At 48.0% G+C, this 72089-nt stretch overlaps 1 protein-coding gene and 2 non-coding genes across 3 annotated transcripts; 1 reads left to right on the top strand and 2 right to left on the bottom strand.

Moving 5' to 3' along the window:
- The first annotated feature begins 320 nt into the window (after positions 1 to 320).
- On the top strand, positions 321 to 394 carry TRNAN-AUU (transfer RNA asparagine (anticodon AUU)). Its single transcript has one exon. It is a non-coding gene; the product is annotated as a tRNA-Asn (tRNA).
- Positions 395 to 3337: 2943 nt separating this feature from the next.
- TRNAK-UUU (transfer RNA lysine (anticodon UUU)) lies at positions 3338 to 3410 on the bottom strand. The gene has a single exon. It is a non-coding gene; the product is annotated as a tRNA-Lys (tRNA).
- A 33377-nt stretch (positions 3411 to 36787) lies between these two features.
- Positions 36788 to 68898, bottom strand: LOC142292160 (uncharacterized). Its single transcript, XM_075337318.1, has 5 exons — positions 68813 to 68898; positions 66757 to 66821; positions 54637 to 54687; positions 43681 to 43761; positions 36788 to 39899 (listed from the first exon to the last, which is right to left on the bottom strand). The coding sequence occupies exons 1-5, from the start codon at positions 68817 to 68819 to the stop codon at positions 38832 to 38834; spliced, it is 1272 nt and encodes a 423-aa protein (XP_075193433.1). The 5' UTR covers positions 68820 to 68898; the 3' UTR covers positions 36788 to 38831.
- Between the last annotated feature and the right edge of the window lie 3191 nt (positions 68899 to 72089).

Genomic DNA, 72089 nt, shown 5'->3' with positions numbered 1-72089 from the left:
AATCCGACATTAAATGTGGATTCTTGGAACTCTTATTTTTGAGGGTTGTAAAAGGACCCCGGCCCCTCAAATTCGGATCTTCTACCTCAAGACTGTTCAAGAGTCTAATATCCGGGAGGAGATCAGCTGGGATATCCAAGTCCTGGCAAATTTTGGCATCCTGTTTGAGAATATGTTTCCTCCACCTCAACTTCCTAAGGAAGAGGTTGAGGTCCTTAATAGACTCAAACAGGTCAAAGTTGGATGTCGGAACAAATGATAATCCTCTCTTAAGAAGGCCTATTTCTACTGGACTGAGCATTTTTTGGTTGCTATGCTAGAGCCTGGGTAGCTCAGTCGGTAGAGCATCAGACTATTAATCTGAGGGTCCAGGGTTCAAGTCCTGGTTCAGCTGTCATGTGTTTTAATATAAACTTAGCACTTTGCTTAGTTCTTAGGTTATTCTTGATGAAAATTGACATGCTTTATGTGCTAAAAAAACAGGTAAGAACTAACAAAAGAGATATGGTAAGTAAAGTGTTAGGCCAGAGTCACACTTGCATATGACTCGGCGAGTCTCGCATCGGGATAGCCCGGGGCAGCTGCACACCCCTTGGGCAGGAGCTTCTCAGCTGCATGTGGCTGTGTCGGGTGAAGCGATGAGAGAATCGCCGAGTCATACACAAGTGACTGTGGCCTAAAAAGTGATTAATGAGTAAAACAATGGATCCTTGGATTTAAAGTCAGATACTTATTGACTGAACTACCAAGGGTCTCTCGATTTTTGAACATTTATTTCTCATTCCATCTATATGTATACTAACATAAGTTACTGTTTTAAATGACTGTGCAAACCTTAAATAAAGCAAAGAATCACATTCTTAGGCTATGACATAAGACATATTAGATCAGGGCCGGCGTCAGCACCCAGCAAACCCGGTCAAATGCCAGGGCCCTGGGTTGCCGGGGGGCCCACTCGCAGTGGCAAGACAAGTCACCGCTACTCAGGGGCGCCCGGTACACGCGCTGTCACTGGCCTCTCCCCGCCGAGCATCACACTTTCAATTGTATCGGCATCACAGTTGCCAATACAAATAAAAGCAATGAATGATGAGGTGGAGCGGCAAGCTGCCTCTCTCATCATTCTCCCTCTGTGTCTGTCAGCGCTCTGACAGCTCAGCAGCGGAGCGCTGTGACGTCAACACTGCGCGCCTGCAGTGAGGTCAGAGCGAGTGACAGCAATGGACGCGCTGAGGAGACTGATCAGCGGGGGTACGAGGAAAAGTGAATATGTATTCAATCACTGTGGCCATATGGGCTGTATACTACATGAAGATGTCTAATGCTATCTGGGTCTGCACTGTGCTATATACGGTCTGTATACTATATAAAGGTGCCTAATGCTATCTGGGTCTGTATTGTGCTATATATGGGCTGTATACTACATGAGGATGCCTAATGCTATCTGGTTCTGCACTGTGTTATATACGTGCTGAATAGTAAATGAAGGTGCCTAATGCTATCTGGGTCTGCATTGTGCGATATACGGGCTGTATACTAAATGAAGGTGTCTAATGCTATCTGGGTCTGCACTATGCTATATACGGGTTGTATACTAAATGAAGGTGCCTAATGCTATCTGGGTCTGCACTGTGCTATATGGGCTGTATACTACATGATGGTTCCTAATGCTATCTGGGTATGCATTGTGCTATCTGGGTCTGCATTGTGCTATATGCGGGCTGTATACTACATGAGGATGCCTAATGATATCTGGGTCTGCATTGTGCTATATGTGGGCTGTATACTATATAAATGTGCCTAATGCTATATGGGTCTGCATTGTGCTATATGCGGGCTGTATACTACATAAAGGTGCCTAATGCTATCTGGGTCTGCATTGTGCTATATGCGGGCTGTATACTACATGATGATGCCTAATGTTATTTGGGTCTGCATTGTGCTATATGCGGGCTGTATACTACATGAAGGTGCCTAATGCTATCTGGCTCCGCACTGTGCTATATTGGGGCTGTATACTACATGAAGGTGCTTAATGCTATCTGGGTCTGCATTGTGCTATATGCGGGCTGTATACTACATGAAGGTGCCTAATGCTATATGGGTCTGCATTGTGCTATATGGGGTCTGTATACTACATGAGGGTGCCTAATGCTATATGGGTCTGCATTGTGCTATATGGGGGCTGTATACTAAATGAGTGTGCCTAATGCTTTCTAGGTCTGCATTGTGCTATATGGGGGCTGTATACTTCATGAGGGTGCCTAATGCTATATGGGTCTGCATTATGCTATATGGGGGCTGTATATTACATGAGTGTGCCTAATGCTATCTAGGTCTGCATTGTGCTATATGGGGCTGCTTAATGTTATATGGGGGTTGCATAGTGCTTTATGGGGGTTGCATAGTGCCTTATGGGGGTTGCATAGTGCCATATAGGGCCTGCATAGGGCAATATGGGGGCTGCATAATACTACATGGGGGCTACATAATACTATATGGAGGACTATGGGGGCTTCGTAACCCTATATGGAGGAATATGGGGGCTGCATACTACTATACCCCTAGAGTTGTATGTCACCTCCACCCCGGTGCTGTATACCCCCCTCAGAGCTGTATGATCCCCCCAACCCCAGTGCTGTATACCCCCCAGAGTTGTATGTCACCTCCCACTTCAGAGCTGTATACCCCCAGAGCTGCATGTCACCCCCCACATTAGAGCTGTTTGTCCCCCCACCCCAAAGCCACTGCCCCCCTTTAGAGCTGTATGCCCCACTCTTGAGCTGTATGCCCCCCATTGCTGTATACCCCTTTCCTCAGTAATATGTATGCCCCCCTATAATGTGTATGTCCCCAGCCTCTCTTGTGATGTATATACAGTAGTGTCAGTGTGCTCTATGTGCGGCCATGTCTGTTAGTGACTGGCACCAATTAGCGTGGCACAGACACATGCCCAGGAGGATCTGGATGGAGACAAGTGGGGCATGTGAATGAGGCTGTTGCCGGCTTCCCAATAATAGAAATATCTCTGTGTCTTTGTCTGCATGTATGATATGTATCTATATATGACTGTGTCTAGATTTATGTCTATTTATATGTATTTTTCTCTTTAAATATGCATCTGTTCGTATGCCTGTATGTGTATGTATCTGTGCATGTCTATGTGTGGATGGGGCCCACTAATACTCTTTCGCCCAGCGCCCACAAAAACCTGGAGCCGGCCCTGTATTAGATTATATGTTTTATTTATCTATCTAGATCAATAGAGAATTTTATTTCACCAATCAAATAAGAACATTAAATATGGTACATGCTAGGTTTATGGTAAAATGCAAGGCGCCTGAACAGGGACTTGAACCCTGGACCCTCAGATTAAAAGTCTGATGCTCTACCGACTGAGCTACCCAGGCTTGTGCAGAGCAGCCCATTTAGCACATTTATGAAGAATATCTCACTATGCATTTCGAAGAACCTTCCGAGATGTTACTTTTTGCTTATGACTGTACACAAACAAAACCAAAGTCCGCACACATTCTGCCACAGAAAGCAAGTGCCAGGTTATATCTCCTGGTATTCTCTATGGAGACAAAAGTGGGGAAAAGGAGTAAGCAGCATCGTGAAAGACAATAAGAATTGGATACGTACAGTCAGGTGGAGCTTTACATACTATGAGGGTCTTGTTTTTGATTATTCTGACATATAGAAGTTAAAGCTTCATAGAACACTTATAGCATTCCCCAGTAGAGATGAGCGGTGTTTGAACCGTACTGTTCGCCAATCTCAAATTCAACCTGTTTTAGGAGCTGTTCGAGTCGTTCGACAAACCCGAACAATTAGCTTCAAGATCGACAGTTCAAAGTTATGTTCGATAACGGTTCGATCACGAAAAGCATAACTGGCTATTCACAGTAAGTGTAATGCGATCATTGTTTCTCTCGCACCCATTCAAGTCAATGGGGCGAGAGAAAAATCGCACTACACTCGCGGTACACTGGTATACTGCGAGTGCAGAGCGAAAATGGCAATAGCCGGCAACGGAGGAGAGAGGGAGATAAATCCCTCTCTCCCCTCCTCTGTGCAGGCCCGCCCCACTTCAGCACCGGTCCGCCCCCCACAGCACTCGCATGACACTTGGCTCTGCTGTTCTGCCAGCGTGAGCATAGTGTCATGCGAGGGAATCGCAGTAGATCCCCGTGGGGCCCCAGCCTAATATCCAACTTCAGTGTATAGTCTGCGGGGGGGAGGGGGCAGGGTTTAGATCAGTGCTGCTGAAATAATGGCGATCTCCATTTTCTTTTTTCCTAACCGCGTGTACAGTGGGGCGGTGCAGGCTGTCAGCCAATCACACACACACGCACACACACACACACACACATACACGCACACACATACACGCACACACACATACACGCACACACACACACGTGCATTTTTTGCACACAAGCAAGGGCATGTGTCATTGGCTGTGTATGTCACATGTTCTTGCCCTATAATACCCGGACATTTTCCCCATCACCACCATTACCTCAGTGATGCACTTGTGTGTCAGTCACCGCTACTGCTGCTGTGGGCACTATAAAGTTTAATAGAGAGATAGGTTTAGGGAGTAGGGACTAGTTGTAATTTCAGCCCTTTTGAGGGTTAGGTTAGAGCAGTTCCTAGTAATTTTTGCTAGGCAAGTCTGTGCCAGTGCTGTGCAAGTGTTTTTCACAGCATCTGGCCAAATCTAGCTCAATCAATCCTTTTGGGCAGGTAGTGTAGCACTGCTGTGTAGAAAGCTACACCGCCTGTCTATCCAGTAGCCAATTTTTTACTGCAGTTTCCCCAGGCAGCCCCTTGGGCATAGTAACAGTGTCTGGTAGAAAGTGTTGTAGCCCAGCTGTAAAGTAAGCTACACCGCCTGACTATCCAGTAGCCAATTGTTTACTGCAGCTACCCAGTAGCCAATTTTTTACTGCAGCTACCCCAGGCAATCCCTTGGGCATAGTAGCAGTGTCTGGTAGTCAGTGTTGTAGCCCTGCTGTAAAGTAAGGCTTTTCCACTAAACACCAGTGGTGCACAGAGTGAATCTCACAGTTTTAACTTGCCAACTATGGGACTGTCGAGTCATCACTCAAACCGTACCAGTAACACCGTATCTGGTGGTAACAGGAATTTTATGGAATCGTTTCATTAATTTTTTAGACCATCCTTTGCAAGGCCAGAAGACACAAGAAGTCTGACACATAGTCAACGCCTGGAGAGGATGATACAGGAGTATTTCCAAGTGAACATAGATGCCATGACTGTGCATCTGGAGCCTTGCTCATTTTGGGCTTCAATATGGACAAATGGCCTGAGCTCGCCACTTACTCCTTGGAGATCTTGTTGTGTCTCGCAGCCAGCATTCTCTCGGAACGTGTGTTCAGTGCTGCTGGTGGTGTGCTGACAGATAAGTGCACGCGTCTGTCCAGTGACAATGCGGACAGACTAACGTTCATCAAGATGAACAGGTCATGGATCCGCAAGGACTTTTCTACCCCTGTGTCATCCTGGGGAGACTAAAGGCTTGTGGATTTTTGAATCTGCTTTATGAACATAACCATTTTAAGTTTGCAACTGTGGGACAATTGATGCCACTTAAGTGGTGTCTGTGCCCAAATTTTTGGAAAAAATGGAGACTCTTGTTGGAGTCCTCTTGCTGTGTTTTACATGATTTTAGAAAGGCATGACATGCCTATATCTGTGTCTCCTCCTCCTTTTACTCGTCCAGCTCTTTTCTTTTCGCATGGGTATATGTATTTGTCCCTTTTCCATGTGTTTGTTGTGTCTTTTGAGTAGTTTGTCACCTTTTGGACACCTTAGAAGGTGTTTTCTATGTGTTTGTGTTTGCCTGCCATTGTTTTCAATGGTGTTTGACGGTGTTCGAAAGTGTTCGACGAACGTTCGACGAACACACCTGAAGTTCGACGAACTGAACCGAACCCGAACACTAGGGTGGTGGCTCATCACTATTCCCTACCATCTCCATTGCATTCTGTCTGCTTTTCCAGTGACAGCAGCAGCGTGACTATATAATCAAGATTACCTCTTGATGCTTGGGCGGGGACCTAATCAATGCTGCTTTGCTCCTGGCACAACACTCATGTGTTCAGATGTATTTGTACGTGAAAGACGTGTGACGCCCTGGACCCCAGGGGTCACAGGTCACAACACTCACCACATACACCCCCACACTAGAAAGGTACCATCAGTCAACCACAAAGACCTGATTGCCTCCCTCAGTGTTAGACAGGCACACCAGGTGGGCGGAGTCGGCGGAAAGACATGCCTTCCGAGGAGTCTGCTGGCCTGAGGCAGGAAAACAGTTCAGTTCAGTCAGAGAGTTCAAGGAGTTCAGTTCAGAGAGTCAGAGTGGACAGACGGTTCAAACAGTCAGGCAGTGACCGCCTGCAGGAGACCGGGAATACGACCAGCGGAATTGTATGGGACCGGGACAGGGTAGTGGCCCACCGTAACTGAACCGGGGAGCTAACAGGGTATCGGAGCACCAGGCAGGGTACTCAGACCCCGAACTAGGCTATATGCCACCAACATAGTCGAATTAAATGATTGCGGTCTGGACCTCAGGGGTTCATTCCCACCAAAGTCCCGTTTGAAGGCAACAGCCCAACCCGTCCAGATAGTAGCCACCGCCTAAGGCCAGAGATCCAAGGAGCTTCTCCGACACCTACACGCCGGGGAGCGGACTACCAGTGCTCAGGCACAGTGGTCCAACTACAATATAGGTGCAGGAGAAAGGTGGACATTGCCAACCTGACTAGGAAGCTGCAGCCGGCTGCGGGCCCCGTTCATACCTTCGTTTGGTTTACCAGTGACTCTGTGTGGTTTAATCGTGAGTATACCAGTGCCATCAGGCACCGCACCACGCTGCACCACAACACTGTGCCCTACACCCCGGCCCTCGCACCACCGGGCCCCGGGACCAACATCCCCTACCCAAGGAGGGGTCAACACCTAGCTGCTCCACTACACCGCTCCCGGGAGTCCCCGTACCTTCACCGCAGCGGTGGTGTCCACCATCACCACAACCCGTGGGTGGCGTCATGAACAATCATCCCAAAACCAAATGCCCACATCCCCCATGTGTAACATCAACCCCCCTTTGCAGAGCGACGTGACCTCCAGGTCCGTGAGAGGCTCGAGCCACCACCCATAGAACGCGAGCACGGATCCGAGTGGCTCGGCGGCCGCAGCCAAGGCCGCGGGGCAGTACAGACGCAAATTCAATTGAATACAGAAAGATGGAAATTGGTGACTACAGATTACATGCAGCTTACCAGAATCCTTTGGTACACAGTTGTACTGTATATTGTGAAAGACTGTGGTAAGTTGTATGGAAAAAGCACTCTTTCCATCAGTACAAGGCTGTTTTAAAGGGAATATATATGTAATTTTTCAATCAACACAATAGTTACCAGATGCTTACGGCACATTTCAGAAACATTCTGACAACATCCAGTAACATAGCATGCAGGCGAGTTCAGTGACATTGCCTCAGAAATCATTGGCCCATGGAGCGAGCAAGTCAAATACATAGGCAGGTTCAACAAAAAGATTCTGGGACTGGCAAGGGATGCTGTAACTAGTGATGAGCGGACCTGTGGATTTTAAGGTTCGTCAAATCAGTACAAGTTAAACAAAATATCAGCTTCGGCAAGTAAACTTGCTGCTGAACTTGACCCTAAACAATGAACCCCATACAAATCAATGGGGCAGAGAAGTTAGGGGCTGAAAAATGGCTGTAGTAAGCGCTAGGGGGCTGCAATTGGAAGTTAAATGGTAGTAAGAGCAGGATAGTTATAAATACTGTGTTGCCCAGAGAATCATGTTACAGTCAGACTCTTTTCTGGACCCGCTTATTAAGGTTCATCAATATTCACTGCTTAGTCCGCCCACCCTCTGTGCCAGTGTCTGTGATTGATTGCATATTACTATACATGCCCCCACCCTGTATCTGCATCTGTGATTGATTGCAGTCAGTTTGCTGTATAGTAATATAAAAAGAAATATAAAAAACCCATAAACAAAATTCAGACCCTATTTTGATAGCCAGCTCTGGTCAAACAACAGCTGCAGGATGCAGGCCCCACCTGTGAGCTTTAGTGTGGCTGGATATCAAAATAGAGGGGAAAAAAAGATTTGATGCCCCCCTATTTTTGATATCCAGCTAAGGTACAGAACACAGGTGGGAACTGATATTAGTATGGGAGGAACCATGGATATTTGCCCCCCAGCCTAAAAATACCAGCCCACAGCTGCCCAGAATTGTCACATTCATTAGCTAGCTCATCCCAATTGCCCTAGTGCAGGGGCAATTGCGATAATATAAGGGGTAATGACAGCTGAGATTTGTCAGTTTCTATCAAGTCCTGTATTATTAATGGGGAGAGGGCTATGAGACCCCCCCATTACTTATCTTGTAAGAAAACACTAACGAAAAAATCCTTTAATTGAAAATAAAATACACAAACTCTCACTCCTTTATTAACTCCCAAAACACCCTTGGAGATCCCAGCGATGCCACATACTGAAGTCACAGTGCGCGGGCACATTAGAGAACATGACCGCCCGCTGCGGCTTCAGTCAGACACTGACTGAGCTGCGGCTGTGAGCTGTGATGTCCCCGAGTTTACCTGCGGTCACAGCTGGAGCTTCCCACAGTACCCCACCTGTAATCGTAGGTAAACTGATCTCAAGTGAACTCATTGAACTCAGTGTACTCAGTGTCCAATACTTGGCATGGCTGTGATAGCTTCGGAAGTGCCCACAGCCGAAATGCTTGCTGATTGGCTGCTTTGCAACTTTTCAACAAGCTTTATTCGTTTGACAAACCTGAATGGAACTGGACAAATAGTTAAAAGTCTGTATTTGGGATTCGGCACTAAACACCTTTGGGATGGACCCCAGAATTTACAGTTCGGGTTTGCTTTTATCCCTAGCTGTAATGTCCTAATACCTCGAGGCAATGCATTTTTACATAAATAAGCTCAATTTATATATGAATTTATAATAAAACATCTGATCAAACAAAAAAAAGCATCTTTATTATGAATATCACATTAAGGCTGTTTTCCCACTACGTCTTTTTAACATGCGTCCTGAACGTTTTTTTGCTGCAAAAGCGGATCCTGCTTTTACAGCAAAAAACGCATGAAAACGCATGTGTTACTTTGCAGGATCCTGTCACTGGATGTTTAGGGGCGGGCATTGGAGTCATGTGATCGGGAGTGATGGGAACTAAATGTGCCAGACTGGGAGCCGGCACCTGACAGCTGCGAGGCTCGTAACCAAGGTAAACATCGGGTATACTTGCTTGGATACCCGATATTTACTTTGGTTACAAGCGTCTGCAGCTGCTAGGAGCCTGCTCCCTGCACACGTTACCAACGTAAACATCGGGTAACTAAGATAAGTGGTTACCCGATGTTTACCTTGGTTACGAGTGTCCGCAGCTCTCAGGTGGGGGAGAGGGAGGGGGAGAGACAGAGAGAGAGGGAGGGGGAGAGACAGAGGGAGGAGAGAGATAGACTGATCACGGGGCTGGCTTCTGTGCATGCTCAGTAGAGCAAGCAGGATCCTGTCTATCAGCACGCCAGCGTTCACATGCGTTTGCGTGCAGTATAGTCAGGATCCAGCAATTTGCAGAAGTTGGACGCAGCTCAAAAACGCTACAAGTAGTGTTTTTGAAAGATGTTAAAAAACTGCAAGTCGCTGGATCCTCACTATAACGCACGCAAACGCAGGTGAACGCATGTTAACGCGAGTCCATTGCAAATGCATTGAAATGAAAACGCATTTGCACTGGATCCGTTTCTGCGTTAAAAAAACGTTCAGGACGCATGTTAAAAAGACGTAGTGTGAAAGCAGCCTAACAGGTCCCTGGATCAGCTTATTATTTGAGATTCACTTTAAATGAGTATTAGAGCCTCATTGCCCTTTATATTTGTTGGCTTTTATTCCAGGACAGGTATGCTTGGTAAATTTTGTTAGGGTCCCATGAGAGAAAGGTAACCTTGTCGTGGCAGGTGGGCACACACAGATCGGTCAATATCTGAGTTAACTACCCTCACTTTACAAGCATATTCCATATTTCAGTAATGCAGATAAATTCAGATATTTAACACTTAGAACATCGAGTGTGCTGCTGTATTGGTTTGCAATATCTGTGTAGCCAGCAGAAACATAGACAAACGTCTGTAGAAATTACATACTTCACGGAAAACTTCATGTAGATGTTATCGAATGTCCAACCTGGGACCACAGTTTAGTGACAGCAGTACTATCTGCTTAGCCAGCTTTGATAATCTCAGATTATTTTTTCCTAAGTATTATTAATAATATTATTCTGATTTTATTTTTATATAAATTCTTTATTTAAATTTTTTAAGTCATAACAAGGTTTATCTGATTTTAATTTTTTATCTTCACACTGATTTGTTTTGCTGATAAAAACAATTCTATGAATGACCACTAGATGGTAGTCTATTAGTCCAAAATATCAGAATGCTAGGTGGGGTTTTTTTAGAGACTGTATCAAAATGAAAAATGAAGGGAGGCTTTTTCATATAATAATACATGGCAATAAGCTTGAAATTTGGAAATATTATGTTGGACAAATCTGGTGAAAGTGCAGAGTTTGTACCTGTGGTAAAGGATTTGCAGCCAGTGCGAGGCCCAGCCAAAATGACCAGGAGGCATGGCAATGCAGCCAGCAACAGGCACAGAGGATGGAATCTGATGCCATATGTTGTTCAATTCTGAACACACTATTAAATATTCATTCTGAAACTGGCAAATCATCTGCAGTTAGTACAAAGTCTAGCCAAAATGACTGAGGCACATAGTGAGAGCTGCGGATCAAGTTCTGAAGGATGGCTGTCGCCATCAGATTGCAGATATATACCTCCCAACTTCTGAAGAAAGGAACGAGGGAAAGAGTATGCAATTTTGGCCACACCCATAGCCACACCCCTAGCCACACCCATTTGGCAGTAAGGTTCATTCAGCAGATGCCCCGGACTGTTCGTTCATTGTCATAGCAGCCAGAATTTTCTTATATTTAAAGTGTCACTATATGACATATTGCTTATTTGTGCCTATAAAGCATACATTCTGTTTTTTTTTTTTGTTTCTGTCTGCACCAAATTATACAATAACAATCTTCTGTGGTTATTCCATTTTTGCTCCGTTTTTTCTGCCTTTTCTCCATTATTTAATGCGTTTTTGGTTCAGATGTGAATCTGCGTTTTAAAGTGTTTTTATTGTACAGAGAAGCTTTTCCTGCATTTTTTTAAGCTCCACATAGCAATCTCTAGAGAAAAAAAACCCCAGTGATATTATTTCATGGAATCACATCCACTTTGCTTGGATAATTAAACACAGCAGAATAAATGTGCAAAAAAAATAGCAGAAAAAAATGCAGCATTTACACTACATGTTAACAGGGACTAATTGTCCAAGCAAAGTGCGTGAGACATCAGGAAATCTCCGCCCCTTTTGCGTCTAAAGACGCCGCTGAACTCTGCGGATTTGGTGTTTTTTTTCTTTATAAGCTTCAGGATTCACATCTGTACCAAAACATGTATCAAATAAGGGGACAATGCATAAAAATACCACAAACACGTAATAATCAGAGGAGATTGTTATCGCGCTCGTGGTACGGACAACTGCAGAAAAAAACGCAGCATTTATGTCGCGGGCGGAGGAGGGGACGCTGCGCTCTCCCACTGCTCGGGTCCAGCTGCCGCTGCTGCTGCGGCCTCTGCTGCTCGGTGGCTCGAGCGATGGGCCGGATCCCGGGGACTCGAGCGGTGCTCCTCGCCCGTGAGTGAAAAGGGGTTTGGTTTTGGGGATTTATTGTCCGTGACGCCACCCACGGTTGTGGTGATTGTGTGGACACCACCGCTGCTCTGTATGGGGATCCCGGGAGCGGTGACAGGGAGCAGCAGAGTTGTTAGTTCTCCCCTCCGTGGGTAGGGGTTGGTTGTCCCGGGGCCCAGTGATGGGGTGAAGGACGAGGGATGGCAGGCCCGGTGCGGGACCTGGTGAGGTGCAGGGTCGCGGGGGCAGCGCTGTGCCGTACGGCACGGTGGTACTCACTCAGCCTGAGACGTTGACACAGTTCTCGGTAAAACACACGGCTGGAAAGACGGTTCCCACGGACGGCTGCTGTTGCTTTTCCCCGGTAGTTAACGGTGACTGTCTCTTTCCCTGCACCTAGTACTTCTGTTGGTTGCGATGGGTTCCCACCGGTAACCCGCTCCCCGACTTGGATATGGGCCGGAGGAGCCCCTCTTTGCCCGCAGGCGCTGGCCCTGAGAAGCTGGTGCCTTGGCGGTGGCGGTGTCTCTCTCATACGGTTGGACTGTTGCCTTCAATCGGGACTTAGTTGTTTGGAGACCCGGAGGTCCCCTTCACTGACGGATTTGGCAAATTCACGGCGACTCCAAGCCTTGCCGGGATCCGAAAGGCCCCTGCCAATGGTGCTGGCTTCTCCTTGTGTACCGGTCCGGTACCGCCGGGCCACCACCCGTCCACGGTCCTTACGGCACCTCCGATAGGCCACTCCTGCAGACGGTCACCGCCGTCTGCTAATCTTGCTGTCTCTGTCCGGGGCACACACCCAGACCAACTTCAGGCTGCTCTTTTACTACTTTCCTCCTTCTACTTCAACCTCCACAACTAATCTGCCAGGTTTTCCCGCCTCCAGGACTGTGAACTCCTTGGTGGGCGGGACCAACCGCCTGGCCCACCCCATGGTGTGGACATCAGCCCCTGGAGGAGGGCAACAAGGATTTTTGGGTCTAGCTTAGGTGTACCTAACTGGGGTGTAGGGTGTGGTGATGTCATTACCTGTGACCCCTGGCTTGCCCAGGGCGTCACATTTACGCTACATGTGAACATGGCCTCAACAATACATTTTTATTACATTTTTTATGGATTTTAATAAAGAAAAATAATATATTGCGCCATTTTTTTACGCCATTTACCGATCCCCATAAATAATCTGATTGCTGTGTTGTTCGGGTTGTTACGATTACAGGGACACCAAATATGTCCATGTTACTTGCTGATTTGTGATATTTATTATTTTATAAAAAAAAGTGTCCCCAGGAACCCAGAAAATCCCAAGCGTGAACCCGGAGAGCAAGCTCCCACAGTTAGCCACACTGGGGAACGGGACCCGACTAGTTTCATGCTACCGGAGCCAAAAGAAGAGAGAACTTAGTGCCAGGAGTGAGGTCGCAGATCACCAGGCAACACCAACGGGAACGGGACCCAAACTAGCTCCCCTTAGCGGCAGCGGTGTCCAGAACTTTGGTTTATCCAGTTGTCGGTGTCAGCTTTTTGGACTGAGTGAGTACGAAAGTGACCCCTTCATGCCTTACGGCACTCCCCAGCACCATCACCGAGTCCCCGGGCATCCCCGCAGCCGTGGAGGGCTCAAACATCAGGCTGCCCCATTCCATCACCCCCGGGTACTCCCAACTGCAGTGGTGGTACTCCACATTACCACACACTACGGTTAACGGGGGGTCAGGAGTGTCAGGAGACAGTCAGTGAGAAGTAGCTCTCAGAGAGAGAGGAGGTCAGGAGCTGGACTCCTTGGAACTACTAGGTAGCAGATGTTGGTCTGGGCCTGGTAGGAGCTGGAACCCCGGTCGCAGGAGATCGTGAGAAGGGGCACGAACTGTTGAGGAGGACAGCCGGCGGCCTTGTACCATCACCGGGCAGGGGCCAGGGCACGATGGAGTACGTGGACCCTAGGTCAATTTACCCGACGAGGACGGAGCCTTCAAGATACATTCTCCACCTGCTCCAAAATCGGGGTACTAGCGCAACAAGGGGGATAGGACTTTCCACAAATAGAAAGAAATCCAAGTCCAAGAAATCCCAAGCGTGAACCCTGAGAGCAAGCTCCCTCAGTTAGCCACACTGGGGAGCGGGACCCGATTAGTTTCCAGCTAAAGGGACCAACTAGAAGACAAGGTACCACAGGAAAAGGTCACAGATTAACAGGCAACACCCGTAGAAACGGGACCCAGGCGTGCCCTCCCTCAGCGGCAGCGGTGTCCAGAACTTTGGTTTACTACAGTTGTCGGTGTCAGCGTTATTGGACTGAGTGAGTACAAAAGTGACCCTTACCTCCCCAATGGAACATCCGCGTCACCATCACCGAGTCCCAGGGCATCCCCCCCTACCCTTGGAGGGGTTAAACACCTGGCTGCCCACACCATTGCAACCGGGTACTCCCAGTCGCAGCGGTGGTACTCCACCTTACCACACACCACGGGTGGCGTCACAAACTGTATACACCATCTCTTGTAAATATACCCCCTTCGTTTGAGGAGCCGCACGACCCCCAGGTCTGGAGCCCTCTGGAGCCATCGCGGATCCGGATCCGAGCAGCCCGGCTGCTGATGCGGGGGCGGCACAATAAAAACGCGGTGAGTAGAGAAACCAGTAACACTTGTGTACCGCCTAACTCCATCACCTACCCCCTGGGCCTGGCCCTACTTGCGGAGGGCCCAACATCCAGGCTGCCATTAATATCGGCCCCAGCGGTGAGAGACTGTGCAGCGGCGGCTCCATTTACATAGCCGCAACCCGTAAGTGGCGTCACGACAAAACCTTTTTTATTATTATTATTATTATTATTATTATTATTATTATTATTCCCCTGTATGTAACCCCTTTCAAGCTACCCCCAGGGTCACGGAACTGGGCAACGGCCACCCAGTTAACTGTACCAGTAAATATACTGCCCAGGACCGAGTACCCCAAAGCCCTGGGGTGAGACACAATGGCAGTGTAAAAGTAGGAGGCATCCATGCCTGTGTCCTGGCCAAGGGACTCACCAGCCTGTAGCTGGACCCAGGCGTTCGGCCCACCTAGTCAACCAGGAGGCATGGCAATATAGCCAGCAACAGACATACAGGAGAAACTCTGATTTCATTTTTTTTTGGCATTCACCTATGTCCCTCTGCTGCTGACAAAGCCTTTGCAAAATATGTAGTGTTGAGTTCCAATCTGTAGGTGTACCGCCCCCGCGTCAGCAGCTGGGCTGCTTGGATCCGGACCCGCGGTGGCTTGAGGGGCGTCCGGACCCGGGGGTCATGCGGCTACTTAAATAAAGGGGGAGTATTTACAGGGATGGTATTTAGAGTTTGTGACTCCACCCGTGGTGTGTGGTAATGTGGAGTACCACCGCTACAGTTGGGAGTACCCGGGGGTGATGGAATGGGGCAGACGGATGTTAGAGCCCTCCAGGGGTGCGGGGATGCCCCGGGACTCGGTGATGGTGCTGGGGAGTGCCGTAGGGCATGAAGGGGTCACTTTCGTACTCACTCAGTCCAAAAAGCTGACACCGACAACTGGATAAACCAAAGTTCTGGACACCGCTGCCGCTGACGGGAGTTAGTTTGGGTCCCGTTCCCATTGGTGTTGCCTGGTGATCTGCGACCTCACTCCTGGCACTAAGTTCTTTCTTCTTTTGGCCACGGTAGCATGAAACTAGTCGGGTCCAGCTCCCCAGTGTGGCTAACTATGGGAGCTTGCTCTCCGGGTTCACGCTTGGGATTTTCTGGGCCGTTTTGGTGGAAAGTCCTATCCCCCTCGTTGCGCTAGTACCCTGATTTTGGAGCAGGAGGAGATCTTGAAGGCTCCGTTCTCGTCGGGTAAATTGTCAGGTTGCCTGAAACTACTCTGTGACCTAGGGTCCACGTACCCCGTCGTGCCCTGGTCCCAGCCCGGTGATGGTGCAAGGCCGCCGGCTGTCCTCCTCAACAGTTCCGTGCCCCTTGCCACGATCCCCTGCGACAGGGGGTCCAGCTCCTACTAGGCCCAGACCACCGTCTGCTACCTAGTTGCTTCCAAGGAGCCGTGCTCCTGACCTTCTCTCTCCTTCACCTCCAAACTATTTCTCCTCACTTCAACTCCTAACTTTAAATCCTGACTTCAACTGACTGACACTCCTGACCTCCCCTTAACCAACCCCCCAAGTGGGCGTCCCTATTCCACTCAGGCCGTCCATTGGTGTGTCTGGTGGGTGTGGTGCAGAGTGGGCCTAGGACTTTAATTAGCTACTGTTGGCAACACCATTTAGTTGGCGACCCCTAACCAAGAAGGAGGTGGATATTGCACAGAAGGGCAGATTGCACAATACCCTGTGACGACCTGATAGTCCAGGGCGTCACATAGGCAGGTCAGAAATCAGTCAGTGTGCTGGCACTTGCAAGTGCTGATGCAGCGAAGCACTGCAAGACCGGCTGCAGCTGTAGCTGACTTGTGGAAATGGGCTCACACATGGCGCACCTTCACGAATAGCTCAGTCAAATCTGGGTAGGTTTTAGAAAGTGCTGTACCACTAAGTTGAGCATGTGACATTGTACGTGTGTAAGCTTCCCAAGATTCAGAGCCTCCACCAAGTTACGTCCATTATCACACACAACCATTCCTGGTTGGAGATTCAGCGGAGAGAGCCACAGATCTGTCAAGTCTGTTAGATCTTTCAACAACTTTGTACTGTTGTGCTGTTTGTCCAATATAGACAACACACAACTTGGAGACCCAACTTGGAGTCTCCACATTTCCAAAAATTAGGGGCAAACACCAGGAAAAGTGGTATCAATTGCCCCAGAGTACAAATAGTATAATGGTGCAGCATGGTGTGCATAGGACAGAGCCTAGGACAAGGCCTGGCTCAGTATTTCTAGCTTAAACGTTGATCAGTAACAGGTGGATGAGTGACAGGTGTAGGCCTGGTGCTCTTAGACCCCTGTCACTACAGACAACACACGATTTGAGACCCAACTTGGATTTAAAAAAAATGTAATTTACAAAAACTTTGGCTTGTCGTACCTCAGGAGGGAGAAAAAGGAGGAGGAATAGGAGGAATATTAGGTGATTTATACATAAAGAAAAGCCATATTGTTAAAGTAACAGCGGAGGACACAAAGTTTGATTGTTGCACCACCAAGGCACTTTTTAGTAACATTAGCAGCAGTAGCAATAACAGCCACAGAAGCGACAACAAAGGTGTCACAGACTACAATAATGCGAAATGGATGCAGCAGCAACAGTAGCAATAATAGCCACAGAAGCCACAACAAAGGTGTCACAGACTACAATAATGCAAAATGGATGCAGCACACTGAAAACTACATCATCGCCTAGTCTTTACAATTTGTGACTGTTGTGGAAAAGTCATTGGAGATCCATGACTTGCTCATCTTGATGAAAATTAAACGGTCTACACTTTCAGGGGACAGCTGGATGCACTTATCCATCAGGACACCACCAGCAGCGCTGTTCTGAGAAAACAGTGTCTGACAAACATCACAAAACCTCCAAGGTGTGACTGACGAGCTCAGGCCACTCATTGAAGACCAAAATGCAAATGGGTTCAACCCCCCATGGCATCGATTGTGAGGTTCTCTGACATTTTGCCATGTCTGCTGTCGTTTTTGTTTGAATCTTTTTTTCGTCAGCCATCTTGTTTCCTGTCTTGCTGTATCTGTGGTGCCCCTGCGGCTTCACGCGCCACAGGGTACTGCACCTCACCCAAGGTGCAGTATTCATCTTGGATACGGAGGAGGTCGTCACTGGTAATCACCACCAAATTCACTCATCCAACACATAAACGCGGGAGTTCTTCCACTGAGACTGGGCTAGGGTAGGTGCTGGGGTGGCCATCATGTGATATGAAACCTCTTGCCCACTAGTTCAGCAACCCAGGAGGCGGGGCACCTGCAGGGGAAGTTAGGAGCCATTTCACACACAATTCAGTCGAGAAGATACCTTCGGAGGTGGCAGGTGTCAGGAGGGGCTCAGGGGCAAGCAAGTGTGCCGCCCCCGTGGCAGCAGCCGAGCTGCTCGGATCCAGGTTTGCTGTGGCTCGAGGGTCCCTGGACCCGGGGGTCGTGCGGCCACTCAAATGAAGGGGGTATTTACAGGGGATTAAGAAATAGTTTGTGATGCTACCCGTAGTGTACTGTAATTAGGAGTGCTGCCGCTGGGAGTACCCTGGGTGATGAAGTGGGGCAGCAAGATGTTGTAAACCTCCACGGGTAGGGGGCAATGCCCCGGGACTCGGTGATAGGGGATGCCGTGGGATGCAGGGGGTTACTCTCGTACTCACTCAGTTCATTAAGCAGACACTGACAACCGGTAAACCAAGTCTCTAGACACCACTGCCGCTGAGGGGAGCTCGTCCGGGTCCCGTCCCCAATGGTGCTGCCTGGTTATCCGTGAACCTGCCTCCTGGCACTTAGTTAGGCTTCTACTTGGTGGCCTGGTAGCGTGAAACTAGCCGGACCCCGCTCCCTACTATGGCAAAGTATGGAAGCTTGCTCTTAGGGCTCACGCTTGGGAGTTTCTGGACCGTTGTAGTCTGGAAAGTCCTATCCCCCTCATTGCGCAAATGTCCCAATTCTGGAGAGGTTGGGAATGAATCATGAAGGCTCTGTTCTCCACAGGTGAATTATCGGGTTGCCTGAAGCTACTCCCCGACCTAGAGTCCGTGTACCCCGTTGTGCCTTCGGTCCCAGACTGGTGATGGTGACAGACTTACGGCTGTCCTCCTCGACAGTTCCAGGCACCTAGCCACGATCCCCTGCGACCGGGGGTCCGACTCCTCTAGGCCGAGACCACCGTCTGCAACCTAGACAGTTTTCCAGGAGCCCTGCTCCCGACCTCCTCTCACTTTCACCTCTCACTCCCTTTCTCTACTGACTACACTCCTCACCTCCCCTCCTTAACCCCCCAGGTGGGCGACTCTATTCCACGCAAGCCATCCACTGGTGTGTCTGGGGGTGTGGTGCAGGGTGTATCTAGGATTTGATTAGCTGATGAAGGCAACACCATTAGTTAGGGACGCAAAGCCAAGAGAGAGGTGGAATACTGCATGAAAGGGCAGCTTGTACAGTACCCGGTGATGACTTGATAGGCCAGGGGCGTCACATTCCCCCTTGGTTAAACGTAGCTCGTCCTCGAGCTACAGGACATCAGAGGTTTATTTTGTATAACTGTAAAAAAAGGACACACTTTATTTACAAGATTTTCATCCCACATTAGGGAGGCACATTTCTTAAACGTTACTTTAACTCTAGAGTTCACAGAGTTCTAGAGTTGACAAACAAGGGAACGCTACCGGTTATGTTAGTAGTGGAGGCTCAACCTACTCTGTTGCAGCCTCTTCCTGTGACAGTCCAGTCCCAACGTCCCGGATCTCATCAACCCGCCACCCAAACAACCTGACCTGCTGCATTCCTACTTGTGGGTCCTGACCAGGTTAAGGTCCCGGGTGTTGCAAAGACGACTCTGGTAGGCACAGGAGGTGCAACTATTTACAAAAACACAAGTCTGTGTTGGCCACAACCAGTCCCGTGGCTATGTTCCATTTTTTCTACTAATATATATTGATAACTGAAGTCCTTGCACTTTGTGCAAACATTTTTCTCAATCAGGTAAAATTCTCTGTTGATTAAAACCAGTGTGATTATTCAGTACTACTATTGACTCAAAGAAAACAACAAACTGCGAAAAAGAAAAAAGGAAAGCACAGATTCACTTACTAATATTTTGATTTTAAACAGCTGGGTACCACTAACACTCCCTATACCTCAGTGGGGGTTGACCGACGTTAACCCGGGTTGACCTTCTCAATGCTGAACCCTCTCCCTCCCCTTGTGATGTAGCAGTGACTCCTAAAGGTTCCTCGGCCTCAGTGGCAGGTGTGGTTGGTAGGATTCTACGTGTGCGTGGTAAGGGGATGGGTGCTATTCTAGATGCGGGGATGGGTGCTATGTCAGTGAGCCTTTCCTGGTCTGGTTCTTCCATGGGTTGTGGGAAAGTTAACACAGGAACTATCACTGCTCCATTCTGCATTGGCCAGTCTTCTGGGAAATCACCTAGAATGGTATGGATCATCCTCTTCTTCTTTTCCACCACTGGAGGTTGGGGCTGGGGTTCTTCTACAATTTTTAAGGGTTCTTGACACTTCTTCAAATGGTCCCGGGAAACAGTAACCGTTGTTCTTCCCTGGTACTTGCTGATGAGGCAGGTCTTCCGGTTGTCGAAATTAGACGGTTGCACCACATAAGGTTCCTTTTCCCATTGATCGTCCAATTTTTGCAGCTTTCTCTTCCTCTTCAGTACCACCTCACCTGGTGAGAAAGGGGTTGCTTTTGCCTGCTTGTTAAAGTTTCTCTCTTTCCTTTCTCTAATCTGATTCAAGTTCTCTTCAATGCACTTTTGAATTTGCTTATACTGGATCTGGCGACGTGAGTCCCAATCCGCTTCGGGCAAGTAGGCTTCAGGCAGTTCGACCTCCATCTCTAAGTCCACTGGGAGTCTCCCAGGTCTGTCTCTCATCAGGTAAGCAGGTGTGCACTTGGTAGACCCCACCAGAATGTTGTTGTAGATATCCACAAGGTCTGGCAGTTTTTCAGGCCACTTGTTCCGCTCCTCTAGTGGAAGAGTCTTCAACAGATTGATCACCAAATAGTTCATCTTCTCGCACATCCCATTCGTCTGCGCATGGTAGGGTGTAGTGCGTATCTTCTTGCAACTGTACAGACCACATAACTCCTGGAAGATTTCAGCCTCAAACGCCGGGCCCTGATCGGTGAGGACTCGATCGGGATATTTATGCGGCCTACAGAAGTGCGCTTGAAACACTTTTTCGCTGTGCTGGCAGTCAAATCCTTAACGGGTACCACCACCAAGAATCAAGAATAGTGGTCTACCATCGTGAGTGCATAAGTATAACCACTTCTGCTTGGGGTTAGCTTGACGTGGTCCAAAGCTACGATCTCCAGGAGCTGCTTGGTGACTATTGGCTGGAGTGGTGCTCGCTGACTGGTGCCATCTTGCCTCCTCAAGGCGCAGGGACCACAGTTCCTACACAAGGCTTCTATGAAATCTCTCTTCCCTATCCAGTAGAAACAACTTCTCAGCAACATGTCCAACTTCTTCCATCCAAAGTGCCCTGCCCCGTCATGGTACGCCTCCAGGACCACCGGGACATACGCTTGGGGTATCACGATCTGGCAGATCCTCTCATGCGTCTTGGGGTTAGTCAGACTCCTGCACAATTTGCCTCGGTGAAGATATAGCCGACTCCTGTCCTGCCACAATTTCTTTGCTTCAGCTGGGGCGCTCAACTCAAGGCGAGACCCGGCCCGGGCTAGCAATGCCTTAACCAGCCTGATTGCAGGGTCATCATTCTGGGCCTCTTGCCAACTGTGATGGGGCAATGGATCGAAAGCCGCTTCTTGCTGATGACTCCAGGGCTGAGACCGTTCTACGTAAGTGGGCCGGTGCAAAGCAGGAAATTCAATTTGCTTCAGGTCACCCTCATCCTTCCCATCGTCAGACAAATGGGGCATCCTGGACAGGGCATTGGCATTGGTGTTCTTGCGGCCGACTCTGTATTTTATGATGAAATCGTAGTTTGCCAATCTTGCAACCCAGCGTTGTTCCAAGGCTCCCAGCTTCGCCGTATCCAGGTGAGTTAGTGGGTTATTTTCCGTATTGACGGTAAACTTCGTGGCAGCAAGGTAGTGCTTGAACCTCTCCGTCACGGCCCATGCAAGTGCCAGGAACTCCAGCTTGAAAGAACTATAGTTCTCTGGGTTCCTCTCGGTGGGCCTCAGCTTCCGGCTGGCATAAGCGATTACCTTCTCCTTGCCCTTCTGTACTTGCGACAGGACCGCTCCCAGCCCTACATTGCTAGCATCCGTATACAGTATGAATGGGAGACCGTAGTCGGGATATGCAAGGATCTCATCCCCTGTTAGGACTGATTTCATCTTTTCGAAGGAAACTTCCTGTTCCTTACCCCACTTGAATGGAGGGCCAGAGGACTTGCCATGCACGGGTTGTCCAACCAGGAGGTCTTGTAAGGGGGCCACCATCTGCATGTATCCCTTGACGAACATTCGGTAGTACCCCATCAGGCCCAGAAACTGGCGTACCTCTCTGACAGTGTTGGGCCTTGGCCAGTTTTGGATGGCGGTGATTTTCTCAGGAGCCGGTGCCACACCTTCAGCGCTGACTACATGTCCCAGGTACTGCACCTTCGGCTTCAGTAGATGACACTTGGATGGTTTGAGCTTCATTTCGTACTTAGGTAGTGCTTCAAATACCTCTGCCAGATGTTCCAGATGTGCCTCGTACGTCTTGGAGTACACGATAACATCGTCCAAGTACAGCAGGACAGTTTCAAAGTTACAGTGACCCAACCAGCACTGCATGAGCCTCTGGATCGTCCCCGATGCATTGCACAGCCCAAACGGCATGCTGTTGAATTCACACAATCCCATCGGGGTAGCAATTGCGGTCTTCTCCCGGTCCTCTTCAGCAACATCCACTTGCCAGTATCCGCTAGTGAGATCAAGAGTAGAGAAATAAGTAGCAGACTTTAGAGCAGCCAACGATTCCTCAATGCGGGGCAAGGGGTAGGCGTCTTTATGTGTGATCTTGTTGATTTGTCTGTAATCCACGCACATACTCATAGTGCCATCCTTCTTCTTCACCAAAACTAGAGGGGCTGCCCACGCACTGCAACTGTCATGGATTACCTCAGCCTCCTTCATGCTTCTGAACATGTCTTTAGAACACTGATAATGGGCAGGTTATACGGGCCTATACCTTTCTTTGATAGGTGGGTGAGCACCCGTGGGTATGTGATGTTGTACTCCCCTTATCCCCCCAAAATCCAGTGGATGCTTACTAAAGACCTGCTCATACTCTTGGACAACCCTGTAGACCCCCTGTTTGTGATGGGCAGGTGTAGAGTTGGTGCCCAGGTGTAGCTCCTGGCACCACTTTTCTAACAGTCCCTGGGGGCTGTCACTACGGGACTGTTGTGATGGGTTTGGGGAGCGTACTGTCTGGAGGGAATCTGTATTCACAGTAAATAACTTGGCAATGGTGGCATACCTGGGCAATGTAACCTCCTCCTCCCCGCAATTTAACAGTCGCATGGGCATCCTCCCCTTCCGGACATCGACTACCCCCCTGGCCGTCAACACTGTTGGCCAATGCTCTGAGGGCAGGGGCTCTACCACTGCCTGGTAATCCTGTCCATGGGAACCTACAGCTGCCCTGCACCATGTCATCATCTCGCTCCGCGGGGGCACTATAGGAGGGGCCACATCCATTACCGTACACTACCAATTTCACCTCCGGAGAGATTTACCTGTTAACGCTGCAGGAGGGCTCGGATTTCACATTGCAGGACTCTCTGCCACCCTGCTTCTGCAGTCTCAGATAGCTGATGAAGCAAAAATAACACCTCCCCCATACAGTTTTCAATCACATTAGTGCCTAAAATGATCTTAGGGTTCTGATCACTAGGGTCATTTTGTACAACTATGAGTCCTTGTCTTGTCAACTCTACCCGACCCACCTTAATGGTCCCCTTCTTAAACCCAATCTGAGTCACTGGTAACCCGTTGACGGCATAGATGGTAATGGGGTCATCTGGCAGGGCGAGTTCATCATCAAGCCAAAACTTGTACAGTACATAGGGAATAGTCGTTACCTGGGAGCCGGTATCAAGGAGTGCAGAGGTCGGGATCCCATCCAGTGCGATGGAAATAATGGGCCGTCCTCCCACATACCGCTCTCGCCAATCTGCTGGGCCTTGAGCGTTTATTCCTGGGGATTGGCCATTGACCCCAGGGGTTGCCCGTTTAAAGGACAGCTCCATTGCTAATGGCCGGTTTTGTTACACTTATAACATACAGGTTGTCCTGTTCCTTCCCTTGTACGCCGGGGTCTTTTTCCACATTCAGGGGACGTCCTCTGGGCAGTCAGCCAGTTGGAACTCTCTTGATGGGTTGGTCTTTGACTTGAGTTGCATCGCCTCCAAGATCCTTGCGACTTCGCTACTCAGTTGCTGTTTTGCCGCCCCCGCATCAGCAGCTGGGCTGCTCGTATCCGGATCCGCGGCGGTTCGAGGGATCTCCGGACCCAGGGGTTGTGCGGCTCCTCAAATGAAAGGGGGTTATATACAAGGGATGGAGTGGAAAGTTCGTGACGCCACCCGTGGTGTGTGGTAAGGTGGAGTACCACCGCTGCAGTTGGGAGTACCCGGTGGCGATGGTGTCCGCAGCCAGGTGTTTAACCCCTCCACGGGTAGGGGGAATACCCGGGACTTGGTGATAGGGACAGGGATGTGCCGCTGGGATGGTAAGGCTGGGGCAACACGGGGACTACTGCGATCCACTTGCATGACACTCGGCTCGTGCTGGCAGTACAGCAGAGCCGAGTGTCATGCGTGTGTCCTTGCAACTGAGGTCCGTTCATGCGAGCAGACCTCAGCTGCGGCGGGCGGGCCAACATTCAGGAGGGGAGGGATTTCTCTCCCTCTCTCCTGCGTAGCCGGCTATTGCCATTCTCGCACTGCACTAGCGGTACACCGATGTACCGCGAGTGCAGTGCGATTTTTTTCTCGCCCCATTCACTTGAATGGGTGCGAGAGAGTCTCGCATTACAATTGCAGCATGCTGCGATTGTTTTCTCAGTCCGAATAGGGCTGAGAAAATAATCGCTCATGTGTGCTGACACACAGGCTAGAATTGGTCCGAGGGGAATGCGATGTTTTATAGCACTCCACTCGCACTGTTTTTCTCGCCGTGTGGCTTAGGCCTAAGGGTCACTTGCGTACCCACTCAGTCCAATAACGCTGACACTGACAACTGTAGTAAACCAAAGTTCTGGACACCGCTGCCGCTGAGAGGGAGCACGCCTGGATCCCCTGCCCGTTGGTGTTGCCTATTAGTCTGTGACCTTTTCCGTGGTACCTTGTCTTCTAGTTGGTCCCTTTAGTTTGAAACTAATCGGGTCCCACTCCCAGTATGGCTAACTGGGTGAGCTTGCTCTCAGGGTTCACGCTTGGGATTTTTTGGACCGCATGTGTGGAAAGTCCTATCCCCCTCGTTGCGCTAGTACCCCGATTTTGGAACGGGTGGAGAACGGATCTTGAAGGCTCCGTCCTCATCGGGTAAATTGTCAGGACGCCTGAAGCTACTTCCTGACCTAGGGTCCACGTACCCTGTCGTGCCCTGGCCCCTGCCCGGTGATAACACAAAGCCGCCGGCTGTTCTCCTTGAAAGTCCATGCCCCTTGTCATGATCCCCCTGCGACCGGGGTCCAGCTCCTACCAGGCCCAGACCAACATCTGCCAACTAGTAGTTTCAAGGAGCCCAGCGCCTCCTCTCTCTCTGAGAGCTATTTCTCACTGACTGTCTCCTGACACTCCTGACCTCCCCTTCAACCAACCCCCCAAGTGGGCGGCCCTCTTCCACTCAGGATGTCCACTGGTGTGTCTTCTGGTGGGTGTGGTGCAGAGTGTTCCTAGGATTTTGATTAGCTTGTTCTTGTCAACACCAATGGTTAGGGACCCTTAACCAAGGAGTTGATGGATATTGTACAGAAGGGCAGATTGCACAATACCCTGTGACGACCTGATAGGCCAGGGCGTCACACTGTACTTGGGCAGACAAATCACTTGCTCCCCTCCCGGGTACTATCAGAGGGGTCGGCTCCGGCAGTGCTAAGGCTGGGGGCTTTACATGCAATGGAGAGGTGCCGACTTGCCAGGATGGGAGTGGAGAGTCGGGAGTCTCAGGGGGCTGCAGGGCTTTGATCGCCCGCTCATTCACTATAGCAAAGTCTAAGGTGGGATGTTCCAGGGCCCACAGCCGGAGCTGCTTGCGGTCTTCCTCTGATCCCAGGCCCTGCAGTAACTGCTCCAGTTTCAAAGTCTGTAATGCCACTTGCAGTCTCAGAGCATAATCTCTAATGCTGTCTTGGGGCCGCTGTTTGCAGCTGTAGAATCTCATCCTTAGCTCAGCTTCAGTTCGGATCTCATAGGCAGCTCCCAATCGCTTAAAGATGGCGGGTACCGAGACCCGGTCTTCCTCAGTCAATGTCTCCACTTCTAACTCGGCAGTGCCAGTCAGCTGTCCGAGTACCACAGATGCCCGTTGCCGACAAATCAGGGCGTACATGTCGAGGACGTTACAGATCTTCCATTTGAACCCCTGTAGTGCATTGAGTCGGCCATCATACTGTGGGAGCCAGGCGGCGCCAGGCACGTAGGGCAAGGTGATCGGCATGATAGGCATGACCGCCTCGGCTCCTGGTGCCACCACTCCTGTGGCTGGAGCAGTGTCCGCTGCACCCGCATTACCCTCGTCGGGTGGAGGCAGCGCCGTCACACTTCCATCATCTGGCGCAGACATTCTCGCGCTTCGCCCACCACTCTCTTCTCTGCTGTGGCCCTCTGGAAACTTCCAGATCCGGACTGACTCTCAGGAAGAAAGGCGGGGCTTCGGTTTCACATGCTTTCGGTTGAGAAGGCGGTGTTTTGGCGCCAAAAGATGGCGGAAGATGGCGGAAAAGGCGGGAATTGGGATTTGACTTGCGGTTTGGAATTTCAAAGCGCACGTCACCCAGGTAAGTGGGTCCTACTTGTATCCTGTTCATGACGCCAGGAATTTGAGGGTGTGCTGCCCCCGTGGCAGCAGCCGAGCTGCTCGGATCCGGGTTCGCTGTGGCTCGAGTGTCCCCGGACTCGGAGGTCATGCGTCCACTCAAATGAAGGGGGTATTTACAGGGGATTTAGATATAGTTCGTGATGCCACCCGTGGTGTACGGTAATTAGGAGTACTGCCGCTGCCGCTGGGAGTACCCGGGGTGATGAAGTGGAGCAGCAAGATGTTGTAACCCTCCATGGGTAGGGGGGAATGCCCCGGGACTCGGTGATAGGGGATGCCATAGGATGCATGGGGTCACTCTCGTACTCAGTCAGTTCATTTAGCAGACACTGACAACCGGTAAACCAAGGGCGGCTTTGCACGTTGCGACATTGCACGTGCGATGTCGATGGGGTCAAATCGAAAGTGACGCACATCCGGCGTCGCAGTCGATATCGCAACGTGTAAATCCTTTTTGATACGATGAACGAGCGCAAAAGCGTCGTTATCGTATCATCGCTGCAGCCTCCGACATTTCCATAATGCCGGTGCAGCGACAGGTGCGATGTTGCTCCTCGCTCCTCCGCAGCACACATCGCTGTGTGTAAAGCCGCAGGAGCGAGGAACATCACCTTACCTCCCGGCTGCAATGAGAAGGACGGAGGTGGGCGGGATGTTTACATCCTGCTCATCTCCGCCCCTCCACTTCAATTGGCTGCCTGCCGTGTGACGCCGCACGACCCGCCCCCTTAGGAAGGAGGTGGGTCGCCGGCCAGAGGGACGTCGCACGGCAGGTATGTGCGTGTGAAACTGCCGTAGCGATAATAATCGCTACGGCAGCTTTCACTAGATATTGCACGTGCGACGGTGGCGTGACTATCACTGCAGCATCGGTAACACATTGTTACCAATGTCGCAGCGTGCAAAGCCCGCCCAAGTCTCTAGACACCGCTGCCGCTGAGGGGAGCTCGCCCGGGTCCCGTCCCCAATGGTGCTGCCTGGTGATCCGTGACCTGCCTCCTGGCACCTAGTTAGGCTTCTACTTGGTGGCCTGGTACCATGAAACTAGCCGGGCCCCACTCCCTACAATGGCTAAGTATGGGCTCTTGCTCACAGGGCTCACGCTTGGGATTTTCTGGATTTTCTGCCTCGATTCTGGAGCAGTTGGGAACAAATCATGAAGGCTCTGTTCTCCACAGGTGAATTATCGGGTTGCCTGAAGCTATTCCCCGACCTAGGGTCTGTGTACCCTGTCATGCCTTCGGTCCCGGACCGGTGATGGTGCTAGGCTGCCGGCTGTCCTCCTCGACAGTTCCAGGCCCCTAGCCATGATCCCATGCGACCGGGGGTCCGACTCCTCTAGGCCCAGACCACTGCCTGCAACCTAGACAGTTTTCCAGGAGCTCCGCTCCCGACCTCCTCTCACTTTCACCTCTCACTCCCTTCTCCACTGACTACACTCCTCACCTCTCTAACCCCCCAGGTGGTATACTCTATTGCACTCAAGCCGTCCACTGGTGTGTCTGGTGGGTGTGGTGCAGGGTGTATCTAGGATTTGATTAGCTGATGGAGGCAACACCATTAGTTAGGGACCCATAACCAAGAGAGAGGTGGAATACTGCACGAATGGGAAGCTTGTGCAGTACCCTGTGATGACCTGATAGGCCAGGGGCGTCACACAAGCAGAGACACGGACAGTTCAGGGCCCGTGGTCTGGAGCCTGAAGCTCAACCCGGGTTCTTAGGAAAGAAGGGGGATCCCAGGTTTTGCGGGGGATGCAGAAGGCACCCGTGATCCATTCCACGCCCAGGAGCTGGGGTGGAGGGAAACCGTCGAAAGGTGACGCACAGAAGGAAACACCGGCCTCGAACTCCGAAGTATCCGGTATTGGTTGAGGCCCATCACAGTGTAGCTCGGTGCTCCAATGGCAGTGTGCTTCTAGTGAGTAAAAGAATTTGAATTGCACCCTCTGTGTCGTCCCATCACTGCCGGCACTCGCAACCTCGCGCCCCTTTGCCATAGGCGACTACTACCACCATCATCCTCCCTGGGGCCTAGCTCTACCTGTGGAGAGCTTTACCATCTGAGCTGCGTTATCATCTGCCCTAGAGAAGAAGTCCCGCAGCAGAGGCTAATAACTGGCCGCATACCACAGGTTGCGTCACAAACAATTACCCCCATAGTCCCCATCCCCAGCTTTATTGACACCGCCGGGGTCACGGAACCGGGCAAGGCTACCCAGGAGAAGCACCGCGGTCCGGTGACGGGTAACCCCAGACCCCATGGGCGTGTCAATCAGTATGGCGTCCTCAGCCTCTACATTCCCACCATGTTCTTGCCTTCTTTTTCAGCCTCTGCTGTTTAATCAGTGCTTCTGAATCCTGTTTGCAGCCTGTCTGTTACCTGGTCTCCTGAAGTCTTCGGACTAACTACCTTACAGCCATCCTCTGCTTCAAATCTCTGGAGCCCGTGTCTACACAGGAACTCTTCTGCTTTGCCATCAACACTTAGGGGTACTTTACACGTTGCGACATCACTACTGAAATATCATCGGGGTCACGGTTTTTGTGACGCACATCCGGCGCCAGTAGCGACATCGCAATGTGTAAATCCTAGGAGCGACAATGAACGAGCATGAAACAGTCAAAAATCGTTGATCTGTGTCACGTCGTTCATTTCCATAATGTCACTCCTGTTGCTGATTCGATGTTGTTTGTCGCTCCTGCGGCAGCACACATCGCTGTGTGTGAAACCGCAGGACCGACAAACATCTCCTTACTTGTGTCCCACCGCCAATGCGGAAGGAAGGAGGTGGGCGGGATGTTACGTCCCGCTCATCTCCGCCACTCCGCTTCTATTGGCCGGCCGCTTAGTGACGTCGCAGTGACGTCGCGGTGACGCCAAACGCACCTCCCCCTTGAGGGAGGGATTGTTCGGCAGTCACCGTGACGTCGCCGACCAGGTAAGTACGTGTGAAGCTGCGTAAGCGATAATGTTCGCTACGGCAGCAATCACAAGAAATCGCATGTGCGACGGGGGCGGGTGCTATCGCGGCATATATCGCTAGCATCGGCTAGCATTGGCTAGTATCATCGCAGTGTGCAAAGTACCCCTTACAAGGAAACTAAGAGATACTCTGAAATATGTCTACAGACTTGTGCTGAACTTTGAGGATTCATTCCTGCTTACCTAGTTTCCAGCCTCTCCACCCTGTAACTGTGTTTAAGGCCGGGGCCACAAGGGGATCTACTGTGATCCTCGCATGACACTCGACTCACGCTGGCAGCACAGCAGGAGCCGAGTGTCATGCGAGTATCACTGCGACTGAGGTCCGATCATGCGATCGGACGACAGATGCGGGGGGCGGGCCAGCTCTGAGGAGGGGTGGGCCGGCTCTGAGGAGGGGCAGGCCAGCTCTGTGGGGGGGGGGGGCCGGCAGGCGCTGCGGAGGGGAGGGAGGGATTTATCTCCCTCTCTTCTCCGTTTCCAGCTATTGCCATTCTCGCCCTGCACTCGCGGTGCACCGGTGCACTGCGAGTGCAGTGCGATTTTTCTCTTTCCCCATAGACTTGAATGGGTGCGAGAGAAACAAGACTTGCATTACAATCGCAGCATGCTGCGATTGTTTTCTCGGTCCGATTAGGGCTGAGAAAATAATTGCTCATAGGTGCTGTGACATAGGCTAATATTGGTCCTAATGTTTCTGCAATGGCGATTCAACGTTCCCGTGGTTGGAAGTCTAGAACAGCAATAAACACTGTGTGCCTCATTGCTGTTGTGCCGCCTCCACGCCTGTAGCAGCCGAGCTGCTCGGATCCGGACCCGCTGTGTGACTCGAGGGATCCTCCGGACCCGGGGGGCACGCGGACACGCCAAATGAAAAGGGGGACATAGTTGTACGGCTTGGCCGTATTCAGTTCGTGACGCCACCCACGGTGTGTGGTGAAAGGTGGCACCACCGCTGCTGTTGTGGGACACCCAAGGGGAGATGTAATGGCAGCTGGATGTTAACCCCTCTGTGGGTAGGAATGGTTGCCCCAGGGCCCAGTGGCTCTGTGCAGGGGATGGCGATGGCAGGGGCCTGCGCGTCCGGACGTACCAGGGGATGTTTGGTTACTCACAATTAAATGAATCACACGAGTATTTTGGTAAACCAAGGTGCTGGTGGCCGGACGCTGCGGCCGGTTGTACTCTGGTCCCCCACCCGGGCTGGTGGTCGCCGTCTTTTCCCTCTGCACTGTTTTTGCTTGTGTTGGATTTCCCGGTATGGAACACGGGAGGCCGCTCCTGGCTTGTTGTGTACCTGAGGAGCCGTGCCCGCTAACGCTGACCCGTGGGATCTATCGGGCCCTGGCAGTTGCCCTATGCCTCTCTGTGGGTGGTTGTCTGCTTTTGGGACTTTCGTTGGGACAGGACCTAAAATCCTGCCCTCAATTGGTTAATTAGCTAGGCCGTTGGTTCCGGTCCTGGCTTCAGGGTCCAAGTACCCCCTTTGTGCACAGTTTCCAGGTCGGTTCTCCGGTGTCGGTACCGGCGAGCTCCAACCCTGTCCCGGTCCACCTTGGATCTCCGGCTGCCATCTTCCCATCGCCTGCTGACGGGGACCACCGTTTGCCACCTAGCCAAGGCACCATGACTCCGACCCTAGCGCCTGTCAACTTGAGCTTCACCTCCGCTGGAGCTACACCTAGCCCCAGCCTCCATTCCTCTCAACTTGAACTCTAGACTTCGACTCCTGGTTTTCCCGCCCCGGGATGTCTAGACCCCTAGGTGGGCATTTCCTAACCGCCTGGTCCTGCCCACTGGTGTGCCTGTCTTGCCCTGAGGGGGGTGGCTAGGGTTTCAGGTTGGCTGTATGTAACCCTGTGAGGGATGGTGTTATGCGGGTGCCTCTTGTGTGACTACCTGGTTTTGCCAGGGCGTCACACTGTCTTGGAGAAAACCACTGTTAAGATTGTGTACAAGTTGGTTTTGATACTCCAGCATGTGCGTGTCCCTTTCCAGAGGGTTAACCATCTGACAAAATTTACTCTTGAATCATGCATCTTGTACCGAGGATTTAAATAGTGCTGACTATTGGCAACCCAGTAGTCAGCACTATTTCTAATCCTAACAATTAGGGAATCATGTTGCACATAGTGCAGCAAGAAGGCACTCATGTGTCGGGCACTTCTGTGAGGTCCAAGTCTATGTTGTCTATGTTGGTGTAACACTAAAGGGTATTTTACACACAACGATATCGCTAACGATATATCGTTGGGGTCACGGTGTTCGTGACGCACATCCGGCGCCTTTAGCGATATCATTGTGTGTGACTAAAAGGAGCGACAATCAACGATCGCAAAAACGTCGCTCCTTTTCATAATATCGTTGGTGGTGCATGCCGCTGGTTGTTCGTCGTTCCTGCGGCATCACACATCGCTATGTGTGACGCCGCAGAAAAGACGAACATCTCCTTACCTGCGTCCACTGGCAATGAGGAAGGAAAGAGGTAGGTGGCATGTTCCGGACGCTCATCTCCGCCCCTCCTCTGCTGTTAGGCGGCCGCTTAGTGACGCCGCTGTGACGCTGAACGAACCGCCCCCTTAAAGGAGAGATTGTTCGGTATCTCCAGCGACGTCGCTAAGCAGGTATGTGCGTGCGACTCTGCCGTCAGCGCTGCCGTGACGCTGCCGTCGCAAAAACATCGATCCTTTTCATAATATTGTTGGTGGTGCATGCCGCTGGTTGTTCGTCGTTCCTGCGGCATCTCACATCGCTATGTGTGATACCGCAGGAACAACGAACATCTTCTTACCTGCGTCCACTGGCAATGAGGAAGGAAGGAGGTAGGCGGCATGTTCCGGACGCTCATCTCCCCCCCTCCTCTGCTATTGGGCGGCTGCTTAGTGATGCCACTGTGACGCCGAACGAACCGCCCCCTTAAAGGAGAGATTGTTTGGTATCTCCAGCGACATCGCTAAGCAGGTATGTGCGTCTGACGGTGCCGTAGCGATATTGTTCGCTACGGCAGTGATCACCCACATGACGAAACAGCGACGTGGGCGGGTGCTATCGTGCATGACATCTCTAGCTATCGATAGCGATGTTGCAGCGTGTAAAGCACCCTTTAAGCTTGCTTCCTCTGTCCCCTCCCACCAACCATTGAAAACAGAGGGGATCAATAACTTTTTCATCTCCTGACTTCCTCCTTTTCCTCCTCTATTTGTTCCGTGGCTAATGCATCTTCACTAACAGTTTGTAAGCCACCTTCGATCGCTGTACTCAAGCCTCCCATGCCACCCATCTGTGCGACGACAGACCGGACCTTTCTCCTCTGCTTCCTCCTATTCCTCTGGGACTACCACCTCACCCCGCTGACTATTCAAAGTATTTAGATGACTGGAATAGTGACGCTGATGGAGGTGGCATCAGCGCCAACTATCTTTGTAGCCATTTTGAAACTCTGCAGAATGGTGCAAAGGTCTTTCATCTGTGTTTACTCTGCAAGTGTGATTTGCCACAACATGGACTGCGTTGGCCCAGGCTACACGTCATGACATACTGCACCAGGGCTCATTGCTGCTTCCACAGTCACTGCAACATGCGGAGAGTGGAATTCCACCATGTTGGCACATCGCATACCAACCAGTTAACCGGTAAGCTGAATGACCTCTGTAGTGATGCATGTCGATTAGCCGTAGGGTGAGAATGGCGGAAGTGAGCACACAACCATTCCTTCTGCAGTAGCGCATCCAGGCCGGGATAGGGGCCTAGAAATTGCTGTATAACCAGGTTGAAGACATGAGTTATACAAGGCACATGTGTGAGGTTGCCCTGGCATAGAGCCTTCACCAGGTTCGCACCGTTATCGCACACGATCTCCCTGCCTATAGGTTCAGTGGAGACAGCTATTGTTGAAACTCAGCTTTAAAAGATGTCCACAATGTTTCAGCTGTGTGACCGTGTGCCATCCCCGCATCAGCAGCCGGGCTGCTCGAATCCGGATCTGCGCTGACTCGAGGGGTCTCAAGACTCGGGGGTCGTGCAGCTCCTCAAACAAAGGGGGTTATTTACAGGGGATGTGTTAGAGTTCGTGACGCCACCCGTGACTTGTGGTAATTTGGGAGTACCACCACTGCAGTTGGGAGTACCCGGGGGCGATGGAATGGGGCAGCCAGGTGCTAGGACCCTCCACAGGTAGGAGGGATGCCCCAGGACTCCATGATGGTGTTGGGGGGTGCCGTGGGGAGCGCAAGGGCCACTTTTGTACTCACTCAGTCCACAAAGCTGACACCGACAACTGGGTAAATCAAAGTTCTGGACACCGCTACTGCTGAGGGGAGCTAGTTCGGGTCCTGTCCCCGATGGTGTTGCCTGGTGATCATTGACCTGTCTTCTGGCACTAAGTTAACTCTGTTGGCCCTGGTAGTGTGGAACTAGCCGGGTCCCGCTCCCCAGTATGGCTAACTGTGGGAGCTTGCTCTCAGGGTTCACGTTTGGGATTTTCTGGACCATTTTGTCGAAATTCCTATCCCCCTCGTTGCACTAGTACCCCGATTTTGGAGCGGGTGGAGAGCGGATCTTGAAGGCTCCGTTCTCGTCGGGTAAATTGCCAGGTTGCCTGAAGCTACTCCCTGACCTAGGGTCCACGTACCCTGTGGTGCCCTGGTCCCAGCCTGGTGATGGTGCAAGGCCGCCGGCTGTCCTCCTTCACAGTTCTGTGCCCCTTGCCATGATCCCCTGCGACCGGGGGTTCAGCTCCTACTAGGCCCAGACCACCGTCTGCCACCTAGTGCTTCCAAGGAGCCAGGCTCCTAACCTCCTCTCTCCTTCACCTCCAAACTTCAACTTCTTATTCCACTTCTCACTTCAACTAACTGACACTCCTGACCTCCCCTTAACCAACCCCTCAAGTGGGCGACCCTATTCCACTCCGGCCGTCCACTGGTGTGTCTGGTGGGTGTGGTACAGAGTGTACCTATGACTTTAATTGGCTGCTGTTGGCAACACCATACAGTTGGGGACCCATAACCAAGGAGGAGGTGGATATTGCACAGATGGGCAGATTGCACAATACCCTGTGACGACCTGATAGTCCAGGGGGTCACAACCGTGTTCTTCAATGCATTTTAAATTCAATGTAGCCCTGGCTGCACTGTACGGAGGTGGGGGGATTCTCTCTGCACTGTTAGAACATGTGTTGCATTAAGGGAGGGGTTGAGGGTGCAGGTGAAGGCCCAAGACTCGAGGATGTGGAGGAGGCAGAATCAGTTGAGGAAGTGGTATGTACACAGGTTTGTGGTGCAATGCTTGGGGAGTTCAAGAATTGTGGACCAGCCCCTTCCCCACCTGTCTCCGGAGCTACCAGAGTCATCCAGTGCCCAGCTCAGCGAGATGTAACGCCCCTGGTCATGCTTGCGCGTCCAAGTGTTAGTGGTGAAATTCACCTTGTCAGAATAATTAGTGGGTGTTTAATACATGGAGTAATGCTATGTAAGGCTGGAATCACATTTATGCGTGTAAAATTGGTCCGACTTGCCTGAAAAAAACACGGCCGATTTTAGTTCACGTTAGGTCAGTGTGCAATGCAAGTGCGATGCTTTTTTAAAATTATTTAATGACTAGCAGAGCGTGTGTAATGCGTGTTTGATGCGTATGGGATCCCTTTATTCTATGTCATCTGCCATTCAGCAGAGCTGAATAGTCACTGACAGCAGACACAGATACAGCCGCATGATCAGAATGAAGTCGGATGTACTTCACCCGACTTCATTGTCATCCTGCGGCTCTGTCTGTGTGTCGCGTCCTGATTAGCGGTCACCTGTGAAGGACTCACCGGTGACCGCTAATCCCCTGAGTCACTGAAGTGAGCAGCGCGATTAGCGCTGCCGTCACTCAGGCTACCCGCGGCTAGCTGGATCCTCCACCCGAGACCGCAACTCACCTGTGATTTCATCGCTGTCACTCTAGCGACTTGCTGTCACTGTTTGGAGGATCCAGCGGTGGCTGCAAGTAACCTGAGTGACATCATCGCTGATCGCGCTACTCAGCTGACAGGAGCGGCGGTGTTCTTCTGCAGCTCCTGTCACCTTCATGTAGCAGAGCTGGAAGTGATGCGGGACCTCTGTGGATTACACCGGAGCTGGAGGGGTTTTTGAGGCTTAATAAAGTGGTGAACGAAGGTATTTGTTCGTGTTTATTATTGCAAATAAAGGATTTTTTCACTGTGTGTTTATTAACTTTAAATTACCGGTTAATCATTGGGGGTGTCTCATAGACGCTTGCAATGATTAATCTAAGACTTAGTGGCAGCTATGGGCTGCTGCCATAAACTCCTTATTACCCCGATTGCCAACGCATCAGGGCAAAATGGGAAGAGCCGGGTACAGTCCCAGAACTGTCGCATCTGATGGATGCGGCAATTCTGGATGGCTGCTGGCTGTTATTGTTAGGCTGGGGGGCTCCCCATAACGTGGGGCTCCCCATACTGAGAATACCAGCCTTCAGCCGTGTGCCGTTACCCTGTCTGGTATTAAAATTGGGGGGGACCGCACGCCGTTTTTTTTTAATTATTTATTTATTTTACTGCATGATAGAGACCTGCCCACCGGCAGCTGTGATTGGTTGCAGTGAGATAGCTGTCACTCATCTTGGGGGCGTGTCTGACTGCAACCAATCATAGGCGCCGGTGGGCGGGTAAAGCAGGGAATACGAGATTGAATAATGAGCGGCCGGCTTTTTCAAAAGAGGAGAAGCCGCCGGAGCAGTGTGAACGCCGTGCAGCGCCACGCTGATGATCGGGGATCGTTGAGTATGAGAGAGGGGGGGAAAGGAATAGACCGACATGGACAGAGAGACCGACCGACAGACCGACCGACAGAGAGAGAATAGAGACCGAGAGGGAGAGACCGACTGACAGAGATTGACCAACATTATGAGACCTCACTCATTTCCAGTGCTTTGTGACACATGCGATAAATGTATTTAGAAAAACGGATGTCACTAGGATGGTGTGAGTGTCGATCTGTGTGACATACTTTTTTTTCACGCTCCCATAGAGTTGCATTGGAGAGACTTGCACGAGAAACTCTTCAAATAGCAGCTTGCTGCGATTTTTTTCTCAATCCGATTTGGAGTGAGAAAAAAATCGCAGATGAGAGCTGATTTATTGAATAACATGTGTCCGAGTACAATGCGAGATTTTCTCGCATTGCACTACTGCGAGAAACTCGCAAGTGAGAAGCCGGCCTAAGAAAAAAACACTGCCACTTGAATTTGATTAATACATGGTTTAATAAACAAATTAATAAATGGCACACCACTATCAATACCACATACTGTTTATTATATTTTACATAAGGTGAAATTAATAGCTACTATTTGTCTGGGATACATTAGTAGATTTGTTATAGTAGTCATATATTTACATATAGCAAACAGTGTAACTTAAAAATGTGTATTTATAGAATGGGAATTTACGAGTCATTACTAAATGTAATATTTTTTAATGAGGAAATAATGGTCAAACGGGAGATGATGATAATGTACTGGCAGACCACATGGCGGGACCTATATATCTTGACAGGCTGTCAGGTTTTCTGCCTATGTTTTACATAAAAGTGGCAAAAGATGTATTCTCAATGGTTTATGTTTCAGAATGCATCCCTCCATCACCCTTTTTTTCAGTGAAATGTTGATTGTCAAATCTACTAGTGAGTCTTGACTAATAGTCTTATTTAGTGGAGTCTCAAACACATATTGACATCTTAAAGATCAAAGGGCAGACAGAGCATAGTCCAGCGTGTGTGCAATGACATTAAAATGGAACAAGTACATGACACCAGCGTGATTATATTACATCGCCTCTGACAGGCCTACAGCAGTCATATCCTTAGGGCATGGAGCCAACATGGAGGAAGAAGAAAAGAACAGAACCACTCAATATGGAAACGAGGACAGGTAAGAAATTGGATTTTTTTTTTTAAATAGCAGAACACTGTGGGGGAAGACCACAGGGGCACAATAGGGGCCACAAAGGGGCCAATATTATTATATGGAGGTCAGAATTTGGGGACATTATGATAATAATGGTAAACTATGAAGGGCATAATTTTAGGGCCAAAATTGGGGCAGATTATTACAATATCTGGGCAACCTATGGGAGCATAATTTATAGGGGTCAGAATTGCGGGACATTATTACAATATGGGGGTCCCATATGGGAGCATAATTTATGGGGACCATCATTTGCGGACATCATAATTATATTGGGGCCACATTGGAGGCATTAATTGTTGATGGGGCAAGAATTCAGGAATATTGTTTCTATAGGCCTTAGAGTATCAGGGGACCACACAGGGGACATTACTTTATGAAGCCTACATAGAGGGACAATATCAATGTAAAGGGGCCATATAAGAGGACATCATTACTGTAGAGGGGCCACATTGAGGATATTGTTAATGTATCGAACTATATGATGGGTGTTGTAAATGTATGGGGCCAATCGGGGACATTATTTTATTCTTAATGTATGGAACAAAAAAAATGAAATATCACTACTATAGCAGGAAAACAAAGAAGGATGTTACACTGGTATTGGTTAATAAATGCTGCTGTAAAAGGTGCAGATACTTACACAGGCCCTATGCTACTAAGGCCCATGCAACCAATCAGCATGCTAATGTGTATGCATGCATGTGTGTTTGTGTTGTGAGGGGTAAGTACAAATATTTGCACGAAACCCATTGGACTCTCATTATGCCATTGCCCACTGCTCTGACTTTTCTTACATGTAAATTGACATAAAAATATTTAGCTGCAAAACAAAACTTAATTAATGGCCTGTGTTCACCAAAAGAAGTGCTTACTCCTGGCACTTTCTGTCTTTAAAGGGAATCTATCAGCAGGTTTTTGTTACTTCATCTGAGAGCAGCATGTTGTAGAAAAAGAGACCCTGAATCCAACGATGTATCACTTAGCTTCCTCGGTGCAGGGGTTCTGACACAATGAGAGTTTTTAGATTTAACAATTCAGCAGAACTGAGAGCTAACCACGTCCGCACCAGGCCCTGTATTTATAATGTCTATAAACAGTGAGCTGCTAATAAGAGCAGGGGGTGTGTCAGCCTACCGGGCAAGAGGCAATTTAATATGAGCAATGAACATCTACTGGTGCTAAAACAAACAGTGCAGGTAAACATCAGCATGGACCTTGATAAGAGAGCCATTGCTGAAATCTGTGTTTTAACCCCTACAGCATGCTGCCTTCAGATTACATAGCAAAACCTTCAAACAGATTTCTTAATGATCTAAACACTTAATCAAATTCTTGACTACTGTCACTTCTACTTTCTGATGAACTATCTCTGTAGTTGCCTCGCTTGCCTCCGCTCTTTTGTCTTTTTCCACTGCTGTATTGCAATATTTTTTTAGTTTGTTTTTCACTTTTACGCTTATTTGTTTTTGTAGGTTTCATGCTGGATTTGCCTTTAAAGTTCATGGTATTTTTCTCCTCCTTTTTGTGTTTGTCAGGTCTATCCATACTTCCTTTTGAATAGAACAAGTCCTTTTGTGTTGGCGGCTGTGTCACAATAATATCTTTCTTCGGTTTGGGATCATGCTTGCATTGCCCATCAGATTCAATACATCCTATGTTAATACTAGAGTCATTAATGTTTGCCAGAAAATCTGTGTTTGTTCCTTGATTACCCATATCAGTGTCATTGTAGCCTGGTATGTCAAGAGTTGTACTACCTTCAGTACCATAGTAATCATTTCCATCGCTATGGTCACTTGTTTTCCTCACTTCTTCAGTGGGTGACATTGCTGTCTGAAGTCCCTCCGTGACACTAGCAAGTAGACTCCTATCTTCATATATGTCAATGTCATTTTGAGGGACACTTACTGTACTTGTAATAGTATCAAAGTTTAAATCAGGTGTACTGCTATTGTCTCTAGTATTATTCTGCGTATCAGGAAAGTCATTTGTGCCATATATGCTTGCAGGTGTATTGACCACATTGATTGTATCCTCATACTTTGCTCCATTTTCTGTGGTTTTAGGAGTATTTCTGTTACTTGGAATGTCATCTCCACTGGTCGTCTGTACATCTCTAATGTGTGACGTTCCTGTCTGAAGTCCGCGTGTCGTGTTAGAGACTAGACCAGTGTTGTCATACATTTCAATGTCATTTTTATTAACCTTTAAACCAGGCATATGAGTATTGTATCTGGTTTCAGCCTCTTTATCTGGAGTCTGTATATTGGCATGTATGCTTGCAGGTCTATTGGTCGGAGTGAGTGTATCTTCATAGTTTTCTGAACTTCTTGGAACATTTCTCTCCATTTGAAAGTCATTCTTCATTGTTGTGTCTTCAACTCTGTCCTTCAATTAGAACATATGAAACACAAAATGTAAGTAAAAATACCAATTTTTAGTTCTCTTTGGAAAGGCAGACGTAATATACCAATCTGTATCTGTAAGAAATGTGCCAATCATGGCCAAATGCCATTAAAACTCTTGGGATCATAAAAGATTGGGCATATGTTCGTATTTTAGATGTATTTTAGATGTTGATATTTTCTGTCTTCCTCACTGGGGGCCATTTAGTAGGTGTAGATTGGATAAATATACTTTATTCAGGATATACGTGTCTGAACACCATACTGATGCAGATCTGAAAACACCTGTTTTCTTTTCCAAATCAGGATCCTGTTTTACTTTTTTGAGAGGTGAAACCCCTTCAGCACAGCTCAGATTTTTGATTATAGGCTGGATATGAAGTTCATGGCCATTCTTTGCCATTGTGACTCCTCAGATCTTCATTGAAGTAGTGCCAAACAGGTTATGCCCCCCCCCCAAAAGCAATACAGTGGAACCTTGGTTTAAGAGTAACTTGGCTTGAGAGCGTGTTGCAAGACAAGCAAAGCTTTCTAAAAATTTGTAACTTGGTTTAAGAGCAATGATTTGCAATAAGAGCAAATACTCACCGTGCACACTTCTGGTTTCATCCTTTCACCACGCTCTGACCCGCTCTGGAGGTAACTTTCTATACATATGTACTGTATATTGTTCACAGTATACCATTGTACAGTACAGTAAATACTATATAGCATGTCTATCAATTTGCATTTGTGGATATGGTATTGTACTTTCTTATTGATAACCAGTACAGCACATTGCTTGTATTGTACCTCCCGCACACAAACACTTCTATTGTAAGCTAAAGTGCAGTTTAATTTGTTTTATATCTTTTTTACTGTACAGTATTTTGTTAGTGTACTGTAATAATTTTATTTGAATACAGGACATTATTTTGTATTACTGTAATAAGTTTGTATAAATACAGAAAATATTTTTGGGTTGTGGAACAAATTGTCTTTGTTTCAGTTATTTCTTATGGGAAAACTTGCTTTGATATAAGAGTAACTTAGTTTAAGCGCACACTCCCGAAACCAATTATGCTCGTAATCCAAGGTTCCACTGTATATTAACTCATTCACACCATTGCCATTTCCGTTTTTGCACATTTATTTTGTCCTCCCCCTCTTCCAAGAGCCATAACTTTTATTTTTTATCAACATAGCCATATAAGGGCTTGTTTTTTTGTGGGACGACTTGTACTTTTGAAAGACATCATTCATTTTTACCATATATTGTACTAGAAAAAAAAAATCCAAGTGCAGGGAGATTGCAAAAAAAGTGTTTTTTGGGCTTTTTATTTACCATGTTCACTATATTATAAAACTGACCTGCCATTATGATTCCCCAAATCAGTAATAGTACGTAAAGAGCAAATATCTATAGTTGTTTTTTTTTTTTTTTCAAATTAAGTGGTGAAAAAATTCTGAAATTGGTTAACAAAAGAAAATATAAAAATATTGCTTTTGTTGCAATTTTACGAGACCCATAACATTCTAAATTTCCGGGATCTGGGGCTATGTGACAGCTTATTTTTTGTGCCTTGAGCTGATGTTTTTACTGATACTATTTTGGGGTAGATACGATATTTTGATCGCCTCTTATGCATTTTATTGCAATCTTACAGCGGCCAAATATTCTGGAGTTTTGATTTTTTTTTCCGTTATGCTGTTTACTAATTGCAATTATTTATTTTAGCTTTAACAATGATACCAAACGTGTATTTTTTATTTTTTTTTTAATTGTTTTATTTTCAATGTGGCAAAAGGGGGGGATTTGAAGTTTTAAGATTTCTTCCTCTTCACTACTTAGCACTGCACTGGTGTTCCGTTTTATTTGCTATACAGAGATTTGCAGAACATTATAATCACTTTATGATCGCAGTGCCAACTTGCATCAACATCAGCAGGAAAAATATGGTCTCATTATTCTCAAGGTTAGTGGAGTTTCCAGCAATTGCACATCAACAGATCAGAAAGTGATGGTATACCATTTACAGTAAATTTGGTGTGCCCTTTAAGTAACTCAACACACAGTCATTTATGTCTATACCGCTGGCAATAAAAGTGAGTTCACCTTAAGTGAAAATGGCCAAATTGTGCCCAATTAGCCATTTTTCCACCCTGGTGTTATGTGGCTCATTAAGTTCAACATGGCAACTAATGACAAAGAATATTCTCTGAGGATCTGGAAAAAAGAATTGCTGCTCTACATAAAGATAGCCTAGGCTATAAGAAGATTGCTAACAATCTGAAACTGAGCTGCAGCAAGGTGGCCAAAACCATAGAGAGGTTTAACAAGACATGTTCCACTCAGAAGAGAACTCCGTGTGGTCGAACAAAGAAGTTGAGTGCACATGCTCAGCATCATATGCAAAGGTTGTCTTTTCAAAATAGACGTATGCGTGCTGCAAGCAATGCTGCAGAGGTTAGAGGAATGGGAGTGGCAGCCTGTCAGTGCTCAGACCATACACTGCAAATTGTGTCAAATTTGTCTGCATGGCTGTCTTTCCAGGAAGAGGACTCTTCTAAAGATAATGCACAAGATATCACCATTGCTTTCAATTAATGCCCCAACTTTCTTGGGCATGGAGTTCATGAGACCTTCACAGGAGCCACTGGAATCCTCTTCCACTCTTCCATAATGACATCATGGAGCTGGTGGAGAGAGACCTTGCGCTCCTGCACCTTCCATTTGAGAATGCCTCATAGATGTTCAATAGGGTTTAGCTCAGGAGACAAGCTTGGCTTGTCCAGCACCTTTACCTTCACTTTCTTTAGCAATGCACCTTGGAGGTGTGTTTGGGATCATTATCATGTTGGAATACCGTCCAGTTTCTAAACGAAGGAAATCATCCTCTGTCCCAGTATGTCACAGTACATGTTTGCATTCATGGTTCCCTCAATAAACTGTAGCTTCCCTTAGCTATCAGCACTCATGCAACCCCAAACCGTTATACTCTCACCACCATGCTTGACTGTAAGAAGGACACACTTGTATTTTTACTCCTTATCTGAACCAAATAAGTTTATCTTGGTCTCATCAGATCACAGGATGTGATTTCAGTCTTAAGTGGGACTGCTTGCAAGCCTTCTTGTGTATCATCTTCAGAAGAGGCTTCCTTTTGGGATCACAGCCATGCAGATCAATTTGATGCAGTATGCAGCATATGGTCTGAGCAATCATAAGTTGACCTTCCACACCTTTAACCTCTATAGCAAAGCTCGCAGCACTCATATGTCAATTTTAAAAAGAGAACCTCTAGATATGATGTACTCAACTTCTTTGGACGACCATGACGAGGCCTGTTCTGATTGGAACCTGTCTTATAAAACCACTGTATGGTCTTGGCCACCATGCTGCAGCTCAGTTTCAGTGTGTTGGCAATCTTCTTATAGTCTAGGCCATCTTTATGTAGAGCAACAATTCTTTTTTTTAGATCTTCAGAGAATGCTTTACCATGAGATGCCATGATGAACTGAGAGTGTGTGAGCAATAACAGCAAATTTATTTTTTTTAACCAGGCCACGGCTACAGCACTAACATAACTAAGTCCTGACTCCTGGTTACTGCTCCTACATAACTAAATCCTGGCTACTGCTTTGATTTATTATATAATGTTGTTATTGTTATTATTATAATTATTATATAATTTTAATGAACAGTCTCTTGAAAAATGTCACAATACAATGCAAAACACAAACAGCATTTACCATCTGCCTGAAAAATTATAATATAGAATTACCTTGGCATCTTTGTTTTTTGGTAGAAATTGAAATACATAGATATTTATGCCTGTGTTGGCTTCACGACCTTGGTAAATTAGCTAAACAAAAGGAAGAAAGCCCCCACCATAAAAAAAAAACAAGAAAAAACACAAAGGTAAGCATTAAATAAATTCAATAAAAAATATGAAAGCAGAAATATTAATTCACAAAGTACACTTTGATATACTCATGTTCATCTTTATAAAGGAGAATATAAAGGCAATTATTTTATTGGCTTGCTCAGCAGCCACTGATGGTGATGCATCACATGGGTAACGTACCCCTTCCTCCATTCCTGGGGACCCTTTGATCTGGTTTGATTGTGTTGCATTTTTTTCATTTTTGCATTCACTTTCTGTTACTACTGTGTGTTGGATGTACTTGTATGCTCATATTTGTTATTTTAGTAAGTACACATTTCTAGGGGTTCCATGGTTGTTATAAATATTTCATATTCGGAGTCTGGTGCAGGGCAGTTATCAGGGTACAGCCTAATGATATAATCTGATACATGCTGCAGAGATGGCTGTCACTGAAAGCAGCTGCAGGGAGAATAAAATGTATTTTTCCCCTGCTGCTCCATGTAAGCTGGCCACTCAGAACTTAAATGTTATTTACATGCAATTTACAACTACAATTCCTTGAAAAAGTGGTCATACATATTTTTTCACTTTAAACCCACAAACTTAAATATATATTTCTGGGATTTTAGGTGCTATATCAACAGAAAGTAACAAGTATTTGGAAAATATAAAGATACATGTGTTTTTTAAAATATTTTAAAAATATAAATCTGAAAATATATGTTGTGAATTTGTATTCAGCCCTCTAGAGTCTGATTCTCCTAAATAAAATCCTATGTACCCAATTGCCTCAAGAAGTCACCTAATTCATAAATTGAGACTATCTGTCTGTAATTTATTCACACTAGAACTACAGGAGTTTTGTGGGTCCTGAGAGGTTTGTTCAGAATATAGGGGATCAAACATCATTATGAAAACCAAGGAACACACCAGACAGGTCAGAGTTGTGGAAAAGAAGAGTAAAGCAGAGTTAGTTTATAAAAAATAGCCAAGATTGGAATACCTCACAGAGCACTGTTCAATCTGTCATTCAAAGCTGGAAAAGTGTAGCACAACTGCAAACCTACCAAGACATGGCTGTCCATCTAAACTGACATCACAAGTAGAGATGAGCAAACCGATCGCGGTTCGGCTCGAGGTCGGTTCGCCGAACGGAGCTCCCATTCGAGTTCGGTTCGTCGAACGCTCGACGAACCAAACTCGAACTGCATAGGAAACAATGGCAGGCAATCACAAACACATAAAAACACCTAGAAAACACCCTCAAAGGTGTCCAAAAGGTGACAAACAACTCACAACACAACACAAACACATGGGAAAGTGACAAGGACAAATTCTCATGTGAAAACAAAACAGCGTTACGAGGAAAGAGAGGACGAGACAGATATAGGCATGGCATGCCCTTAAAAATCATGTAAAACACCGCAAGGTGACTCCAAGCGGAGTCTCCCTTTTTTCCAAAAATTGGGCCACACAGACACCCCTTCAGTGGCAGCAGTTGTGCCCCAGTTGTACACTTCACAGCTAGATTTGCATCAAGCACATTCAAAAATACGCCATACTTAACCGTCCCCAGGATGGCACCGGGCTAGGTAGCAAAGTCTTTGCTGAACCATGACTTGTTCATCTTGGCTTCTTTTAAAAACAATGTAAGCAAGGGTTACTCCAAACGGAGTCTCCCTTTTTTTCCAAAAATAGTGCCCCACACACACCCACCCATTCAGTGTCAGCACTTGTGCCCTAGTTGTACACTTCACAGCTAGATTTGCATCAAGCACATTCAAAAATACGCCATAGTTAACCGTCCCCAGGATGACACCGGGGTAGGTAGCAAAGTCTTTGCTGAACCATGACTTGTTCATCTTGGCTTCTTTTAAAAACAATGTAAGCAAGGGTTACTCCAAGCGGAGTCTCCCTTTTTTTCCAAAAATTGGGCTCCACACACACCCACCCCTTCAGTGGCAGCAGTTGTGCCCCAGTTGTACACTTCACAGCTAGATTTGCATCAAGCACATTAAAAAATACGCCATAGTTAACCGTCCCCAGGATGACACCGGGGTAGGTAGCAAAGTCTTTCCTGATCCCAGCTCTGTTCATCTTGGATCATTTTTAAAAAACACAGCAAGCAAGGGTTACTCCAAGCGGAGTCTCCCTTTTTTTCCAAAAAATGTGCCCCACACACACCCACCCATTCAGTGGCAGCACTTGTGCCCTAGTTGTACACTTCACAGCTAGATTTGCATCAAGCACATTCAAAAATACGCCATACTTAACCGTCCCCAGGATGACACCGGGCTAGGTAGCAAAGTCATTGCTGAACCATGACTTGTTCATCTTGGCTTCTTTTAAAAACAATGTAAGCAAGGGTTACTCCAAGCGGAGTCTCCCTTTTATTTCCAAAAATTGGGCCCCACACACACCCACCCCTTCAGTGGCAGCAGTTGTGCCCCAGTTGTACACTTCACAGCTAGATTTGCATCAAGCACATTCAAAAATACGCCATACTTAACCGTCCCCATGATGACACCGGGCTAGGTAGCAAAGTCTTTGCTGAACCATGACTTGTTCATCTTGGCTTCTTTTAAAAACAATGTAAGCAAGGGTTACTCCAAACGGAGTCTCCCTTTTTTTCCAAAAATTGGGCCCCACACACACCCACCCATTCAGTGTCAGCACTTGTGCCCTAGTTGTACACTTCACAGCTAGATTTGCATCAAGCACATTCAAAAATACGCCATAGTTAACCGTCCCCAGGATGACACCGGGGTAGGTAGCAAAGTCTTTGCTGAACCATGACTTGTTCATCTTGGCTTCTTTTAAAAACAATGTAAGCAAGGGTTACTCCAAGCGGAGTCTCCCTTTTTTTCCAAAAATTGGGCTCCACACACACCCACCCCTTCAGTGGCAGCAGTTGTGCCCTAGTTGTACACTTCACAGCTAGATTTGCGTCAAGCACATTCAAAAATACGCCAAACTTAACCGTCCCCAGGATGACACCGGGGTAGGTAGCAAAGTCTTTCCTGATCCCAGCTCTGTTCATCTTGGATCATTTTTAAAAAACACAGCAAGCAAAGGTTACTCCAAGCGGAGTCTCCCTTTTTTTCCAAAAATTGTGCCCCACACACACCCACCCATTCAGTGGCAGCACTTGTGCCCTAGTTGTACACTTCACAGCTAGATTTGCATCAAGCACATTCAAAATCCACAAGCATTTACTCTCCCCAGGATGACACAGGGGTAGTAAATTCCTGGTGGATCCATGACTTGTTCATTTTGATGAACGTTAGTCTGTCCACATTGTCACTGGACAGACGCGTACGCTTATCTGTCAGCACACACCCAGCAGCACTGAAGACACGTTCAGAGACAACGCTGGCAGCTGGACACGACAAAATCTCCAAGGCGTAACTGGAGAGCTCTGGCCATTTTTCTAGATTTGAAGCCGAAAATGAGCAAGGCTCCATTTGCAAAGTCATGGCATCGATGTTCATTTGGAGATACTCCTGTATCATCCTCTCCAGCCGTTGACTATGTGTCAGACTTGTTGTCTCTGGTGGCCTTGCAAAGGAGGGTCTAAAAAAATTATGAAAAGATTCCATAAAATTGCTGTTACCAGCACCAGATACAGTCCTACTGGTACGGGTAGACTGTTGAAGATGACGAGACCGTCCCATGTTTGTCAAGTTACAGCTGGGAGATTCACTCCCTGCACCTGCACGGTTGTTTGGTGGAAAAGCCGAGCTAAGATCGAGTAACAGCTTCTGCTGATACTCCTGCATATGTGCGTCCCTTTCTATGGCTGGAATTATGTCACAAAATTTGGACTTGTACCGGGGATCTAATAGTGTGGCAATCCAGTAGTCATCATCACTTCTAATTTTGACAATACGAGGGTCATGTTGGAGGTAGTGCAACAAGAAGGCACTCATGTGTCTTGCGCAGCCATGCGGACCAAGTCCACGCTGTGTTTGTGGCATAGAGGTGCTACCCGTTCTTTCTTCCTCTGACATCTCCCCCCAACCTCTTTCAACTGAAATTTGACCAAGGTCTCCCTCATCCGCTGAGTCTTCCATCTCCATGGACAGTTCGTCCTCCATTTCTTCATGTTCTCCTGCACCTTCCTCAACATTTCGCCTGCTACTATGCGCCATTGTTGATCCCTGTCCCCCATGGTCCCATGCCTGCTGCGTTGGTGATGATGAACGTCTGGACCTTGGTGATGTTGTTGTCCCTTGCGCATATGAATCCTCCTGTAGTTCCTCCCCTTCCTGTTGTCCCACCCCCTGACTCCGAATAGTGTTTAGCGTGTGCTCCAGCATGTAAATGACTGGAATTGTCATGCTGATAATGGCATTGTCAGCGCTAAACATATTCGTCGCCATGTCGAAACTGTGCAGAAGGGTGCATAGGTCCTTGATCTGAGACCACTCCATCAGGGTGATCTGCCCCACCTCTGCATCTCGTTGGCCCAGGCTATACGTCATGACGTATTGCACCAGGGCTCAGCGGTGCTGCCACAGTCGCTGTAACATGTGGAGAGTCGAATTCCAGCGTGTCGCCACATCGCATTTCAGGCGATGAACCGGCAGGCCGAAAGACTTCTGGAGCGATGCAAGTCGCTCAGCTGCGGCGGTTGAACGGCGGAAGTGAGCAGACAGTTTTCGTGCCCTGGTCAGAAGGCCATCTAGGCCGAGATAGTGTGTTAAAAATTGCTGGACAACAAGGTTCAACACGTGAGCCATACAAGGCACGTGTGTCACCTTGCCCAGGCGAAGGGCCGCAGCCAGGTTTGCAGCATTGTCGCACACGACCTTACCAGGCTGCAGGTTGAGTGGAGACAACCATTTATTAAACTCGGACTGCAGAGCTGACCACAACTCCTCAGCTGTGTGACTCCTATTACGAAGACATGTCAAGCTAAAGACCGCCTGATGCCGTTGCGCTCTGCTGCCAGCATAGTAATGAGGGGTGCGTGATTCCTTCTGCGCAGTGAGAACGCTGGTGGCCTGACCAGGCAGGCTTGGGGCGAAGGTGGAGGACCCAGATGAGGTGGAGGAGGCAGAAGCAGTGGCGGAACTTGGACAGACAGAGGATTTACTCACAAGTTGTGGGGACGGCAAGACTTGTGCAGCAGACCCTTCACCATCTATCACCATAGTTACCCAGTGCCCAGTCAGCGACATGTAACGTCCCTGTCCATGCTTACTGGTCCAAGTATCGGTGGTGAAATGCACCCGTTCACACACAGAGTTTCTCAAGGAAGCGGTGATGTTGTGTGCGACATGCTGGTGTAGCGCGGGCACACCTTTCTTAGAGAAGTAGTGGCGACTAGGCATCTGGTACTGGGGCACAGCGACAGACATAAGGTCTCTAAAATCCTGTGTGTCCACTAGGCGGAAAGGCAGCATTTCGGTAGCCAAGAGCTTACAGAGGGATAGAGTCAACCTCTTAGCTTTGTCATGGGTCGCAGGAAATGGCCTTTTATTTGACCACATCTGAGGGACAGAGATCTGGCTGCTGTGTGTAGACGATGTTGAGTAGGGTGTCCCTGGAAAAATGCAGGTTTGTGTGGAAAGTGCAGGCGGAGACATGATGTTGCCTTCATCCAACGTTGGTGCTATCGATGTCTGAGAGAGCTGTACACACTCACTTGTTTCCCCTTCCAAACCAACTGACGACCTACCAAGCAAACTGCCTGTTGCGGTTACAGTGGTGGAAGTTGTACGTGGAAAACCAGGTGTGACAGCTGTCCCCACAGTCCTAGAAGATGAAGAGCGCGCGGATGCACTGGAAGGGGCAGGCCGTGGATGGTTCGCTCCGCTAGGCCGCATTGCAGCACAGTGAACTTCCCACTGGGACCTATGATATTTATTCATGTGACGATTCATGGAAGAAGTTGTCAAACTGCTGAGGTTTTGACCTCTACTAACAGAATCACGACAAATTTTACACATCACATAATTTGGGCGATCTTTTTCTATGTCAAAAAAGGACCAGGCTAGGCAAGGCTTAGAGGGCATGCGACCTGCTGAGCCCCCCCGACTAGTGCTCAGAGGCAGAGTGGTGGCTGATGATGCAGTTGTAGACGTGCTACCAGTGCTCCGACTCTGTCCAGGAAGGCGCAAGGTAACTTCGTCGTCGGTTGCATCCTCCTCCACCGCCTCTGTTGACCTCCTCGAGTGCCTGACTGGGGGTTGACAGTAGGTGGGATCTAGAACTCCATCATCAATTGTTGTGTTTGCACTCCCCTCCCCCTCAGACCGAGCCTCTTCTTGCCCTGACCGAATATTTAAGTTGTCATCCCAATCTGGTATCTGCGTCTCATCGTCATCAGTATGTTCCTCATTGTCTATAACCACAGGTGTTACAGATTGTGACAAAGGGTCAGCATTATGCTCAGAAACTTGGTCCTCACGGCCTGAATCAGAGTCACAAAGGTTCTGGGCATCACTGCAGACCATTTCCTGGTCTGTACTCACTGTAGCTTGGGAGCAGACCTCTGATTCCCAGGCTATAGTGTGACTGAACAGCTCTGCAGACTCAGCCATCTCAGTTCCACCATACTGTGCAGGGCTGATGGAGACTTGAGAGCTGGGAGAAAGCAAGTTTGATTGGGATGACAACTCAGAGGACTGGTGTTTTTTGGATGCGGTACTTGAAGTGGCTGAGAGGGCACTTGTTGGACCACTTGAGATCCATTCAAGCATTTTCCTTTTTTGGCCATCATCTACCTTTGTTCCTGTTGTTCGTGTCCGTAAAAAAGGGAGCACATCGGATTGTCCACGGTAAGTAGTAGACATCTTACTTTTGCTGGTAGATGGTCTATCTTCTGCAGATGATAATGGAGCTTTGCCACCTTCCCCACGGACAAACCCTTTTTTTCCTTTTCCACCACGCCTCTTCCCCTTTCCACCAGCATCTGTCATTTTGCCACTCATGTTGATTGCAACAAGATTGTGCACTGAAAATGTGGTAGTAAAAATTGAGAGGTGGTGTAGATTGCAGCGGTGGTCTAGCTTTATTAACAGCAGAATAATAAAGAATAAATATCCCTGACAATGCAACTACGGCCCTTAAACTGGCAGCATAAATTGCTAGTATAATGGCTTAGTTATAATGAGTTTGAGTGTGCAATGCAGGCAGACGTGCTGCAAATATCAGTGCACTAGTGGGACTATACAGAAGTCCAATAGCCACGTTTAGGATGCCACTAGGTTCACTCAGTGTTTGCTAGTATAATGGCTTAGTTATAATGAGTTTGAGTGTGCAATGCAGCCAGACATGCTGCAAATATCTGTGCACTACTGGGACTATACAGAAGTCCAATAGCCACGTTTAGGATGCCACTAGGTTCACTCAGTGTTTGCTAGTATAATGGCTTAGTTATAATGAGTTTGAGTGTGCAATGCAGGCAGACGTACTGCAAATATCTTTGCACTACTGGGACTATACAGAAGTCCAATAGCCACGTTTAGGATGCCACTAAGTTCACTCAGTGTTTGCTAGTATAATGGCTTAGTTATAGTGAGTTTGAGTGTGCAATGCAGGCAGACGTGCTGCAAATATCTGTGCACTACTGGGACTATACAGAAGTCCAATAGCCACGTTTAGGATGCCACTAGGTTCACTCAGTGTTTGCTAGTATAATGGCTTAGTTGTAATGAGTTTGAGTGTGCAATGCAGGCAGACGTGCTGCAAATATCTTTGCACTACTGGGACTATACAGAAGTCCAATAGCCACGTTTAGGATGCCACTAAGTTCACTCAGTGTTTGCTAGTATAATGGCTTAGTTATAATGAGTTGGAGTGTGCAATGCAGGCAGACGTGCTGCAAATATACGTGCACTACTGGGACTATACAGAAGTCCAATAGCCACGTTTAGGATGCCACTAAGTTCACTCAGTGTTTGCTAGTATAATGGCTTAGTAACAATGAGTTGGAGTGTGCAAATGGCAGGAGGGTACAGTGGCAGGGTTGTGGGTCTCTGGGTAGAGGAATGGAAGCCTGCCTTTCTATCCCTCCTAATGGGGAAATGCAGCGAGGAAATCCCTGACCTTAGCTACACAGACGCTGTCATCTTGTGTAGCTGTTAAACTCTGTTTTCAGGACCTGTCACCTATGGCTCTGACCCTGCCGGTATGACCCCTTAAAGGACTGATAGAAAGTGCTATCCCTAAGCTGTCCAGCGCTGTGTATGGAGCGTAATACAGCTGTATCGGCGAAAGGACAAAGGACGGAGCTGCGCCAGTGATGTCTGACACCAAGGACGCAGAAGAGATAATGGCGTCCGGACGGGCAGATACTCGTTTTTATAATGCAGGGACATGTGACATGGACATCCTATCACACATGACGTTGCTTCTCTGGCTAAAAGTCCACTTAGCTGTGTGTGTGTGTCTGGGATTGGCTGACATGCTGGTCCTCCCCAATACACGCGCGCGCTTAGGGAAGGAAGACAAGGAAAAAAAAAAAAAATGGCGATCGCCATTATCCATACAGCAGTGATCTGAATGCGCTGTTCCCGCACACTATACACTGAAATGTCATAATAGTGTGAGTCACAGAGTGACTTACACTATTACAGCGGAAAGCCAGCTGTTTTTTTTGCTGCTAGAACCATTCTCGAACGTATCGTACCGTATTGGTAGAGGGACTGAAAACAAATGGATGTCACAATTTTCTGATTTGTGTTTTTACAATAACTAGAAAACGATGTATTTTTCTTTACACTTCACAAATACTTGCTACTAAGTGTTGGTATATTATAGAAAATCCCAGTAAAATATATTAAAGTTTGTTAATGCAATATTTAAAGTATGGAAAACATTACGGGGTATGAATACTTTTTCACGGTACTGTATATGTATATTTAAATCACATTTCGAGATGTGATGCATTCACTTTAAATGTCTAGTCCTATATGTGCTGTTTTGAAAAATAGCTTCTTTTGTGTTTATCTAGTAGTTTTTGTAGTGCATTCCTTTTACCCACAACTTTTTTTTCTTATTTGGCTGTACAAATGCGATTTTTTTTGTCTGCAGATCATTGGCAGATTGCATTAATTTTTACTAATTTCTGAAAATATTCCCAGCTTTACTATCTGGCTATATCTATACATTCAGTATCCGCATTAAAATAGGGCTGTGATTAACTTACCATAAAAAACTATTTGCATCCCTATCTTCCTAAGGACATGTTCAGATGGTAGTATTTCATGATATTAATGGCAGTGCATGGAGTGACCGTGGGTTTCCCAACTTGAATTTACAGCCTCACAGAAAAATATGAAGCTTTGTCCTCTTGTAGAAATATGCCTATGTTGGTCCTCTTCCTGTAGTACTGTGCTCATCCTTGTCTCTATTTTGTAATGTGCCCATGCTGGTCCTCTTCTTGCAGTAATCTGTCCATCCTTGTCCCGTTGTAATATTGTGCCCCATCCTTGTCCCCTTGTAGTAATGTGCCCATGTTGGTCCTCCTCTTGTGGTAATTGTCCATTCTTGTCCTCATCCTGTAGTAATGTGCCCATGTTGGTCCCCCTCTTGTAGTAATGTGCCCCATCCTTGTCCCCATACTGTTTTAATGTGCCCCATCCTTGTTCTAAACCTGTAGTAATCTTACCTGTAGTCTTATAGAAATGTGCTCATCCTTGTTCCCATCCTGTATAATGTGCCCAATTCTTGTCCCCATCCTGCAGTAGTGTGCGCCAACCTTGTTCCTATCCAGTAGAAATGTGCCCTGTCCTTGTCCCCAACCTGTGTACTGTCCCCATACTGGTCCTCATCTTGTTGTAATGCGCCCATCCTTGTCCCCATCCTGTAGTAATATGCCCATCCTTATCCCCATGCTGTAGTAATGTGCCCCATCTTGTAGTAATGTGCCCATCCTTGTCTCCATTCTGTAGTAATGTACCCATCCTTGTCGCCACATTATACTAATGTGCCCATCCTTGCCCACATCTTGTAGTAATATGCTCTTCCTATAGTAATGTGTCCATCCAGTAGTAGTGCCCATCCTTGGCCCCATCCTGTAGTAATATGATCATCCTTGTCCCCATCCTGTAGTAATGTGCCCATGCTTGTGCCCATCTTGTCCCCATCTTTTAGTAATGTGTTCATCCTTATCCCCTTGTAATAATGTTCCCATCCTTGTCCCCTTAGAGTAATGTGCTCATCCTTGTCCCCATACTGTAGTAATGTGCCAATCCTTGACAACTGTAGAATTGTGCCCATTCTTGTCCCCTTGTAGTAATGTGTCTATCCTTGCCCCCTTGTAGTATTGTGCCTATTGTACTCTTGCAGTAATGTGCCCGTATTGATAATTTTCCTGTAGTAATGTCCCCTTCCTAGTCCTCTTCTTGTAGTAATGTCCCATCCTGTAGTAATACCCCCTATTCTGTTCTTCACATACACGTAAAAAAAAGATTCTTCTCACCTGTCCACAGTTCCCCCATGTCCTCTTTCCTGCTTCTTGTAGCTGCAGGCACATGGACCCCTTGACGATTGCAGCTGCAGCAAGGGGCCACACCGCCGTAAGCGCTTTTTTCAGAAGAATTTATTGCCAGTGTTGCGCAGAAAAGCTCTTTGCTCAGCTATGGCAATGGCAGTGACCATCAGAGACCAGCTGCTGACTTCATACACTAACGCCAGCTGTTGGCCTCAAATTGGCCAGCGGCTGCCATAGGTATACCTGTGCAGAGAGCTTCTCTGTGTAGCACCTACAATACATTCTTCTGAAATAAATACGCAAGAAGGAGCCTCAGGAGCCGTGTGCGGCCTGCAGCCAACGTGTTTGAGACCCCTTTTTTAGACAATCTACTAATTTACGGTAATCTATAATACTACACAACTTACTTTTGGGTTTTGCTGACAGCAAGTTGTGTCATCTGCATCTGGAGATTGGGTCTTCATGTAAAAAAAAAAAAAGTAAAAATTAGATATTTTGGAGGATATTGGTGACTTATCGTGGCAATATCATTGGCTGGGTTTACACCCAGTGGATTTGCTATACATCAGTTGTGGATAAAGAAATGGAAATCCACAGATGTATTGCAGTACATTGGAATGCCAATGAATATAATTTCACAAAAACATGCAAGAAAAAAAGTCAAGGAAGATTTAAAGTCGTGTTTCAGATTTTTCATTGTGTGATTTTATCATTGCAACATATGGAGGTCAAATAAATTTCACTTTGTGTTAAACAAACATAATAATTCCAAGAATAATGGCAACAAAATGTTATAATATTAGTAAAAAATATTAATAATAGTAGAAGAAAAAGAAAAATCGTCCTAAAGCTGTCTAATGTAACTCTTGCTCTTTCTTGCATTTTCATTTACTGGCAAATGAAAAGTATCAATGATATGACACGCCCGCACAGGGGGCTGGTGTGACTCGTTACCGGGCAGCGGTTCTGCTCCTGGGGCGCCACGGTGGCGAGGTCCGATTATGGGACCCCAGCAGTGTCGTTTAGGAAAAAGGAAGGGGATGATGACAGTTTATTTGTGACGCCACCTGTGTTATGCGGCAAGTTAGGTGCCGCCTCTGCGGGATGGGGACCTCTGAGCCAGATGGTGACACAGCTTAGATGGTGCAGCTCTCGACAGGTAGACCTGGGCCCCAGGGTGCATGGGGGTAGTAGTAGTCTATGATGGCGGAGGCGGACGATCGGGAGACGCAGGCGAATACCGGAGCGACACAGGGATGCAGTCTCAAGGTCTTTACTCACTTTAGCGGGTTCCAAGGTAACACGACATGCCAGTGACTGCCTTTGGAGTGCTGGGGTTTCACTGTGATGGGCTCCAGCTGATCCCGGGTAGTTCAGAGGTCGAGTCCGGTGCACCTTTCTTAAGTGTAACTTCCCTGGTCGTCTTCCTGCGCTTGCTTCTCCCTCCTGCCTTATGCCCTCGCTCACTGAACCTGTGCCAGTGGACCCTGTTGTGTGGCGTGAAGCTCTATCCCTTGGCCCTTTTGGGGTCACCTTCCAGCGAATTCATGTGTGGATGTGGCTTTGGTGCTTGCAGTCACCTCAGCTGCTGGTTTTACTTGTGGAGTACGTAGGTTCTTCTCCTCTAGCCTAGGGACCAGTCCCCGAGTTGCGGCCAAGTCCTTCCACCTGTAGATTATATGTGGTTATGGCACTCCCGTAGTCTCTAGGACCCCTTCTGTCTGTGCCTGCACTGAGCGGTACCAGCTTAAGGCCACGGGTCTTTGCTCCTCCACTGCTCCTCTCCTTTCCTTCTTTCTCCACACTCCACGACTGTCTGTCTATTGCCACTCATAACACGCCACCCTCCCGGTCTGGCTTCGGGTATAATCACGCCCTTACCATGTCTGATGAGGTGTTGCTGAGTGAGAGTGCTGTGTTTTGTGTGAACCGGTGATGACCTCCTCCTTACCCAGGATGAAATACCACACCTCTGGCTGAGGTGCAGAACCTCTGTCGCGACTGAAGCCACAGGTACATAGAATGCTTTTGCTACACTTAGGCCTCATATGCATGACACATGACATTGGATGTCTTATATACAACATAATGTAATGTTTGAAAGTGAGGTCACAAAAATAAAGATCAGCTTACGTGCAGATTGCAGGGATTTATGCTGTGGAAAAGCAATATACAGCATTTCTCGAAAGTGTTGGCACAATTGAAATTGTTCTAGAAAATTAAGTATTTCTCTCACAAAATGATTGCAATTAGACATGTTTTGTTATACAGATTTATTTCCTTTGTGTGTATTGGAACAATACAAAAAAAATGAGAAAAAAATTAAAAAATTGGACAAATTTTTACGCAAAACTCCAAAATTGGATAGGACAAAATTGTTGGCATCCTCAACTTAATATTTGGTGAATAAATAACTGAAATCAAACGCTTCCTATGACCATCAACAAGTTTTTTGCACCTCTCAACTGGAATTTTTGACCACTCTTCGTTTGCAAGCTGCTACAGGTCTCTTATATACCAACAGCAAAGATCTCTCCACAGATTTTCAATGGGATTTAGACTATTGCTGGCCACTTCAGAACTTTCCAGCACTTTGCTTACATCCAGTTCTGGGAGCTTCTGGAAATTTGTTTGGGGTCATTGTCCTGCTGGAAGATCCATGACCTAGGTCGCAAACCCAGTTTTTTGACACTGGGCACTGCATTGCAACCCAAAATCCTTTGGTAATCTAATTTCATGATGCCTTGCATGCAGTCAATGCACCTGGTGCCAGAGGCAGCAAAACAAGCTTAAAACCTCTTTGAACCTCCACTTTTGACTATAGGTACTTCATTGGTTTCTTTGTAGGCCTCATTCCATTTTCGGTAAACAGTAGAATTATGTACCAGAAAGCTCTATCTTGGTTTCATGTGTCCACAAGACTCTTTCCCAGAAGGATTTTGGCTTACTCACGTACATTTTGACATACTGCAGTCTAGCTGTTTTATGTCTCTGTGTCAACAGTGGGTTCCTACTGGGTCTCCTACCATAGTGTTTCATTTCAGTCAAATGTTAACTGAGTGTTTGTGCTCACACTGATGCATCCTGAGCTTGCAGGACAACATGAATTTCTTTGAAGCTTGATTGGATCTACTTATCCACCATCTGGACTATTCGGAGTTGCAAACTTTCATGATTTTTTTATGCTATCCATGGCCAGGGAGATTAGCTATAGTTCCATGCGTTATAAACTTCTTTATTTTGCATACCATTGACAAAGTAACATCAAGATCTCCAGAGATGGACTTGTAACTTTGAGATTGTTAATATTTTTCAACAATTTGGGTTCTTAAGGCCTCAGACAGTTTTCTTCTCCTCTATCTGTTCTCCTTGCTTAGTGTAGCACAAACAGACATGCAATGCACAGATTGACTCAACTTCATCCCTTTTTATTTGGTTTCAGACAGGGTTGGTCTGGCACTCCGGGGTAGCGGGGAATCCCCTGGTAGGCCCCGGACCCTCAGTGGGCCCCCGTGCCTTATATAGTGCGAAGTGGATGTACAGGGCCGCGGGGCCGCCTGTGTCTCAGAGCCAGCGTTTTTTGGTGGGCAGACTGGGCAGCTGATCCAGGACCCCCATGCTCTGAGGGGCCCCCAGCCTTTCAATCATTAACTTCAGTGATCGTACAAGTTCTGTATGATCACTGAAGTTTCTGCAGTTGCCGTACCTCACATGTGTGTCATGTGACTCACCAAAGGTCCGAACGCTGCACTGCGGGAGTCCCCAGGCCTGCATCGATGAGGTGGAGGTGCAGGACCTGGAGATCGCGCCGGTATTCAAATGTATGCGCGTCATTCAGGCACGCATACATTTGTACAGTGCAGCCAGTGACAGGAGGCAGAGCAGCGTTGCTCAGCCCCACACCGCGACATACCCGGGGCCGGGGTTGCATAGGAGGAGGATGCCACAGGACTGAGACAGAGGAGCGCATCTCAGTCCTGCACCAACATGCCATCATCACCAGGGCCGCAGCTGCAGGGATCAAGAGGAGGACGCGCAGGCACAGGTAAGCGCTCCAGAGGAGCCGAAGAGGACGTACAATAATTTTATATGGGCTATGGTGGGGGAGGTGTGGTGTTATTTCACAAGGGGCATTAATAAGCGGTGGGGGACTTTATGGACCACATTATGGGTCAGTGGGGGACATTATAGGGCAGTGGGGGACATTATAGGGCAGTGGAGGACACTATAGGGCAGTGGGGGGACATTATAGGGCAGTGGGGGACAATAGGGCAGTGGGGGACACTATAGGACAGTAGGGAGCACTATAGAGCAGTGGAGGATACTATAGGGCAGTGGGGGACATTGTAGGCAATGGGGGACACTATAGGGCAGTGGGGACACTATAGGGCAGTGGGGGATATTATAATGCAGTGGGGGACATTATAGGGCAGTGGGGAACATTACAGGGCAGTGGGGAACATTACAGGGCAGTGCGGGACATTATAGGGCAGTGGGGGACATTATGAAGCAAATTGGGACATTATAGGGCAGTGGGTGACATTATAGGACAGTGGAGGACACTATGAGGCAGGGGGGACACAATAGGGCAGTGGGGGACACTATAGGGCAGTGGGGGACATTATAGGACAGTGGGGGACATTATGAAGCAAATTGGGACATTATAGGGCAGTGGGGGACATTATAGGGCAGAGGGGGACATTATAAGACAGTGGGGGACATTATGAGGCATCAAGGATTGTGTAAGGCAGCATAGTATAATGAGGAGTGAGGGGGGAGTTTATACAGGGATGTAGTATGGGGGAGATATTATATAAAGGGCAAATATTGAGGGGACATTATGGAAAGGGGCACTTTGTGGGGCTATTTTGGAGAGGAGCAGTGTGTGGGGGATATTTTGTGCAGGAAGCAATTAACAACCCCTTCTCATTCCACTTGTTTTCCCAGACATTATTAAATAAAAGGGGCCAGGATTGACGTACATTATTAGTTTATGGTGGCACGTGGAGCATAATTACTGTAGGGGCAAATTAGTGAAGAAATATAAGTTAATTTTGCGGATACTGTCTCCATTGGGGGAACAAGAGTCTGACATAGTGTAGAAATTGGGGAAATAGTGAGGAATGTGCTCTGGGAGTGATCAGGTATCGGTGACTGTTATTTTCTGCAGAGTCGCATTGTCGCGGGCGGAGGAGGGGACGCCACGCTCTTCCTCTGCTGCTCGGGTCCGGCCGCCGCGGCCGCTGCGGCCTGCTGCTGCTCGGTGGCTCGAGCGATGAGCCGGATCCCGGGGACTCTAGCGGCGCTCCTCGCCCGTGAGTGAAAGGGGGTTGTTGGGTGTGGGGATGGTTTATTGTCCGTGACGCCACCCACGGTTGTGGTGATTTATTGGCACCACCGCTGCTCTGTATGGGGATCCCGGGAAGGATGGTATGGAGCAGCCAGTTGTTGTGTTGCCCCTCTGTGGGTAGGGGTTGGTGATCCCGGGGCCCAGTGATGAGATGAGAGATGCAGGGCCTGGTGGGCGCAGGGACGCGGGGGCAGCGCTGTGCCTTGCGGCACTGTGGTACTCACTCAGCCTGAGACGTTGACACAGTTTTACGGTAAACCACACGGCTGGAAAGATGGTTCCCACGGACGGCTGCACTTGCTTTCCCAGTAGGTAACGGTGATGTCCCTTTGACCTGCACCTAGTGTTTCTGTGTTGGTAGCGATGGGTTCCCACCGGTAATCCGCTCCCCGGCTTGGATATGGGCCTGGAGGAGCCCTGCTTTGCCCGCAGACGCTGGCCCCGAGGAACTGGTGCCCTGGCGGTGGCGGTGTTCCTCCTTAATGGTTGGCATTTTGCCTTCAGTCGGGACTTGGTTGTTGGGGGATCGACGTCCCCTTCACTGACGGATTTGGCAAATTATGGCGACTCCTAGCCTTGCCGGGGTCCGAGAGGCCCCTGCCCTGGTGCTGACTGTCCTTCGTATACTGCTCCAGACCGCCGGGCCACTACCCGTCCGCAGTCCTTCCAGCAACCTCCGAGCAGTCCCCCTCCAGACGATCACCGCTGTTGCTGACCTTGCTGACACTGTCCTGCACTTAGCCGGACCAACTTCAGGTCTTTCTACGCTCACTTTTACTCCTTTCTTCTTTGCTCTACTACCACTTCACTTTCACTTAGCTACTCTACCACTTCCTTCTACTTTCACTTCCCTCACTGTTCTCAAGCTCTTCCCTGAGCTGACTGCCTGGTTCCTCCTGCCTCTAGGGCTGTGTACTCCTCGGTGGGCGGAGCCAACCGCCTGGCCCACCCCCTGGTGTGAACATCAGCCCCTGGAGAAAGGCAACAAGGATTTTAGTAGCTTTGGTGTTCCTAACTGGGATGTAGGGTGTGGTGGTGTGATGACCTGTGACCCCTGGCTTGCCCAGGGCGTCACATTCCCCCTTAGCAAAATGCAGACCGTCCGCGGGCTGCCCGTCCAACACCGGTTTTATTTTCTGTAAACGTATAAAAAGTAAACATATAAAGCATAACATCATCCCACATGGGAGGCACATTTCTTAAACGTTACTAAACGGTTTTACGGGTACGGTTTCCGCTCTCTCCCACCCAAGCAACCTGGCCCTGATGCTGCCCCTAAAATCCAGGCAGCACCCCTTGACCCACAGTCCAGCACAAGTTACCCGAGCGGGATCTGTCCTTCCCCTCCAGAGGGTAGCCACCGGTTCCTTTGGTGGCTGGGCCCCAGCCTGCTCTGCTGAGGGCCCTCCCTCCAACCTGCCTCTCTGGAGGCGGCAACTGCGGAAAACGGTACGGTAAAACAACTTATTTACAAGACACTTAACGTTTGTGGGTGCCCTGCAAGTTCACGGGCTTGTCCATGGATAGTTCCCATGCTAACTTTTTAAACGGTCCCCACGGGGACAACGGTGCAGGCTACGGCCGGTTCTCTCAATCACTGTAGACAATCTGGTGAAGCTTCGGTAATCATCTTATCATCATTTTTGCAAACAAACAACTCACACAGACTTGTGGTCCCAACGGGGACTACTGCAGCGGGCATCCGCTGCCCTTGAGGCGGCTACCACCGCAGGGGGTCGGCCCACTCCGGGACCGAGCGGTACATGGGGTTTTCCTCCCACTGGCAGTTCAACCCCGAACCACTAACAGCCGTTAGGAATGGCGGCGCAGGCGGCATGCTTGGGACCTCTTCCTCCATCAACGACATTCTCTCCGGACCCCCAGCCGCGGTGCTGATGTCCATCTCCCACTCAATCAGGGCCGGTTCTGGGGTTTGGGTGGACTGATCGCGACGCGGCACGGCTGCAGCGGGCCCTTGCTCACGGGCCCCCACTACGGCAACCATCCTTCGCATCTCTGCCTTCCAATCCATCAACTGCTGCAGGCTCTGCGCCCTCACCTTCACGCAGAATCGGCCCAACTCCCGCTCCAGCCACGCAGCGGTCTCTGCGGGGAGCTCACCTGGGCCGCAGTCCTCAAAAGCTACTCCGCCTCGTTTCCCCCAGAGCTTGGGTACTCCGGTGGCGGGTATTCCCGCACTCCAATTCGAGGACGCCGCCATCTCTCCATCTGCGTCCCCCTTAGCTTCTTTCCGGCCCCTCCTTTATTGGGGCGGAGTTTTGGCCTTCACGCCTCTGCTACTCGAGAAGACGCTCGAGCGGGAACTTTTCGCGCCAAAGATGGCGACTTCTGGAAATTTTCAGCCGGATACCTCCGGCGGTTACAAGGCGCACCTCTACCCAACGGCAGAGCGGTAAGATCCTGTTCGTGACGCCAAGTTGTCGCGGGCGGAGGAGGGGACGCCGCGCTCTCCCTCTGCTGCTCGGGTCCGGCCGCCGCGGCCGCTGTGGCCTGCTGCTGCTCGGTGGCTCGAGCGATGAGCTGGATCCCGGGGACTCTAGCGGCGCTCCTCGCCCGTGAGTGAAAGGGGGTTGTTGGGTGTGGGGATGGTTTATTGTCCGTGACGCCACCCATGGTTGTGGTGATTTATTGGCACCACCGCTGCTCTGTATGGGGATCCCGGGAAGGATGGTATGGAGCAGCCAGTTGTTGTGTTGCCCCTCCATGGGTAGGGGTTGGTGATCCCGGGGCCCAGTGATGAGATGAGAGATGCAGGGCCTGGTGGGCGCAGGGACGCGGGGGCAGCACTGTGCCTTGCGGCACTGTGGTACTCACTCAGCCTGAGACGTTGACACAGTTTTACGGTAAACCACACGGCTGGAAAGACGGTTCCCACGGACGGCTGCACTTGCTTTCCCAGTAGGTAACGGTGATGTCCCTTTGACCTGCACCTAGTGTTTCTGTGTTGGTAGCGATGGGTTCCCACCGGTAACCCGCTCCCCGGCTTGGAGATGGGCCGGAGGAGCCCTGCTTTGCTCGCAGACGCTGGCCCCGAGGAACTGGTGCCCTGGCGGTGGCGGTGTTCCTCCTTAATGGTTGGACTTTTGCCTTCAGTCGGGACTTGGTTGTTGGGGGATCGACGTCCCCTTCACTGACGGATTTGGCAAATTATGGCGATTCCTAGCCTTGCCGGGGTCCGAGAGGCCCCTGCCCTGGTGCTGACTGTCCTTCGTATACTGCTCCAGACCGCCGGGCCACTACCCGTCCGCAGTCCTTCCAGCAACCTCCGAGCAGTCCCCCTCCAGATGATCACCGCTGTTGCTGACCTTGCTGACACTGTCCTGCACTTAGCCGGACCAACTTCAGGTCTTTCTACGCTCACTTTTACTCCTTTCTTCTTTGCTCTACTACCACTTCACTTTCACTTAGCTCCTCTACCACTTCCTTCTACTTTCACTTCCCTCACTGTTCTCAAGCTCTTCCCTGAGCTGACTGCCTGGTTCCTCCTGCCTCCAGGGCTGTGTACTCCTTGGTGGGCGGAGCCAACCGCCTGGCCCACCCCCTGGTGTGAACATCAGCCCCTGGAGGAAGGCAACAAGGATTTTAGTAGCTTTGGTGTTCCTAACTGGGATGTAGGGTGTGGTGGTGTGATGACCTGTGACCCCTGGCTTGCCCAGGGCGTCACATTCCCCCTTAGCAAAATGCAGACCGTCCGCGGGCTGCCCGTCCAACACCGGTTTTATTTTCTGTAAACGTATAAAAAGTAAACATATAAAGCATAACATCATCCCACACGGGAGGCACATTTCTTAAACGTTACTAAACGGTTTTACGGGTACGGTTTCCGCTCTCTCCCACCCAAGCAACCTGGCCCTGATGCTGCCCCTAAAATCCAGGCAGCACCCCTTGACCCACAGTCCAGCACAAGTTACCCAAGCGGGATCTGTCCTTCCCCTCCAGAGGGTAGCCACCGGTTCCTTTGGTGGCTGGGCTCCAGCCTGCTCTGCTGAGGGCCCTCCCTCCAACCTGCCTCTCTGGAGGCGGCAACTGCGGAAAACGGTACGGTAAAACAACTTATTTACAAGACACTTAACGTTTGTGGGTGCCCTGCAAGTTCACGGGCTTGTCCATGGATAGTTCCCATGCTAACTTTTTAAACGGTCCCCACGGGGACAACGGTGCAGGCTACGGCCGGTTCTCTCAATCACTGTAGACAATCTGGTGAAGCTTCGGTAATCATCTTATCATCATTTTTGCAAACAAACAACTCACACAGACTTGTGGTCCCAACGGGGACTACTGCAGCGGGCATCCGCTGCCCTTGAGGCGGCTACCACCGCAGGGGGTCGGCCCACTCCGGGACCGAGCGGTACATGGGGTTTTCCTCCCACTGGCAGTTCAACCCCGAACCACTAACAGCCGTTAGGAATGGCGGCGCAGGCGGCATGCTTGGGACCTCTTCCTCCATCAACGACATTCTCTCCGGACCCCCAGCCGCGGTGCTGATGTCCATCTCCCACTCAATCAGGGCCGGTTCTGGGGTTTGGGTGGACTGATCGCGACGCGGCACGGCTGCAGCGGCCCCTTGCTCACGGGCCCTCACTACGGCAACCATCCTTCGCATCTCTGCCTTCCAATCCATCAACTGCTGCAGGCTCTGCGCCCTCACCTTCACGCAGAATCGGCCCAACTCCCGCTCCAGCCACGCAGCGGTCCCTGCGGGGAGCTCACCTGGGCCGCAGTCCTCAAAAGCTACTCCGCCTCGTTTCCCCCAGAGCTTGGGTACTCCGGTGGCGGGTATTCCCGCACTCCAATTCGAGGACGCCGCCATCTCTCCATCTGCGTCCCCCTTAGCTTCTTTCCGGCCCCTCCTTTATTGGGGCGGAGTTTTGGCCTTCACGCCTCTGCTACTCGAGAAGACGCTCGAGCGGGAACTTTTCGCGCCAAAGATGGCGACTTCTGGAAATTTTCAGCCGGATACCTCCGGCGGTTACAAGGCGCACCTCTACCCAACGGCAGAGCGGTAAGATCCTGTTCGTGACGCCAAGTTGTCGCGGGCGGAGGAGGGGACGCCGCGCTCTCCCTCTGCTGCTCGGGTCCGGCCGCCGCGGCCGCTGTGGCCTGCTGCTGCTCGGTGGCTCGAGCGATGAGCTGGATCCTGGGGACTCTAGCGGCGCTCCTCGCCCGTGAGTGAAAGGGGGTTGTTGGGTGTGGGGATGGTTTATTGTCCGTGACGCCACCCATGGTTGTGGTGATTTATTGGCACCACCGCTGCTCTGTATGGGGATCCCGGGAAGGATGGTATGGAGCAGCCAGTTGTTGTGTTGCCCCTCCATGGGTAGGGGTTGGTGATCCCGTGGCCCAGTGATGAGATGAGAGATGCAGGGCCTGGTGGGCGCAGGGACGCGGGGGCAGCACTGTGCCTTGCGGCACTGTGGTACTCACTCAGCCTGAGACGTTGACACAGTTTTACGGTAAACCACACGGCTGGAAAGACGGTTCCCACGGACGGCTGCACTTGCTTTCCCAGTAGGTAACGGTGATGTCCCTTTGACCTGCACCTAGTGTTTCTGTGTTGGTAGCGATGGGTTCCCACCGGTAACCCGCTCCCCGGCTTGGATATGGGCCGGAGGAGCCCTGCTTTGCCCGCAGACGCTGGCCCCGAGGAACTGGTGCCCTGGCGGTGGCGGTGTATGTGGTATTACTGTATTGGTCTTGGTATAGTGGATTGTGTTGTGCATGGATGTCACTTTTACTCTCTATAAGGGGGAGAGTATTTCCAATAGAAATTAACTACTTAAACATTTAACCCCTCCCTGTCCTGTGATTATTACACTGCAGCACATATGCACTTATAGAGGTTCGCCAGTCAAAACAAGTAATCGCCTCTTATAAAGCCACGTGCACACAGTATTTGCTGAATTTTTTACCTCAGTGTTTGTAGACAAAACCAGGAGCGGTAAAATCAGAGGAAAAGTATAATAGAAACTCGAGCATCTCTTCTGTGTTTTTCACCCACTCCTGGTTTTGGCTTCAAATACTGATGTAACATACTAACCAAATACTGATCGTGTGAATGTGGCCTAAGGATAAGTGATAACTTATTCATCAGTGGGGTCCGATTGCTGGGACCTGCACCGATCTGTAAAATGTGCAACTTTTATCCCCATTACATTGGAGCTCATGTCTGACTCGACCCCTGATCCATTCATTCTCTCAGTGGTTGTGAGTGCTGCACTTGTTTTTATCTGACCGCCCCAAAGAGAATGAAGCTGGTTTCACACATCCCACCCCACAGAGGATGAATGGAGCTGTGGTCACACACCCCAGCCCAAAGAGGATGAATGGAGCTGCGGTCACACATCCCACCCCACAGAGGATGAATGGAGCTGTGGTCACACACCCCACCCCACAGAGGATGAATGGAGCTGCGGTCACACACCCCACCCACAGAGGAAGAATTGAGCTGTGGTCACACACCCCACCCCACAGAGGATGAATGGAGCTGCGGTCATACACCTCACCTGCTGCGAAAAGTTCCCCAATCTTCCGATCGGTACGGTTTCCACTGGTCTGGTTCCACCAATCAATAAGTTTTCACCAAATACCTCATTACTGCAAACTACTATAATTGTACATTCCAGTTATGGTGCACAATATAGATGTGCAGGAGCCACCTGTGTATACAGTCAACGCTCCACTATAGCAGGGCTAACGCTAATAGGTGTTTATATTTAGCTGTAGGGAGGGCCCCTGGAGTCAATTCCCCTGGTGGGCCCCAGACACCCTAGTCCGACCCTGGTTTCAGGTGTGATTTTCATATTGTCCAAGTTGTTTACCCACAATTTTGGAAAGGTGCCTACAATTTTCTTCAAACCCTTTTTGGGGATTTTGTGTGAAGTTACATCCAATTTTCCTTTTTTTTCCCTTTCTTTTTTTATTTTGTTCCAATAAACACAAAGAAAATAAATATGTGTAATAGCAATAATTTTCTGGGAGAAATACTTCATCTTATGGAACAATTTCAAGGTTGCCAACACTTTCGAGCATGACTGTAAATGCATATGCGATTTTTATAATTTTATTCATTTAAATGAATGGGGAAAATCTACAAATAAAACACATTTGCCCTATTTTTAGTCTCATAACTATAACATACGGCACCATATTTACTTACTGGCATTAGAAAAGTTTCTGATATAAGACAGATCCATACAAGAATAAGCTTCATTTTGGATACTTCTGTGGACAGATCACAATTGTTAAATGCTGATGCATTTGAAACTTGTCTTTCTTTCCTTGAATATAGTCATTCTTACCAATTTAAGTTTTATCACATAATTGGCACTTATAACTTGTATTTTTACTTTATAACACCACCTTATCATTCTCTATAAAGACTACTATTTTAGCGTAAGGCAAGTGACAATTTAAGGCCAATATTTTTCAAGTACTACACTAGCCGTCGAGAGAATACATTAACATATTCAGCAACAGCTCAAATTACAGAGAGTACACCTTAAGGTTATTTTTTTTTTTCTGTGGTTTATTGTTATCATTACTTTTTTTGTTTCTGTCTGCATTCCACAAATAGAATATGCAGAGGTGTAAACACTACACCACTAGACCTAAGATACTTGCAAACACATAAATAACTTTAGACCATTTCACTAATTTTTATATGATCTGTTATATAGTTATTTTATTTTTTTCAATGGCAACAATGATACTTATACTTGTATATAACCAAAATTTCAGATATTTGACACACCAAAAAGAATGACATTTAATTATTTTATTGAGTACTATGCTGCAGAATTTTCAGTAAAACTATTCCAAAGAAAATTCTGAGACATTGAACATTATGAATTTTATGTTAGAGTTGGTTTCCTATTGAGAAGGCGTTTTATGGGCAGATTTGCCACTAATGTGCTGAACCATTTAAAAAATGTGCCAAAATATTATACATTTTGGTGCATGTCTAGCTTTATACTGATTAATTACGTATATTATGCACTTTTTGTGGCTCTTTTGATAAGGGGTGTCACTTAAAGAGCATATTAGCATAGATTAAAATGCAGCAACATGCACAAAATTCCACCAAATTTTTTATGGAAAAAAAGAGGTGCAAAAATATTCAAAGATTCATCAAATACATAATTTAGAATGAGTCACAGCTATAATTTTGGTGCATTTTCAGACTGTCTGATTTAAGTTTAAACTGTCTAAATATTGAACAGAATTAGTAAACCTGCTCCAGACACAATGTGCAATTTGGAAGGGTCATGTTCGGATAATAATATTATTAATAATAATAACTTCTCTTCCATTAACCCTTGAAATCAAGCAGTCACAATATGCTCTTTTTAGACTCTGAGGTTAAAGGGAATCTGTCATACTAAAAATGACATCCGGTCTGTAGATAGGATGGTGTAGAGAAGGAATTGATCTAATGGCTATACATTTTTAAGGAAAAAGTTTCAGAAAACTTAAATTTCATTCATTAAAATTTGGGGTGTTTTTAGGGATATGAATCCAGTGGGCGGTTCTACTCAATGACAGTCTTCCCTGTATGAGATAGCTGTCAATCACTGAGTAGGACCGCCTATTAGACCCATATGTATACAAACAAAAATGATTTCAATTAATAAAATATGAGTAATACTGAATCATTTTTAACAAACTTAATATTATTCTGCTCAATGTTTAATTGTCTATGCTGTGTTGTCCACAATTTTACAATATGACAGGTTTCTATTAAAATATGCCACCTTTGTGGTCTAATTTTGTGCATCAAAAGTATACTAAGCTATAAATACAGTTCTAATAAAGTGCAATTGTACATGGGAAATTTTTGAAAATTGATTATGGCATTGACACTCCAAGAATTTGATCTTTATGAATTTTATTTGGTAACAAAAGTAAACTCATTGTAGAAAATTATAAATGCACAACAAAATAAAAGTAATACTTTATGGAGGACTTATAGGAAAAAATGTAATGTAAATTTAAAATTGGACAGAAAGGCAATTCTTCAAGTTAAAAGAATGATGTATATATTTTAGACTGTTTTATATTACCTTGTGATATATACTTGTGAAGATACTAGTTGTTTTCATGCTAATAATTATTCAATTTTGAATTAAAAGGACTAATTTCAACCATTCTAATACTAAAATATCACTATACAAATAAAATACAACAAATACAAGCATATATAACAAATATTTTACCTGTCATCTCTTATTGCTTTAATCCTTCTGAATTTGTAGACTGAATGTTTATTTCAGAGATTTAACCATGGGGACAGCCAATCAGATTTGTGTCCCAGGAGTCCAAGTCACCAGCGTACATAAATGTGACAGGGTTATTTCATGCTTAAAAATACATCTGTGGTGACAACAGTTAGAAAGAAAACAAAACAGCATATTGAAAAATAAGGGATTTCACAGCCTGTGCAATAGAAATGATTGGATTATTTTTAGACCTAAATTCCGTGTTCTGTTAATATCAAATGATGAAATTTTCCTTTACGTAAGAATTTTGGAGAAGTAGATGAGCTGGAGAATACAAGTGCTAACCGCAGTGATACATAGAGAGATACTTGTGGTTTACTACACCACAAAACAATGGAAAGTGAACTCAATAATTTACTACATTTAGACAAATGAAAAGTGTAAATCTCGGGTGTTTGCATAGCTAAACAATTTTCCAGTCACTTGACCATTTTTCCAATCACATTTTATTAATTAAAGGTCCATAAAATATGCAACTTTTTTTTTCTTTTGAAATCAATTTCCAGATACACATAGATCATTTCCTGAAAATCTTAATTATAGTCTAGTATTTGAAGGGCACTAACCACAATCACAAACAAATTTTTCATTATACTTTTTCTGGTAACAAAATACTTTCTCAAGAAGCAAGATCCCTATTTATAGCTAAAATAAAATTAACATTGAACTAATGACCCAATTAATTATAAACCTGTTATTGAAGCTGAGATATAGAATACATAAAGTATTTAAGCTTTGGGTAACGCCCATACCGGTGTCCAAGCACTGTCCTTTCCCCTTCCTCCGGTGGGAACTTCGGCCCTCTCACTTGTATGGCGGTCCTGCGATGGTTGCCCATTCCCTGGTCCATGCTGCGAGCTCCCGGAGGCTGTGTACACCTCACAGGCCTCCTGGAGCCACCCAAAGGTTGCGTGCATGGACACACCCCTTTTCTTAAAGGGTGAGTGCACCTTGAGCTGCAAGTAAAGGCCCTGTCACACACAGAGATAAATCTGCGGCAGATCTGTGGTTGCAAGGAAATTGTGGACAATCAGTGCCAGGTTTGTGGCTGTGTACAAATGGAACAATATGTCCATGATTTCACTGTAACCACAGATCTGCCAAAGATTTATCTCTCTGTGTGACGGGGCCTTTACCTCTCATCTTGGCTGAGAGGCTGCTGGTATTTAAGACACTTCCCTCTTAAGGGAAGTGTCTGGGCAACGGGTTAGTCACGTTACTAGTTCTCAAGTCCCTTAGTGCTGCTGCTGATATTGTGCTGTGTGCTTCTGCTGCTAACATTGCTTTATATTTCAGTGCTGAGTCAGTTTGCTCATCTGCAGCTGCCGCTACCATCCACACTGACTGGCTAACATTTTACCCTGCCACTGCAAGTATCCACACCGGCTGCTGCTGACGCTTTTACCTACAGACTTTACTGTGTCTGTGGCACCAGCTGCTGTGGAACTGCTGATTCCCTGGGGCTGCCCTCTGCTGGCTGCTTACCAGTGCGTGTACCTGCTGCCACCTCCGGTGGCATTAGAGAAGACTCAGTGGTTGGTCTAGTTTGCTCCCCCAGTGGACCCACTAATACAGTGATTGTTTTGCGAGCATAACACTTTGTCCCAACAAAAGGGTCCTTTTATAATAAGGTTCCTTTGATAACAATAGCTATTGTGGGTTAAAGTTGTGCATGAAAGGTACGCTATACCACCAATATATTAATAATAAATGACAGTAATACATGGGACATTTTTGAAAAATGTTTGTTATTGTGTAAAATATTGATATATTAATTAAAGGGCTGCATTAAATTATTTGACAATTGGGATTCATACCACTATGACCACCACTAATGACAAGAAAAGGAATACTGCATTTCCCATTTGAATTTTGTACCAGTAGAATATACATATTGCCACTCAAATCAAAGTATTTGCATCTAATGAAGACAAGTACAGGTCTTTGTTATCCCTCATAAAGCCTTCCAATGGAATTGCAGTGCACATGCTCAGCTGCCACTCCATTGACGTGGAAGACATGCTGACCCATGCCCATAAGTGGAAGTCAAAGCTGTAGGTTTTCAGCAATCAGACACTTAAAAGTCAATAAGTGATTTAATTTTGAGAATACCTCCAACTTTGCAATGTATCTCTTAAAAAAATATCTCTGTTTTCAAGAAAAGTCTATTAGAAGTGGACAGTTTCCGAGGCAAGGAGTGCACAAAGGCTCTAAAGTTGGTTCTGGCCAGATTCAGAGCAACCTTTTCCCTGGACTGCAGAGGCAAAGATGCCTCAGTTAGCCATGCACACAGTTCAACTGTCAATGTTCAGGAGTGTGTAGCGCTCCTGAATACATGAGGGTGCTACAGGGAACTGTATCCTTACCCAGGATGCAGAGCATACCCTCCCATGGTTCTAGGTACGTAGGAAACCGGTGTCACTTCCATCAGCACCACAAACCCCAACCAACACCTCACATCATGACCTGTCAGACACATCAGTGGGTTGGTCTAGCTGGAACAGAGCCACCCACCTAGGGGTCAGGCAGACTGGTGGGAGGGACCAAGTGAGACTAGAGACAGCTCTCAAAGAGAGAGGAGCTGGAGTGTTAGCTCCCGGGAAGGAAAGCTAGAAAGACCGAAGTTGGGTCACAGACAGTTGTCTTGGACAAGAGGAGTCGGTGACCGGGTGCAGGGATGTCGGTCTGGGGTGCGACAGATGCGGTCTAGGAGGGACTGCAGGCACCAGAGAGGGACCAACAGAGCTTACCAGTACCAAGCACGCTGGGGTACAGGACCCTAAGTCAGGAGCCGATTCAACGTCCTGACAATTAACCTGCAGAGGAAGGGGGCCATCAGGGACCTTCCCAGAGCTCAGAGACTGAGGGCATCAGCACAACGCGGGGGACAGGGTTTTCCAGACAAAGCAACCCACTGAAGTCCCAAGTGCCAGCCCTTAGGAGCAAGACTTCACTTAAAAACTGAAGAACTGGACCTTCAGGCTGCCAATAGTAAACATCCCGCCCACCTCCTTCCTTCCGCACAACAGCCAGGACGCAGGTAAGGTGATGTTCCTCGCTCCTACGGCTTTACACACAGCGATGTGTGCTGCCTGATGGAACGAGGAACAACATCGTACCGTCGCTGCTGTGAAATTATGGAAATGTCGGACCCTACACCGATAATACGATAACGACGCTTTTGCGCTCGTTAATCATATGTAAAAGGATTCAT

Source organism: Anomaloglossus baeobatrachus, chromosome 1 (assembly GCF_048569485.1).
Source record: "Anomaloglossus baeobatrachus isolate aAnoBae1 chromosome 1, aAnoBae1.hap1, whole genome shotgun sequence".
NCBI lineage: Eukaryota > Metazoa > Chordata > Amphibia > Anura > Aromobatidae > Anomaloglossus > Anomaloglossus baeobatrachus.
The sequence above is the reverse complement of the archived record's forward strand: the minus strand, read 5'-3'. Positions and strand labels throughout refer to the sequence as shown.

Coding starts and splice junctions, on each gene's coding strand:
- LOC142292160 (XM_075337318.1), bottom strand. Junction 43,762..54,636: donor GCTGTCAGCAAAACCCAAAA/GTAAGTTGTGTA, acceptor CCTTTTGTTTAG/CTAATTTACCAAGGTCGTGA. Junction 39,900..43,680: donor CAAAAAACAAAGATGCCAAG/GTAATTCTATAT, acceptor TTCTAATTGAAG/GACAGAGTTGAAGACACAAC.